The 72,089-nt window shown below is 34.0% G+C and overlaps 1 protein-coding gene across 1 annotated transcript; it reads left to right on the top strand.

Annotated features, from left to right (window-relative positions):
* The first annotated feature begins 18,315 nt into the window (after positions 1–18,315).
* LOC100367645 (2-oxoisovalerate dehydrogenase subunit beta, mitochondrial-like) lies at positions 18,316–53,490 on the top strand. Its single transcript, XM_002741763.4, has 10 exons — positions 18,316–18,493; positions 21,065–21,142; positions 24,371–24,439; positions 25,364–25,497; positions 27,021–27,176; positions 40,408–40,516; positions 42,809–42,871; positions 43,176–43,321; positions 47,023–47,109; positions 53,070–53,490. Exons 1-10 carry the CDS (start codon positions 18,340–18,342, stop codon positions 53,208–53,210), a joined length of 1,137 nt encoding a protein of 378 aa, XP_002741809.3. The 5' UTR covers positions 18,316–18,339; the 3' UTR covers positions 53,211–53,490.
* Positions 53,491–72,089: the final 18,599 nt, after the last annotated feature.

Genomic DNA, 72,089 nt, shown 5'->3' on the forward strand with positions numbered 1-72,089 from the left:
AATAAAGTATTTTACAGTAGCTTACTGTAGATTGCTCACAAAACTACTATATATCAAAACTGTGCAGAGAAATCCGACTAAAATATGTCCCATGTTAGAAATATAGGTAAACACTACAAAAAATAAATTGAAATTAATGATGGACATGACACTCACTTTAAAAATTATATGTTTTTATGAAAAGTCAAAGTCAGCTGATAGCCAGTATTTTGACCATAATCCTACTTCTGTCATTTACTTATAAGTGTATGTGCTATCTATAACGAATAAGTATTTAGAGGATTTAACAAAAAGGTGACAAAAGTATCTTTTTAGCATTTATATGAGAGTTTAATATGTAACACAAGAGAACAGATGAATGATACATATTCCATTGAACGTACATGATTGTCTTCTAAATCTATCAGCAACCACATCATCAAAATTCACTCCGCAGGGAGTACTCAATCAAAGTCATCAGGTACATGTATGTATATGTAGGACTTTCTTAAATGTCACAGCAACCTTGTGTGTGTGTGCTCTTAACACAGCGACCTTGAGTAGGTACATGTCAGGTACAAAATAAAAGCTCGTTTGGCAATCAATGTTTCAGAGTTTTATTTGCGTCACTCGGATACGAGGGAGAGTGACGACCTACCCCCTTAAGCTGATAAATGACTTCCCTCAAAATTCAGTTTCAATTACAAATAGAACACTGACATCTAAAAGTGCTTTGTTTAAAGAGTATCCACGTATACTCATTAATTTCGTGGTTTAAAGTGAGTACCCATGATGCATTGTAAGTTAAAGTACTTTTGTCATTATCGTTCATATCAGTAACATGACATCTAATAAGTTAATCAATCCAAGAATGGGAGGCAATATTCAGAATTTACCAAAAAGTGAATGTATAATGTAAACAAATTGAAAATTAAATAATTATTTTAAAATAATTGTTTTTCTGGACACTGTACAAATGTACCTCATAAAATAAAAATGCTGTTTAGACAAACAATTACAAGATTGAAAAATACAAGATGTGAAGTTCAACTAGCTCCACCAAATAAGCGGGAAACTGAACTATTGCGAGAATATGCAAATTCATGAAGGAACGAGAAATGCAAATTAATCATGTCAATAAATCATGCATAATGCTCCACATTAAGCATTCATTTAGACAAACTATTACACATGTAGCAGTATTCATTTGATGTAATAATGAAAACACTTTGTGTATGCGCTTCAATTTAATATCTGTGAGGGCACATATTCACATTTGCGCTTTTTGGGTTTAATTGAACAAAAACTATTATCTTTGGTGCGCAAACAACATTTTTATTTTATAATCACTTGTACCCAATTGTTTTCCAAAAGATGGAAATTGGAGACATGATGAAAAATAATCAATGTTATTCATATTGTGTCTTCAAAAAATTGTCATTTCAAATGATATCTCATTTTAGAATAAATTCTTTAGGACAGTGTTATATAATAAAATATTTCATTTATTTTTTTTATTCGAGGTGCATATCTATATTAGAATATATCACACATAAAAAAATACATTGATTGCAGTGAAGGAAAATAACATTTTCATTCAGTATACTTACAATTGCAGAACTTTCAGATTTGTTTTTTGCCCAAATTACCCAAAATTTAAAAGATTTTCAAATAAGTTCTGCAGACAATAAAAATTCAAATTAATTAGTTATAAAAGAAAACAATCAGCTAAAATAGCATGCTAGTTGAGTTTTAAAAGTTTTTTAACAGTATTGATGATTTCAACATGAGTTGCGATACCTATCTATTGTAAAATTACAGCATGTTGCCTTTCTTCTAAAAATTGTTTTTTTTTTTATCATTATTGTTCAATAAATTAAATTTGCATTTAATTTCTTGGATATTATCTAATATGAATAATGATACATCAGGTTACTGCACTTTCCACTGTGTGCTGTTATGCAATAAAGTTGAATTTAATTATGTATTTGCCATTATTATATAATAAACACTTGGTCACTTTGTATTTCCTGTTTAATTGAGTTATATAAATATAGAACCCAAATCTTAAATATTTGATTATACCGAGCGACTGTGATTAGACACTTAAATAGTTATACTAGGGTTTGATATAAATTAACTGAACATTCTCAGAAGAGTACACACATTATGTTTTAATTTTCTGATTTTTTTTTGGTTTTCCCTCTCAGGATTGAGTTAAGTGTTAATAAAGAAAGATTGATTGATAAAATTTATTTAAAACAGATAAAATGATAGAGTTAACATTTGCAAAAGAATATCCAGTAGTTAATATTAAATACTGACACATCAAATTGCTCATATAATGTGCCTATTTAGAATATCGCAAAAAAGAAATATCAAAATATCATCATTCAGTGAACTTTAACTTGTACCAATGATATAGTATGTGTTTAATAATAACTTGAATCTCATAAGATATTTACCATTTTTTCTTAAAATCATCACTTTTCTTGTTATACCATGAACAAGCCATGCATGGCACAGTGTCAGTCCCGGTTAGTTATCAAATTTAAGATATATAGTTTTGTTTATAGTAATATAGTCAGAACCTAAACACGTCAGAAGTATGGATCCAGAAGATGATGCTTGATTATGATTAATTAATTAAAATTAATTGATTAATTAAAACAAAATGGCCACCAGTCGTCCATATTGAATACATCTATATATCTATAACATGATGTAAAACAAAATTATATATATAATTTAAACATAATCTGTCAAAGCATATCAGAAATATGGCTCAAGGAGTGCATTCATTTAAACAAAATGGCCGCTAGTCAGCCATTTTGAATCCGATCTGAAAAATAAAATGTTGTGCATCAAAGTCTGTACCAGCTTTAGACAAAATTCATCCATAAATGCTTGATTTTTATGATTTTTTAGCACAAAAATGGCCACCATTCGGCCATTTGAATCAGATCGTGAAATAAATTTATGTGCATACATGTATGTATGATTGTGATTGGTTCAGGCATGTCTGAGATACAGGTTCGAATGCATGCACGCACAGATGCACAGAGGTCAAAACATAAGTCCCTGTTTTTGGATTGCGTCCGAACAGGGACTAATAAAAAGATAAAAAGATTCACTCACATCATCTAAGAATCTTTTAGCAACATTGATTTATTCCCCCTGAAACATCACAGCCATATGACACATGTATAACATATGTCATGGTACAACTAGCTGATCAAACACTTCTAGAGCCAGATTAATTGGAAAGCAATTGCTTGTTGAAGATTACTACAAAGAGCAGACATATATAGTGCTTTTAATGCCTTTTGCTTTAAATTGTGGAAACTTACCTTAACACAATAACAGTCAATGCATTACATTTTCTAAGTTGCTGTGATAATAAACTAAATAATATTAGTATTTATAAGCAATATTTATCGAATATTTTCACTGACCTTTCACCATACATTGAATTTACTTTTTTTTTTTAAATACAATTACCCTTACTGAAATTAATATTTTTTTTCTTTCAATATTAATTTTAAGCTTCTACTCAATACAAAATGACTTGAATGTATTCAGGAAATATTGTAGACCATATTTTGATTTTGAGATGATTGAAAACTTATCAGCATTTAAAAGACAGTGGAGTTCAACTTCAAATCTATTATTACTGAAATAAAAATAAATAATAAATGTTGGGCTCAGATTGCTTTCTTGTTTAACTCCTACTAGTAAATGTGAAAAAAAATGCATCAGTAATGCCAATATCTGTTTTAACGCTATATTTAACATTTTCACGCATGGATTTTTAGTCAAATAAAAATTACAATAATATTAATTTATTTAATTTCCACAACATGCCAGTATGTTAGATACTGTCTGTAAAGTTAATGATGTTTATTGTGGGAGTCACAGCTAACTAGATCTGTATAAATTAAAACCATTGGTGTCATTGGTGACTCTAAAACAGAATTAGGCGCAGTGAGTGTGATGTGGTAGGTAGCATGTCTGCCTGCAGTGGCAAGGTGATTGTTGTGATCATGAGTTTGAATCCTGTGTTTCATGTTGTAATATATGTCTGTTTGTTTGCATGAATAATTTATTATTATACATCTGTCACCGTACTGCCATAAGTTACAGCGAAACAAATATGGAATGATTACGTACATAAACGTTCTCTAATAATAATTTGCGTTATCTGGATAACACAAACAGTTATGGATAATAAAAAAAAAAAAAAAATTAACCACCCTGACAATCATACTGTGATTTTTTTCCTCCATCAAGACTAGAAATAGCACACAGGTTTATTTTCGGTCAAATTCAATTTAATTGGATGCCATTTTTCCAACTACTAATGCCACAAGTCTGGCAAGTGAGCAGAAAGTGAAATCTAATATTCTCTATAATGGTTTTGCTGACCATTCTGTCACTCATAAGGTGAATACTAACTATCATTTGTCATGGCTGAATTGCCTTGGCTTGTCATGAACCATAAGGGATATAACATGACATTTCACAGACAACATAAAAAGATTATTAACTATTATTAACTGAACTGACTAAATATTCAGGTCAACAGCCTCACACAAAATAATGTCATTATTTTTACAAAAGTATAAAAACAGACTCAACAATTGTTTTCCACAAGAATATTGCCACTTTCAGGATTCTGCCAAGCCTGATTTGAGTGCTGGTCGCTAATTAATATTCATGAGGCCATTATTATTCATGAGCTAATTAATATTCATATATATTAGCTACGATTTAACAACTTTAATTATTTTAACCTTTATGAATTTTAAATATTTCAATGTAAAATTAATCTGCTTTAATAAAGTGAAAAAAGTGACTTTTTTTTATTTCCTTGTAATTTTCCCGATATAAAGATTAAAAAAAATAAGTATTCAATGACCAAAAGGGCAGGAACTAAACTGTAAATTAATGTATTTTATTGGAAACTATTTTTATATAATTTACAGTTATTTAATATAACAATATTTAACAATTTAAATTATGACAAAAATGTTATTATTTTTTTGTAAAATTGTGACAATTGCCATAGCAACAGGATTGATGTAATTAAACATCATGTTTGTCTTACATTCAATTCCATGGAAACATTCATGAAGTTGTATTTCCCAGCGCATCTATAGCAAACACAACAAAGTGCATTTCATTACCTGCAGTGTTTTAAACATTTCTGAGAATTATGTATTAAGTACTTGTACCAGATAAATTACACCAGTATACACAGAACAAATCTATTTTACTCAAGAGAAACGGTCAGGAAACCATAAATAATCTTTAGGAAGTAGTTGAGACAAACAGATTGGACAGATAGACGGGACAGACAGATAACTTATAGTGGAATGAGTGAGCTAATTCTATCACATTTAACAAAAGTTCTTTTTGTTAAAAAATAAACAATACTGAAATGTGGGTGAGCTATTTTGAATAAGAACATGAAAAAAATGCACATGAATGCCAATCGTCAAAAAGCCAAAGGTTAGTGAAACAAAAAATAAATCAACATGCTAATATAAAATTACCAAAATAACATGTCTGCCAGTCAGCCATTTTGAATCAAATCACACACAAAAACTGAAGTGCATCTGTAACTTCATAAGTGATTTTCATGCAAAGTTTGAAGGAAATTAATAGTCACATGTATGAAACAGTGGATACATTTTGCCAAAAATTGCTGCCAGTTGGCTAAATTTTATCTAAATCAAAAAAAGAAGACAATATTTAGTTCATTATGTCTTGTCTTTGTATCAAATTTAAACTAAATCTGTAAAAATATCTCTGAGAAATAGTCTCCAAATATGACTTGTCTTTGCACCAACATTGAACAAAATCGATCCGGGCATATCTGAGATGATGAATGGGCGGACAAACACATACGCAAATGCACACACACATGGACAGAACCGAAAACATATTAGAAGTCTATATATAAGACTTCATCCGACGTGAACTAAAAGTGAAGCACTTCAATGTCGCGTTATGTCTGATGTATGTACGAAGTATGAGGGAAATCCACCTATACATGACAGATTCCATTTCCATATGGCACAAATGCATAATTTTGATGAATTTTAAGCATAAAAATGGCCGCAATTCGACAATTAGATGAGCATAAGTTTGAATGTGATCAGCCTAGGCAAGTCTAAGATACACATACCGGATTCTGCCGTAAATTTGCCCAGGGCCGTTAAATGGCAGTTCGGTTATATAAAAAAGTAAAATGGGACCAAGAAGTCGCCCAGGGCGGTTTTTCTGCAGTTTTTTTAAGGAATTATTTTAATCCCTTCCTTTTAAAAGTTTCGCCGTAGTCATTGACGTTTATTGCGACTAGCATGAATGGGTTAGCTTCGTTTCGACAATGAGCTGTTATCGCTGTAAATAATGTTTAATTATACTTCAAATGTTCAGTTAACTTTTGAAAACAACTAATTTTTTATTTGAAACCTCTTATAAAAAGTACTTTCGTTACTAATAAAATGAAACAAAATAATTGTATTGCGCACGATGTTCGTTAACGTGATTTTTTTTTGGAGAAAGATGCGCGGTCTAGTTTTTAATAAAGCAAGAAAAAAATGTATAAAATTTTAGTTTAGCTCCTGCAATAGTTTCTTTCGTTTTGGGTGGTTATAAGTTCTCATTTTTATCTGAACAGGAACTAATATAAACAAGAGTTTAGCTTCTACTCAAATTAATTAAAATGCCTAGAATTACTGATTGCATGAAAAAAGTTCAGTGTCAAATTATTATTTTCTTATTTTTTGAACTTTTTAGCCATGCTCCTTTTTCAAAGTTTGGTATGTATATAGGAACAAACAACTATAAAATTTAAAATCTGGATTCATAAATAAATACACAAGAACTGAAACTAATGCCTTGTCATTGTGTTTAATGGAACAAGTAGTTACCGGTAAATAGAAATTTTTACACATTTTCTTTTTCTCAGACTCGGAATATTTCAAAATGTTTGAGTTTTGAGTAGTCAAAACATGTACACTCACTTATGGTATGCTAATACACAGACAAGTCAATTACTGTAAAATACTTTATTTTCACTTAGAATTAATTTTCGCTGAAGGAATGATTCAGTGAAAATAAAATCCAGCGAATATACCTTTTTTCCTATATTTTACATTCAACTCGTCAAAAATCAGTGAGAATAAATTCCATACAAAACACCCAAAACGTCTTTTCAGTGGAAATTAATTCCAGCTAAAATAAATTATTTGACAGTACTTGAGTGAGACTTAAAGGGGCACTTCCAGTTAAGCCTAATCTCACAACAAATTTACTTTCTGGATTAAAATTACAATGGATAACAAAAGATAGATTAACTTTGTGAACAACATAAACAATAGTGTCCCATGATTCTTTGGTGCAATCCCTGGGATTGAGCGGTTCCCCTTTAACTATGAAGGTTTGTCAAAGAAGTGAAAAAGAAAGTAAAAATAACAATAATAGCCATTACACAAGTTCATTATTTGCACAGGAAATGATAAACAGCACTGCTAATGCATTCACTGTATGTATAGTAAGCAATAGTTTGTTCATAACCAAATGACTGAAAACTCACGCATGACGGTACTGCAATCCTTCTTTTGTGTAATCTGTATATTTACGAATTGCAAATTTGCAACAAAAACACCAAACAATGTGAAATTTAAATATTGAGCTAAACTAAAAATTATAACTTTTAGATAGAAAGATATTGAGCACACCCACCTATGTTGAAATTTAGTGAAACCACACAAGTGTTAGTGAAATAAAGGTAAATCACTTACTTGTACTTGTTGAACTAGCTAACTTGCTAATATGTAGGTTTGTCCCAATCTAGTCATTCAGTGAGCAAGTCTATACACCATATATGTCTGGCAGTCTGAAACATGTGAAACACAATGAAATAATGGCTACGTAAAAGGTCACCTTTACTGGAACACAATATCTTTGTTTGGACACCTTCATCACCAATAGCAACAAAGCATACTGTTAGGATCTCAAGTAATAATCTTTTTGTTTGTATGCTATTGGTACACTCTTGAGCCACTCCACTATTCATTGTAATTGCTCTGTGCAGGTGATAAGAAACATTAGTTCATTGTTCAGCTCAGAGCTCAGGTGCCAGACTGAGTTTATCTTCCCCCCCATGGGATTTTCAACATCAGATTAGAGCTATATTTAATTCAGGGTTGGATTACATTGCATCACAGTTTGTGCTCATAAGAAGCTTAATTGGTCAGGTGACCCTCATTTGCAATGGTAGGCAGTCAAAGGTCAGTTGACACATCCTAGAAGACTGTGATGGTCCACAGCAAGCGTTGACTTTTTCAGACTGAAAATACTGTGAAGGGTTGAAAAAAATTAAAAGTATAATGACTTTCTATGCAGATTTCCAATGTTACATATTTCCATTTTTACGTGGAAGACGTGGTTAGATATCCTGACATGTAGGCGTGAGAATGCTCTTGCTGGCCGTAAGGCATCAGACCTCACTAATGTCTGACAGAAGAGTGTATGTCTCGTCGGCAAGATCAATACTGCGAATTCGCAAAGTTCACACCTTGTTGCAATGAATATTCATTTTGGTGGTCATGGTAACACCGTCAATCAAAGCCGTGTTAACATTGTCAGCAAAAATCACAGCCTGTTTTCAACAAGATGACAAACATTGGATGGAAATTTGCCAGCACCTTATCACACTTTATGTCAACAAATAAACTCTTTGATGGCTGTCACTATCTGAAGTTCCTGCAATTTGATTGGTACCGACAAAAAAATCGTTGGGGAAGTGAACAACTACATCGTTCTGTCAGGCGTTTGTTGGGTTTAGAGCACCACGGAGGGGGCAGGCTAGTTGGAAGACAAAGTGAAGAAAATTCGATTTTAATTAATTTGTGTTATTATGGAATAGTAGGTACGTTACGTTGATATAAAAATTCTACAGTGTGTAGTGTATAAATATAGTTAAAGTGCCTGTGCAATGCCCACCCTCACGTTTCCTATTTTAGATCTGTGTCCCACTGAAATGGGCAGTTATTGATTTTTTTGCTGAAAATGATTACTCGTATCCAAGTAAATTTGGGATTTCTCGTGTTGTAGCCACGCCCACCTATCCTGAAACGGTCGACTGTTTCCGGATTTCCGACTCTCACCAAAAGTGCGCCACCAAATGACAAAAATGTGAGAGGAAGTCATACCCCCGAGCCGTAAGAACACTGGCTATTCAGTATAGTTTTAAACGATATACATTTTTCGGTCGGCGTTTTTCTTCTTTTTTTGTCTATTTTTTTTTTTTGAGAGAGAGTTTTTAGTTGTTGTGTTGTGTTGTGGGCAGTTGCAGTGAAACGTATAGTCATAGTGTATGTATTCACACGTTTCTAATCGATCCGAAGGTGCGACATCAGTGGACGAAAGCCACTTAACGTAAACCTGGCGCAACACTTTTGAAAGAAATAGATTCAGGACCAGCCCATGATCACCGAGGCAGATTTTAGAAGAGAGAAAGAGACGTCCGGCAAGTGTTTCAAATGAGTTGACTTTTTTTGCGATCGTGATTATCGTTTTATCGTTTAGTCCCTGTTAGGTAAAAGGTAGCAATAATTTTGACAGTGACACAAAAACGAAGCGTCGGACAAACAGGATATTACACAGCCCTTACACACTTCTAATTGTTTTCATTTTCGAAGGCTAAAAGTTTCTGAATTGTTTGGTGATTGGTGTTGAATGTCGAATTCACACCTCTGTTCTTTTTTTACCTCCATGCTTGCAGCTTGATCTGCGTAATAATTTATGAAATAAGAATTATTATAATTATGACAATCACGCCATGGATCACGCTAACTCGAATCCACTCTGAATTTATCTGTATGTGTGCCGATCTCGATTATTTTTGTTATCCAATTAAACGCCGCTTTTAACGCACTTGCCCTCGTTCTGATCTGGCGCGTTCACCTATTTCAACAAAAAGTCAATTTATTTCCACGTGGCTGTCATTTATTTAGTAACTGTGATTTGTCGTTTTTTTTAATTATTTTATAGTGATCACTATAGTCTTATGTTTAGAATGTCAAAATATGTTCTCTTTTATTTTAATTTTGAAAGTTTTACTCAGACGATCGATGAAATAAAACAGTGTAGTGACGTGCCTAGTAACCTGCTAAATAACGAGATAATTCCGACGTCAAATTCTATTTTGTTCTGCGACAGTGTACAAACGTGCGCCGGTGTCGGTGACGATCACGGTTACCAGCTACACCAGAACGGACATATTTCGCATCTAACTCAACCCCATGCAACAAAAATTAATACTATGTGTTCATTATGGTCCATTCTTCCTCGACAAACAAGTACGTAAGTGACAATTTAGTCAAAGACAAGAAAACTGCACAAGAAATTTGCTTTATTTACACGTATCGGCAATGCAAGCTGCCATGCGACTTCCCCTTTTGACGTCACAAGGGGAATTTCTGTATGCAAATGAGAAGCTAATGAGGAGCCTCGTTTTAAAATACACAAAAATAAAGTTGCCGTAGACTGAGTTTAAAACACATTTTTTCACTTAAAAAAATAATTCATGCTTAGAAACATAAAAATTATTAATATTTATGTATCAAATGATAATTTTAGGCGTGAAAATAGCAGCCATTTCACAGGCACTTTAATGTAATCCAACTTTCTTACACATTAATAAATTGTCAGTTTAACCAATAGAGAGGCTTCATAAATGAGAAAACTATCATTAATTAAAACTTTTATTCATTAAAGTGTACTATGTAATAATTACAAAATAGCAATATATAATTACACGATTTTCTTTGACGTACATTTTTTAAGCAGACACAAGTGATTACGGAAAGATCTCAATCAATCTTATTTTACATGTACGTAAGGCTATGAAGATGCACACTTTTAAGCACGTGATAATGATCTACAACTAAGCTTTGAGTATCAAAGCTCATTTTCATGCTTACTTAACTTATTTGAACTCATGGAATATCAGGAGCTATCAGGGGATGGATTGAAGTGCATTACCTGAATAAACAAACAGGCTTCAACTCCAGTAAATTCTGACAGCGCTTGATCAATATCAAGACCAGAATTTCTGACTTCCAGGTAAACGATCACCGACCAGGTGTCGCCAGCAGTATCAACATGCATCGCTGACTTGCAGAAAGATTCATTAAATATTAGCCATTACTTACAACTGCTGAAAATTTAGATTACAAATAACAAAATTCAGGACGGAAACAGCAATGCACATGCTGCCTGAAATGATCTTTTATTTGCGTTGCAAAAGTGAGAATAAAAGTCCTGAAACAATGCAATAATATACCTAAACAATTTTGTGTGGAATATACTGGCTAAAATTAAGGTAGGATTTGTTCTTAATTAGTATTATTATACATATCAGTGTCACTGTAACGCCATAAGTTACTGCGTGCCATAATTTTGCGGTATTGTATGGGGTATTTTCATCCTACCATATAAGGAAATGTATACATGGCCAAGATCCCAAACTGGTTAATAAAATATTTATTTGAAAGAGATTGAATAAAAACTGTTTGAGTTAATGTAACCAATGACAACATGGATAGACAATTTACCTCTTCATTTACGATGATACGGACAAGGTAAAAATGGAATGTCTGATTTTAATGATACGTTTTAAATAGAATTAGTTAATAAATGACAATCAAATTGATGTATAAAAAAATAAATTGTTATTTTTAACAGTATTTCTGTGAAAATGCAAAATTGGGCAAAAATGTTGAATAAATCAGTTCTTTGGGGAAAAAGATGTATTGTTCTTATCTATAATTAACATCATTGTATTATTTTATTGAAGAATTTATCAAATACGATCAGATCTGTTGTATCATCTTAAAATTCAGGTAGCGCTGGATTATCGTTTGAATCTGAGTGTCACGATCACGATCACGCTAACAGTCAGATGGGCATTTGGGTGTTTAGTTTATATTACTGTTCATGTATATAGGAATAAGGTCTCACACAACAAATATTTGTATATTGATAGATAGACTAAAAGCAAGATACACATTTAGGCCAAATCAAATAGTTTTGATGTTTCAGGCTAATAAAATAGTTGGGAGGTAGACAGAGATTTTTATTTTATTTTTATAACTGTAGTTTATTTTTAGCTAAGCTGTCAACTTTGTCGGGCGGAGCTTATCATATGAGTGATTGCCCGTCGTCATTTGTGTCAACTTTTTACTTTTTTGACTTCTTCTTAAAAACTAAAATTCTTATTGCTTTAATACTTATTGCTTTGCTTTGTATATGTACCTTAGGTAGACCTCTCTTAGATATGTTCATTTCATGATGATATCTTCAAATCTGTAATTTTGATGAATATTTTTGTCATATTTGATAAAAAGTGATATTTTTGACTTCTTGTTGAAAACTGCAAGTCTGATTGCTTTGATATTATACATATTGGTACTACATGTGGACCTGTCTCAGATTTGTTCATTTCGTGATATCTTCAATTCTCTAATTTTGGTGAATATTTTTGTCATTTTTGGTAAAAAGTGACATTTTCGAATACTTGTTGAAAACAACAAGTTTGATTACTTTGATACTATACATATTGTTCATTTTAATTGAAATGTGCATTGCGGCAGAGCTATCTCAGCTGAGAGGCTGCTTGTTCCTTTAATATGAAGAGTATACTCTGAGATGTATGCAAAATTATGTTGTTCTTCTGCATAATTAAAAACATTTTGTGAAGATAATTTATGGTACTATAGTTTAATATCATGAGGAATGTTTATTGTATTTAACCTTTTCACCAGACTACTGTAGAATACTTTATTTTAGCTGGAATTAATTTTTACTGAAAAGATTTTTTGGCTGTTTTGTATGGAATTTATTTTCACTGTCTTTTGAATGTAAAATATTGGAAAAAAGGTATATTCGCTGGATTTTATTTTCAATGAATCTTTCTTTCAGCAAAAATGTTGGTAAGACTAGCCAGAGAACACAGGAACACAGATAGATTTGGTTTCTCACATGACATTCACTTGTATAAAACAGTGCTTCTCGAGTTGACAGATTGTTTTTTTTGGTTTAGTGGTTACTTGACCACCTGACGCGACATCGTCCGCTAGTACGGTTCACATGGAATCCAGGCATTCCGAATATATTAAAAAATTATTCGTAGATTTTTCAAAATTTTAAGATCATAGAAGGCATCTATTCTGGGTTCACTCATTCGACTTTGAAAACAACTTATACACACCAAGAAGGTGTACGAGTACGGCGAGAGAGAGGTACGAGAAACATTCGATCATGGACCGGATCATGATTCATTGATTGCGGTCCAGGAATTTTTATCGGTGGCTGGCTACCAAAAACATTGAATAACCATGGCTACAGAGGAATCTAATGTAAACATAATCCATTCTTGCCATACGGACTTAACACAATTGACACTTACCGTCGCTTTCAGGCCAATATTACTTCAACAACAACAATAACTCACTAAAAACAAAGAGCCCGCTCCTAGTTCGAAGCGATATCAGCTGAGCTGAACATCCTTGCAAAAGACCGGTTGGTGGCGTACTTCAGTCTAAAATCAAAGATAAACTGTCCAAAGCTCCCGTGCGAATACAGAAAATACGTAACCATTGTTGTTCCATAAAATAATATCTAGGAAATTTCCAACACTCCGTTAAGGGGCGATGGCATTAGAAGTTAGGATCATCAGCCAGTAGATATTCAGGTCTAAAATTTTGCTTGCACAGACTGCAATTTATATAATATGCATGATCATACAGACATTCAGACAGACACACCAAACTCATTAGCTCCCTTGATTGTTGATTTGTTCTTAAAACGTCAACTTGTGATTCCGAGATCATCTCATATATAGAATAGAATATATATACACAAGTCATTAACTTTGTTTTTTTTTTTATCATAATATTTGTCAGAAAATATGCATGTTAAAGTGTTATTTCATGAAACAAATAGTGTTCATCAGAATGTTCCAATAATTTGAGACATTCAAAATTATCTATCGTATAACTAGATGTGATTTTGTTTCACGATATGTGATTTTTTTAGATATGGCGAAAAAAATCTACTACAAATTTGTAAATGGCACAAAAAGCGTCATTAAACGTTATACATCATGTCATTAACAAATTGGTCGGCAGCTTTAAATTAATTTTGGATGCACGGGAGAAGGTAGTGATATACATCTTACATATGTCTATAGTCATATTCGCCGAAAATTTCAGAAAGAGGAGTGGGAGGGAAAAAATTAGTTGTTAAAATCGGTAACGGCGCGTGTGGATCGCTGAAAGAGAGAAAAATGACCAAGAAAGGAACAGTTCGGTATTATCTACCAAATGTATTCTGTGGGAAAAAAAGAACATTCCGTTTAGGGGACACAGAGATGATATATTTCACGGAAGACGGAAAGGTGAATACATGAAATTTACAAGGCATTAGCGCTTTTCTAAGTTCGTATAGTTGCCCCGCCCCCTAGTAACGCTTTTCATGCACTGGGTCTAAAAAGATAAAAAATTAATTTTAAAAAGCACGCGGAAAGTCCTAATTGCCATTTGTGGTGAGATATTACGGCCATACCAGGCTACTTCTTATAGTAACCGTGCTTCAATTAAAGAAACCATTATTAAACTCCATTGGACTTGATATGTTGTATTGCAGGTAAAGTGATTATAACTGCTGTTATTCAATTTCATTTTCGACTTGTCTTTTAATGGTGCTTTTGAATTATCAAAAAATAATCACCACTTTTTTCAGAGGTCACTGCTGGCAGTATGTCTGGTAGAGTGAAAGGTCTAGCTGGCATAATGAAAAAAAACCGCCCGAAAGCATATCACGTATACACCGTCGATCACTTGTTTAAGACATGTAATGACCAGGTGATAAAATACTAGGAATATGACGAATAAATATCAATGCATTTTTCAGATAGATTGAACACCTAGATGCAATGGATTGTGTAATTGCTCCAATTAGACCGGTAATTGTTGCTTTAAATGTGACGCGGTTAGGCAAATACTGCTATGAAACCGTTTCAAATGCAAATTGGCGATATCATCGGCTCACCGGTAGTGAATGTTTAATTTCATTGTATGTGTTCCCAGGGTGAATGTGACAGCTGGTGTTACGGCCGTGCACGCATGGACTTACCATTAAGCTAAATGGATAGTCCATTAATATGTACACTGCCTATTAGGATATGCAGTTGTCATTTTTAACTTTAGAGGGCATTCGCCAGTCAAACCACAAGTAATTAATTCGACATGTGATTTAGCACGTAAAGTAGGCATAATAGTAACACAGCCAAATATTTTTGTCAGGCAGACCCATCGAATTAACATTCCAGCCACTAGTCCAGAAATTATATTATTGTTTATCAGTTTCAATTCTATTTTTACATCATCTGTTACAGGAATTGAGAACCATATTCTAGGACGGTCAAGAGAATATAAGTCCACGTGTCAGCGCTCATGCACCCTTCCTATGCAAATACTCTCCAAATTTGGAAGGATAAATGTATGCTATTTGCCAACGGGTATGACGATGACACACCGTCATCACCATGCCATTGAGAGCTGAGTTATATCTCTGGAAAAGAAAATAGTCTAGTGAAACTTACCTTCTAGATTCGGCAGTTGCGACACTTGCCGTAACAGACTCTGTTATTTTTTCTGAATATTACAATTTGCCTTATACCAGAAGTAATATTACCAGGTACTTCACGTGAACATGAAGGGTCAGTGTCTGGCTGCGTCGTACACGGGAAGCACCATAACCAGTACGCGACTGAATGACCTCGCCCTATACTCCGTTGCTATAATAGTATAATACCAGTAAAGCAATATACGTGTATTTTCTTTGCAACATCCACGTCGAACGCAGATGGTGGATATCTTGGAAGATGAATAATGCCGATGAATAATATACAAGTTATATCCATTAATATTTTTTTCTGATCGTAAATAAATATGACACTCGTTTAAATAACATTTTGTGTTTGTTTCTTATATAAAAGCCGAATCGTTATCAAACTGGTCGCCAGCTTTTCGTTTTATGACGGTCATTCTTATCGGTCGCAGGATTATGCTTCCCAGAGGTTATCTAGATACAGTGAAAAGCTTTATAAATTCTTTTAATTTTCAAAAAATCGTAAGCGAACAAGATGACGGACTCCCCGCATTAGTTCCAAGGATGGCATCATCTCATATATAAGACACTATGTTCCAAGGTATATTCTTGTTCTCTTATATTTAACTCTATATTTTTAACTCTTATATTTAACTCTCTTATATTTAACTCTACTCTAATTCTCCCTCATTTAACATGCTGCATTGAAATTTGGGGCAACACTTATTCGACTTTTCTGAAACCACTCGTGCGCCTACAAAGATTTATCGCTCGCAGGATTATGCTTCCCAGAGGTTATCTAGAAACAGCGAAAAACTGTCTCAATACGTTTAATCCCCCCATATCGTGCTCACCACCGCTGACCCAAGGATCCAAATAGTACATGTAATCGCAAACTATCAGTATTTTGAGGTGGTTACATTAACATTTGTGTGGTAATCACTTTCAAACTCTGGACCCGCCTCTGTGTCTTCATTGGTGTTTGACACATTTGTGTGCGAAGAATAGAGTTCAATGACCTTACTTTTTATTATCGAGTAACAGCATAAAATAAAACAACATTGTGAAAGACATGGATATCTGAGGATAAGTTTTAATGGTAGCAAACATTTACTGATAAAAGTGTGATGAATACTAGTATATATGAATGAATACATGCATTATCTGCATGGTCTTGACAAATTGGCACTGATCACAGCCTAGTAAGTCATTTTTTATTAGTTTTAGTAGTTAGTATACAATATAGTCAGAACAGCGGGGTTGCCTATTCATATAAAAAAAACTTAGAAAAATTGAGAAAAGTGTCTACAACGTTGTCCCGTAACTCGAAGTTCGGTCAACTGTTGATTTGAGTTCAAGTTACTAAATTTGTACGTTAAACAAAACAACAAATCTATGTTGCCAGTAACTCGAAGACTATTAATTAAACATTATAGGCTTGGTTCGCAAAAGTGGACGTAGTTTCTAAAACATGGGCGTGGTCATAACTCGATGTGATCCATGTATTTGTGCGAATTATTGACATTGCTCCATGTATATCCAAATACCAGAGAAAACATCATTTTCACTCCTATTTTTGACCCAAAATGACAATGTTGTGTCCAAAACACTACCCGAAAGTGCATGAATCGCCACAAAATGCCAGTAAAACATGTATTCTATTATAATTTGCATTTGTGCCACAATTGCTCTATTTATGTATCAGAAAAAAACACATAATTTTATCTCCTATTTTTGACCCAAAATGACATAATGTACGCACATTTGGTTCACACAATGTTTTAAGTTATTATTTAGGGGGAAAAAATGTTGCATGTTTAAGGTAGATATTATAAACATATATTACATGAATTTCATAGACAGATTGTTTACTAATTGTATTCAGTAGCGGCAATTTCGCAATTCTTTGACCGTGGTAATCACGTGATCGTGCCAACGGCAGCAGCGATTGGCTGGTCGCATTTTTACTCTGCCACGCCTCAGTGTTTTACGGGAGAGTTTGTGAGATTTGGTAAGAGAAGAGAAAGCGAGGGGTTACCTCGGCTAATGGTTTGGACGATTGAAGCTGGATTATTTATGTATTCCTTTGGGTCGAATCTGGTATTTCGAAAGTGCAAGAATTATCTGCCAAGTGAGCTGAAGTTCCTTGCACACTACGCCAGTTCGTTACAATATTGTCCTCATGTACTACCCACTACAAGTGCACGTATAACCATTAAATGTCAGCTGAACACGTATTCAAACAAAATTTTTCCACTCAAAACACGATCTAAAATGCACGAATCACCAGTAACATGTAAATTAATTTGATTTGTATTTGTACCAGTAATGAAATAGCTCAAGGCGTTGCTGTATACTAGTACCAGAGAAAACATTGTTTTAGACCATTTTGGCCTCAAAAACACACTTTTAACTTTAAAAAAATGTATACATAGTACACATTGCCTTCGTAAGAAATTTCAATGAAATTGATCAGTGCATGGAAAGACGGACGGGACGATGTGATTGATCAAACTGTAACAGTTGAAACGATACTAAAACGCCAGAGCTTCGAACCGATTTAAAACAGTATTGTAGCTACATGCGACATTGCCCTCTGGTGTGCAAAACGTAAAAATGAAGGACTAAGTAGAGAAGTGGAATGGGGGCGCTGATTCCCAAAATTTTTACAAAATGGCGACTGGTGTGTGTGCATTTCGAAGGCTGGCCTTTCTTTCAACAAAACACCGTGGCTTCCTGAATGTTTCAACAAAACACAGATCATGTATATTTACAAGGCATTCTTCAGGGTGGAATTATTTACCGCAATCGCCACCAGAAGAATTAGGTAAGCTGTACCTCTATTGTCAAGTTAGCTGCGGTTCCGTAGCTCTTTGGTGCGACCTACAATCGAATTTCGCCCTAACAATTTCATTTGGACGTCTTTTTTTTAATTTTGTTGTTGTACGTCGAACATATGGGCCGGCCAGAGTCAGTCACGTAAATAATGCGGTCGGCAACATAGGGCTATGGTTCCACAGCTATTGTCAAGTATACTTAAACGGCCGATGACCCAGATAGAGATAATTTATGGCGTAATTTCCCTGGTCGATTACACAGAACCCCAGTATGTGCCATTGCACTTCAATTCGTAAATGGTACACCAATAATATACCCCTATGACAGTCACCACGACGTACGCGTAAAATAATTATAAAAAAATATCCCAACTAGTTCTATTTATAATGGTCTGTAACCCAGAAACCTATAAACGAGTCATTGCCCCTCGAATCAGTAAATAAACGCACGCTATAAGACAGCATGACGTACGTGTTCTACATAATAATAATAATAATCTCTCGGCTGCATGGAGAGTGTTAGCAATCTGGAACCGTCAACCGTCAATGACCCCGACCATGGCGAGTGATAATGGTCGATAACCCAGAAACCTTATTACGCGTCTTTTCACATTGATTTGCAAAGGGTATGCTAATATCCGCACCTGATACTCTGAATATAATTATATTGCTATTACTAAAGGTTAACATCCTGATATTAATCTCGTTTATTCAACAAACAACAAATTTGGCCAGGCCTCAGGAAGCTAAATGTGAAACAGCTTGTGATTGCCAAGAATGTTTAATTGTTCTGCACATTCTGAGGTCAGTGACCTTTTAATACCATATGTTATTAGGGTCAGCAATTTTTAATATCATTGGTTGATTTACCATAGCATGCCACCTTACACTAGATTCCATTGTTTTGTTTGAAACAAGTTTTCAATGAACATTTTATTGTGATCTCGACACACACTGTGATCATAGTGACTTATGGTAGCAAGAAGGGTTTGATGACGTTTTTGAATAAAGCATTCTCTGTCTGATGTTTCATTCAGAACCGTGAGAAAAGACGGAAAAGTTTGCGCAAACTGGATAGTCATTGTTTACATATCGGCAAGTACCACTTGGCAACAAAAATGGCGAACCTTGTAAAAATGTCTAAATCCGTGATTGCGATTGTTTTGGAGGTGGTGTCATGATTTACCAGGGTTGAAACTTTCGTGGTATTATTGCCGTAACGCATACAGTAATAATGAATGAACATGACAGCTACAGTTGGAAATCAAAATTTCTTTTTTTTTGGGTTATTTATAATGAATATGGATTTTAAACTACACGTGCCTTTTCCCGAAACCAATATGATCACACAGAGAGTAACTTTAACTATAATGTACCGACTTTGCTTAAAAACACTCAATATCTCTAGATGTGACACGTACAGAAGTGCTTCAAACGAGCGAAGAAATTACTATTATGTCACCGTTAATTGTCTCCCCACAAGCACAACACGCATTGTACTTGGGTCGGGGTCACACCTTGGAACAATAGCGTTTTCCAACCGGGTGTGAAGGGACTGTGGTTTAATTTAAATAAATGTGTCTCTCGGCTTACGCTTGACACCTTGGACCTGATTGTCATACTCACAAATGTGTTTGGTTGGAAATGTACAAAACTGTGAAACACTTAAATTTGGGATTAATAATGGTCTTGACAAATGCAGCTATTTCAGCATGCATTTCATTACCGTGACAAATTAATTTAAAATGTTTCCAATGTTGTAAAAATTGAACAAAGCAAATTTCTCATGCTGACTACCTTTTTGGTTGGCTTCTCCGAAAAATATGCACACATCTACGTACCTTTGGCAAAAGTGAAAATCCCCAGGTCAAAAATCATCACATCAGAAATTCTGTAATCAGAAGATAAAACATAGAGACGAATGTCTGCAGTGATCTTACATGGCAGACTGCAAGAAACTTATCCTCATTATGAATATATGGAGCAGAACAGCTTTTTACGTGTACATTACCCCCCTATAGCACCTTCCTCTTGTTACGCTAATAAACATAAGCCTTTTCAAAAATGTCATTCCAACAAACTGCTCAAGTGAAAAAAAACCTATTGATTTCAAAGTTGGGCTCACATATCTACTGTAAGCCGGCTCTGCTCCTGATTTCTTGTTTTTAAAGTGAGACTACAGAGATAGAGAGGTCCTTTATTTAAATTTGACCACAGACCATTATTTTTTCCATTCTTGACTATCACAATTCCTACACATTTTATGCGATAACACGATATTGTTATATGTGTTATTTTCCCCACAAAATTTTCCAGAAAGAGCCAAGGAAACCAACTAATTGGACTGTCTATTTATTGCACAAATTTATTTATTTGGTTTTGTCAGGCACTGATCAAGGCACACCGTTTTTAGCGTCATTTGCAGTTTTAAACTATCACAGATTCTGTTACTGGGTTTGATAACTGGGTTGCCAATCTATGGGATATTGCAAGTTTTGGGAATTGAGACATTGAAAGTATCTAAATTAAAATATTTCAATCTTTGTGTGATTTTATTTCAGGAGAAGCTACGAAAATGAATTTATTTCAGGCTGTCACTAACGCACTGGACATATCCCTTGCAGCTGATCCAACTACAAGTGAGTATACTGCCCTCACACAGTACACTTGAAATTGTGCAGTGAGTATACTGCCCTCACACAGTACACTTGAAATTGTGCAGTGAGTATACTGCCCTCAAACACAGTACACTTGAAATTGTGCAGTGAGTATACTGCCCTCACACAGTACACTTGAAATTGTGCAGTGAGTATACTGCCCTCACACAGTACACTTGAAATTGTGCAGTGAGTATACTGCCCTCACACAGTACACTTGAAATTGTGCAGTGAGTATACTGCCCTCACACAGTACACTTGAAATTGTGCAGTGAGTATACTGCCCTCACACAGTACACTTGAAATTGTGCAGTGAGTATACTGCCCTCACACAGTACACTTGAAATTGTGCAGTGAGTATACTGCCCTCACACAGTACACTTGAAATTGTGCAGTGAGTATACTGCCCTCAAACACAGTACACTTGAAATTGTGCAGTGAGTATACTGCCCTCACACAGTACACTTGAAATTGTGCAGTGAGTATACTGCCCTCAAACACAGTACACTTGAAATTGTGCAGTGAGTATACTGCCCTCAAACACAGTACACTTGAAATTGTGCAGTGAGTATACTGCCCTCAAACACAGTACACTTGAAATTGTGCAGTGAGTATACTGCCCTCAAACACAGTACACTTGAAATTGTGCAGTGAGTATACTGCCCTCAAACACAGTACACTTGAAATTGTGCAGTGAGTATACTGCCCTCAAACACAGTACACTTGAAATTGTGCAGTGAGTATACTGCCCTCAAACACAGTACACTTGAAATTGTGCAGTGAGTATACTGCCTTCAAACACAGTACACTTGAAATTGTGCAGTGAGTATACTGCCCTCAAACACAGTACACTTGAAATTGTGCAGTGAGTATACTGCCTTCAAACACAGTACACTTGAAATTGTGCAGTGAGTATGCTGCCCTCAAACACCATACATTTGAAATGGCTCAGTGAGTATATTGGCTGGTCCCCGCCTCTAAGCGCAAGCTCAAAGAGGCAGGTAATGGGAATACGCCATTAATAAAATATGAAATCTGATTGGTCGGGACATAGATTCTTCTAATTGGCTATTCAATAGTACTGTAAAGGGATTAATTATTCACTGGGTTTTAATTTTGCTTATTTCGCTGACTGGGAAATGCGCTAAATTAAAACCCAGTGAATATGTAAAATTTTGCATAGAAAACATTATCTAAATGAAAAAAAACGTGAATTTAAAACCCACTGAATATGCCTGAAATGGTAAATCAGCGAAATTTAAACCCAGTGAAAATTAGTCATTTTACAGTACTTCCGGGGCACTTGTTCAAACTTGGCGGCAAATTTCAATCTGATGTTGTTGACGAAAATTGCCCTATCAAAGAGGAATATTTGCCAAAAAGGAGGCACTCCATGGTCTGACTCAGCAGAATCTATACCTTTCGCGACTTCATTGGGGAGCCCGATGTACAGTCCCTCATTTTAAGAGTGCAAAATAAAGTAATAATTTAATAAATAAAGTAATAAATACTCCCACGTATCAGCAGTGTGGTACTATGTAGTACTTTTTTTTTAATGTTACATGTACAGCCAAAACAAAGTCTGCTTGGACGTTCAGTTGCGAGACATGACAAAATAAACGCAGCGAGTGCTACATTTCGAAAATAAAAATACAAAATAAACGCGCCGGCCACGCACGTTGGAAATAAATAGAACGCGTTGTGAAACAGTCTCACCAGCCACTCGCGCAATATAATTATGCTATTTTAAAACGCATTGTGCATGTGGGAAATCGATGAGTGAACTCGAGCAAAATTATGCTAGTGCGAGAATTTGCTATATACTCGGCGGAGTACTCGCTAAAACATCGAGAAAATTTGCCATTTCAAAGGGCACCCCTTACAAATAATTTTGTGAACATGACGTGCAAACAAGGATATAGCAAATTATCTTTTTTTCTGTAATATTCGTGTGTAATCAGTAATTATAAAAATAATTTATGGGTGCAATGAATTATTCTTAATATAAATTTCTGAATTATCTTGTCAAAATCATTTTTTTTTTCAGTTTTTTTTTTCTCCCAAAAATCGAAATAATTTCACAATGTCAAGAACTAAAAGTAGTGTTCAACATTGTAAAATGTTGACTTCATGACACAGCAAACTCGTGACTGAAAATTCGCCAATTCACCATAATCATTGTTGTGAACTGTTTCGCTGATTTTTCAAAAGATCATATGGATACTCAGTATTTAATTCATATTCACCCCAACTATAGACCTTAATAGATATTCTAAGGTCTATGCCCCAACTAGTATTCAAATATTTTTTCGGAAATTTGAGACATTGTTCAAAAAATCCTGGTCAAGGATATGTCTGATAACAACTAATAATACGCAATTCTCCATGCAGTACTAGAAATTGTTGCTGATACTAATCACGTTTTTATCAGAAAGTTACTCGCACATGTAGTAGACGAACATAGTACTGTCGCATGTCCTTCGTCTTAGCCACATAACCGCCGCAGTTCGCTTCATGTATGTAACATCGAATATTTAGTTTGATGATTGATAAACATATATTCACCGTTGCTTTCATGTTACGTTAATACAAACATGATTTAAACTTGTCCCTTTCGGTGTTTTTTTCTTAGCCGAAATATACAGAAATAGCACATACGTGTGCGTTTCCGTGAGTAAAAGAGGCAGGTGAGACTCCTTGCCGCAATGTGTTCTATTCATTTCCAGTGCGCGTGGTCGGTGTCTTTGATTGCGTTTATTTTGTTGTTTTTATTCTCGAAATGTATCACTGGCTGTGTTTATTTTGTCGTGTCTCACAACTGAACGTCCAAGCTCACTTTGTTTATGCTGTATAATCACCGCATGGACGTACGTCCAGTTGAGCGTCTGCTCAAAGATCACCTGATCTCATGTCAAAACACATGCGCATTTAGGAACCGGAATCGCATTTTTATGCTCATTGCAAAATGGCGGGTTGTCAGTATCTGCGGTCAATCACGCCCAGCCGGGTCACGTGATCTGACGCACAGTTCAGCGAAAGTGAGTATACTGCCCTCACACAGTACACTTAAAATGGCCCAGTGAGTATACTGCCCTCACACAGTACACTTAAAATGGCCCAGTGAGTATACTGCCCTCACAGGTTAAACAACCATGCAAATTCTTTTTATTACTCTCTGATGTTGTATAAAATACTGTTATTTTTTTACAGTAATATTTGGGGAAGATGTTGCATTTGGTGGAGTGTTTCGTTGCACTGTCGGTCTTGCTGAAAAATACGGTAAACTTTTCACAATATACAAGTCAATATACAAGATTTATGTATGAAAATTGCTGAAAATTGTTCTTTCTGACAAGAAAATTATCAATTTGCAGAGAAAAAATTCTTAGATGTAGTATTGTTTCTGTCCGTCTTTTCAAACTTCAAATTTGGTTTCTTGTGCTGCAAGTTTTGTTGGAACGCTGTCTGACTCGAATCAAATCAAGTCCAATGTCATAGGACAGTATGGATCTACTGTGGGTAACTTTATTAACCTGTTGAGTGCCATCATTTTTGCCTCCTAAGTTTGGGTGCAACACTTTGCCTATTTTATCTTTTATTTTGCCTATTTCATCTTTTATTTTGCCTATTTCATCTTTAATTTTTTGGCCACAGATCTTGATAAAACATTTTAGAAAAAATTATAAAAACAATTGTGTTAATTTATGAATGGTGAAACATAAGTTGACTTTGTCACGTACAGGGTTAAAGGTCAAAAAGTTGACAGCGATTAATTTGTTATACTTTTATCGCTTTCCACTTTTGGTTCTCGAATACAAGTTATCAAAATTTTGACAACTCTCCCCAAACTAATTTGACACTAAACTTCCACAGTTTTGACATATTAGTATATATTCATATGACAAAAATAATACATCTGATCAAGAAAGAACAATAACCGTTATAATCCTTCAATGGAACTTCAAGTGGCTCATTGGTATTTAAATAATTACTGGGTTTAGCATTCACTTGTTTCCTAATTCACCATGCAAACCAAGCTATTTATCTGTGGATTGCAATTTCTTCTTGACTTATCAAAAATTGCTGGACAGGGGTGTTTTGAACCTGTATATTATCTTAAAGACAAGTTTGTTTTTGTAGTTAATTTTATTTTAACAAATTTCACTGATTCTTCTCAATTTTTCAATTATATGTGTGTCATAGGGAAGGAAAGAGTGTTTAATACTCCATTATGTGAGCAAGGTATTGTTGGTTTTGGTATTGGTGCTGCTTCAGCTGGTGCTACAGCTGTGGCTGAAATACAGTTTGCTGATTATATCTTTCCAGCGTTTGACCAGGTAATTGACTAATCTGTAGTATTCCAGTAATGCAACCATTTTCACTTGCTAAACTTTTATATTAATTACAGTAAAATAGTGGCATTATAATTTGGAGTGTGTTTATTCAATATGTTCATGCACTGAAGCATACTAAGCTATGTGCTTACTAAATTAAAATTGCATACTTAATGAGCTATGTGTGCATACTTAATGAGAATTGTGCATACTTAATGAGCAATGTGTGCATACTAAATGCGAATTGTGCATACTTAATGAGCAATGTGTACATACTAAATGCGAATTATGCATACTTAATGAGCTATGTGCACATACTTGATGAGAATTGTGCATACTAAATAAGCAATATATGCATACTGAATGAGAATTGTACATACTTAATGAGCAATGTGTGCATACTTAATGAGAAATGTGTGCATACTTAATGAGAATTGTGCACACTAAAATGAGCAATGTGTGCATACTAAATGAGCAATGTGTGCATACTAAATGAGCAATGTGTGCACACTAAATGAGCAATGTGTGCATACTAAATAAGCAATGTATCCATACTAAATAAGCAATGTGTCCATACTAAATAAGCAATGTGTCCATACTAAATGAGAATTATGCATACTCAATGAGCAATGTGTGCATACTTAATGAGCAAGGTGTCCATACTAAATGAGAATTATGCATACTCAATGAGCAATGTGTGCATACTAAATAAGCAATGTGTGCATACTAAATGAGAATTATGCATACTAAATGAGCAATGTGTGCATAATGAGCAATGTGTGCATACTTAATGAACAATGTGTCCATACTAAATGAGAATTATGTATACTTAATGAGCAATGTGCACATACTAAATGAGAATTATGCATACTTAATGAGCAATGTGTGCATACTGGATGAGCAATGTATGCATACTAAATGAGAATTGTGCACACTAAAATGATCAATGTGTGCATACTAAATGAGCAATGTGTGCATACTAAATGAGCAATGTCCACATACTAAATGAGAATTATGCATACTTAATGTGCAATGCGCGCATACACAATGAGCAATGTATGCATACTAAATGAGAATTGTACACACTAAAATGAGCAATGTGTGCACACTAAAATGAGCAATGTGTGCATACTAAATGAGCAATGTGTGCATACTAAATGAGCAATGTGTGCATATTAAATAAGAATTGTGTGTATTTAAAATAAGCTATGTGTGCATATGATACTAAATGATAATTATGCACACCAAAAAAAGATTTGTATGTAATAATTAAACTGTATTCATATTAAATGAGTTATATGTGCATACAGAATGTATTGTGTGCATACATAATGAGCTATATGCATATTAAATAGGCTATTTGTATAAACATCATGAGTTATGTGTGCATACTATGCCTAAAATGAAATGATATTTTAGATTAGCTGTGTACATACAGAATAGTTATGTGTGTTTTCTAAATGAGAAATGTTAATACAGAACCCAATAAATGAGACTAAAATCAATGTATTTTAATTTTGTTCAAGATTATCAATGAAGCTGCTAAATTCCGATACCGTTCTGGTAATATCTTTGACTGTGGTAAGCTAACTATAAGAGCTCCTTGGGGTGCAGTAGGACACGGTGCATTATATCACTCACAGAGTCCAGAAGCATTCTTTGCTCACATTCCAGGCATTAAGGTATGTGGCTCCATTTGAGTGACTCTTTCTTTAATCTTAATCAATGATGACTACAATATTTTCAGTTAAATCTTCAAAATATTGAAACCTCCCTAGTTTTACAACCTTTGAAGTGACACAAGTTGTTTTCAAAAATTTATAATGGGGCAAATAAAATTGTTAATTATTTTGTAATGCGACTTTTCTTGCGTTTCTGGGGGTTTCTCATACGATATCATTGCAGTATCTAATGTGGTTTGAATCCACAAGTTTTTTTCCACACTTTGTATGAAAGTATTTTACTTTTAAACCCATTTGTAATTTTAAATTTAATTGTAAATTTTAAGGTTTTTGGCTGAAGAGGTGCATCACAATCCAGTTATCAGGTGCACCAGTATCATCACCTAAAATAATAATCTGCCAGTCATAATTGTAGTCATCCCATTTCTCCTCTGATTGTCACTGTGATTGTATTGGTTAAATCAATGCTCGAAGTAACAATTTTAGAGATCGTACATTCTAATGTTGTTTGAAAAAAATGGCAGACACACATTTCCGGCTGCAGATTCACAATAATACGCAAAACTGAAAAAAAACAGAATTTTACTGCATTATCTAGAGAGAAGTTGAAAGAATTGTGCAGTCCATTAATCAAAATAAACTGTTACCCAAGCTTAATCTGGAATGCAGCCGAAGCATACATGGTAACAACAGATTAGGCCTTGTAGCCAATCTGTCTTTTTATTGTTATCTGAGTACTCATCAAAGTCATTTATCGTCTGTGCCCCAAGTGGTCACCACTCGGATCTACCAATAATATTGATTTTTAAAGATTGGATTCTCAGAACAATCAGTATACATTTCCCTTGAGTGTGTATAGCACTTTGTGCATGGGAATTACAGCTGGGAATACTGGCAAAATTTTATTGCAGTGTCGTGAATTCAGACATTTTGACAAGGTTCAGCAAATTGCCTGCCATGTGACATTAATGTAAAGCAAATGATTCCTTTGTTTGTCTGAATGTATTTCTTAGGTCCAGGCTATTGAATACTGAATATAGGTATTGAATTCATATTCAATCTGAACTACAAATTGAGCATATTTTAGATCTTGAACTTGGACAAAATTATCACAATGTATAATATGAACAATTTAAAAACATTCTTGAGTGGCAGTACAATTTGTGAAAAAGTCATCATCATATAGTATTTGGCCATAGAGGGAGCAACACAAAAGTTTGGGTAAATCACATTTTTAACTTTGAGGGCAGTGTTCATGTTTGTCAGTTGTGTCCTCCAGCCTGTATGTATATAGATGTTATTATCTTTAGTTTTCATGTACTTAATAGCAAAGTTAAATTTCAAGTGAAAATACAGCAATTTACAGTACATGGAAATGCTATTCTCTGTTCTGTTACTGTTCATTTCTAAAGCATTTCCGTTCTGCTCCTTTCCCTTCTCATCATCGTCTTCTTTTTTATTCTACTTTCTCTGCTCTCTCTCTATCTATCCATCATTTACTTTCCTTTTCTCCATTCTCCTCATTCTTCTTTTTTCCATCATTTCTATCTTCATTCTCTTTGTCACTCTCCTCCCTGTTCTCTTCTTCATCATTTAGTCTCTACTTTTCTCATTCACTTTCCTCTTTCTTTGTCCCCATCCACTTATCCTCTATGTTAGTTTCCCCCTCCATCACTCTCATTCGTTCTCCTTTTTCTACTTTTCTTTCTTCCCTTTTAGGTAATTTACTCCTCCTGTCTCTCATTTTCTTTTAATTCCATTATTCATTCCTCCTCTTGGTGTCCTAATTATGCATACACGTACGCATCAGTGCACATGCTGTTATTCCTCTCTTTATGAATATGTAGTCGCATCGGTGTCTGTCTCGATCGTTCTCACCTATGAAAGCGATGAATAATATATCCTAGTCAATATATACACATGGTATTACCACAGGCAACAGATGGTTGATGTTCATCTTCATTGGAAATAGTTTAATCACTTAGCAAATTTGATTAATAAATGATCAGTATTACAATTAGTGAAAAAAGGGATTGAATAATTAACAGTGTTTTGAAGGTGGAAATGTTGATGGTGTTTTTGAAGGTGGAAATGTTGATGGTGTTTTTGAAGATGGAAATGTTGATGTTGTTTTTAAAGGTGGAAATGTTGATGCTGTTTTGAAGGTGGAAATGTTGATGCTGTTTTTGAGGATGGAAATGTTGATGTTGTTTTTAAAGGTGGAAATGTTGATGCTGTTTTGAAGGTGGAAATGTTGATGGTGTTTTTGAAGATGGAAATGTTGATGGTGTTTTTAAAGATGGAAATGTTGATGTTGTTTTTAAAGGTGGAAATGTTGATGCTGTTTTGAAGGTGGAAATGTTGATGGTGTTTTTGAAGATGGAAATGTTGATGGTGTTTTTGAAGGTGGAAATGTTGATGAAGCTATCACTAGGCTACAAATATTTAATTTTAAAATTAATGAATTTCACTCCATGGCAATGTCATGGTTACTAATACTATCAGTGTTTAAATAAGGTTGAGTTATTGTACACTTGTACTATTATCAACTTTTGAACCTTGATTGACTTGTTAAAAACAACGATGTACAAGTAACAACAATAAGTCTGGTTGTGGTACTGGTTAGGATGTTTTGCCTACATCAGGGAGGTTGTGGTTTCAATTTCCTGAAACTAACTGTACATTTAGGGACGACGTCAAAAGATCGATGTCGAATAAAAAACTTGCTTTAGTTTGGGGGTGGGGGGTTTTGACCTCAAAAAGTTTCCATCCTACAAAAACAATTTTATTTTTTAATGAAGTCAAAAAAATCTTTCAGTATTTGTAGTTCGTTTTTTTTCTATCCAATCATGGACAAAAATAACAGAAAATGAAAAAAAATCATCACATCCAAGACGAGAAAATGGTTTGGTCCGAGTGTAAATATGTGCGTCAAATGAAGCTTGTTTTTCTTTGTTATTGGTGCATTTGTAAAGTACTTTTACACCCTACTGACAACCAACTGCTATGTCATACTACAGTCCGATTATCAATTTGTATTTAATGGTAAATGTAGTCTGATGACATGATCAATATTTATCAATTAAGTTTCAGTGGGGGGTTTTGGGAAAAAACTAAAGGAATTAAGTTTTTTATCCTACATTGAACTTTTGATGTTGTCCCTTAGCAGTATGAATTTGAATAGATTCTGTCCAAACCACCAAACACAAGGTATTGGCTTTGGGGATGATGGTGTTTTATCCGATGACGATGAAATCATAACAGTGTCATTTCCCGATGCCATTCCTGTACCAATTTGATCAGACATCCTTTTCCCAGACAGTAGCGGTTTTCTGCAAGATGTTTGTTTTCTCTTTTTCTCATATCAGCTCTTTTATGATCTGGGGTTTTCAGATCTGTACTTGGCATATTTTACCTGTTGATCCCTTGTGGATTAAAAGCTTGAGGGAACACAGATGGTCTGAAAATTCCATTATGATCTTTTGTAAAAATGTGTTTGCGGTTGAAATCCTTTATTAATTCTATTCACAACAGTATGTTTTTCTGATTAACATTTGATATCTAATTAGTTTCCGTCAGACTTAGTCTGAATTCCATAGATGAGTTAAAACATAATTTCTCAGAAATGCCTGGAATGATTTTAGTACCACAGGCAAGTCATAATTGAAGACAAATGCATGTCAATTAGTTTTCATCATTTTTGTCTACAATTAAATAAGAAATGAGAATAAAAATGTAATATAAATGTTGAGGGTGTCAAAAATATGAACTTATATAAATATGATGATGATCAGGAAAATTTCATATCCAAAGAATTTAATTTCAAAATATTTAAAAACGGATATTAATACAATGCGTTATGTGCTTTTTGAATGCCGACTAAAAACCGATCAACGTAGTCAAGGGAGAAAAACAGTATGTGTGGTATGTGGTTCATCAATCCATCTGCCACTATTTTAGTTTGAAGTACCGTAGTTAGCTTGCATTTAATTGATTTGAGCGCCATCAGTTTAAGCGTCACTAATTTTTGAAAAAACATTTTGCAAATTGTAATGTAATTTTCTATTATTTTTTATTAATTTTCGACCAAACGAACTTTATTTCACATTGGCTACAGGTCTTAATAACAGTTTTTGAAAAAAAAGGTAAAAAAAAATTGCAGGTTTAGTTGGTGAATTATGCCAAAAGTTGACTTTAGCGTTCAATGGTTTAAAATGTACCAGGTAAAATTACTAAACGTGGAAATTATTTCTCTATTTTCACAGACGGGCTGTTATTGGTTTTTATCTCTATAGTTGCGTTTTTAATAGAGCAAATACTGTTATAAAGTATTATTTTATAAATTAAGACTCAGTGTTTGATTTTAATATTATTGTGACAGGTTTTCTGCCCATCATTGGAATCAGCCTGTGCTGGGGTAATATTGTGTTGACATTCCAGTTGTACAGGTGTTCTCAGGTCTATCATTTCCCAACATTGTTCATATAGGTAGGTAGGACTGGTCCCTTTTCTGATTGTCTCATCTCATCTCTAGCGTCAGTGGAATACATATAAAAGATATGTACTGACAGGAGTTCTGAGTAGTGCGCCCTCTAACAGTACTTATTGTGTATGGATCTTGAGTCATCTTGGTGAATACTGAGGAGGGAGATTTTCAAGAAAAAAATAAAGATATGGTTGTCACAAGCTTTTACCTTTTCACCACCAGACTTTCTCTTAATTTTTCTGCACATTTTGACTCCCGTGTGCGAAGCACAAAAGGGAGTCTTTGCAGTTACCCTGTCTGTATGTCTGTATGTATGTCTGTATGTATGTATGTATGTATGTCACTTTTTTTGTTCCACCGTTATCTCAAGAACCACTAATCAAATTTTGGTGAAACTTGGTACATAGATGCTCTGGGATAATGCGCAGAGCTGATTAGGTTTGGGTAAAAATCTATGAATATTAATTACCTAATTTGCATGATAATTAGCTGATTTTTAGCTGTTCCAAGTCTGTTCCACTAATATCTGAAGAACCACTGATTGGATTTTGATGAAACTTGGCACATGGATGCTCTGAACCAATACGCAGATTTGATTAGATTTGGGTAAAAATCTATGAATATTAATTACCTAATTTGCATGATAATTAACTGATTTTAAGCTGTTCTATGACTGTTCCACTGATTTTTGAAGAACCACTCATTGGATTTCAATGAAACTTGGCACATGGATGCTCTGAACTAATGCGCAGATTTGATTAGTTTGGGTAAAAATCTGTTAATATTATTAATTACCTAATTTACATAATGATGAATCAATTTTCGGCTTTTCCACTGATATCTCAAGTACTAATCATAACATTTCAATAAAACTTGGTACATAGATGTCATATGACACTGCACAGACCTGATAGTTTTTAGGGTAATATCAATACATATTAATTACCTAATTAGCTTTTGATATTTCGAGTACCGGTAGTAATGATCACGTTTCAATGAAACTTGGTACATAGTTACTTGAGGACTGTGCAGAGACCTAATTAGTTTTGGGGTAAATATTTGTGCATATTAATCACCTAATTTGCATTATTAGTTAATTTTTTGCTGTTCTATGGCTGTTGCACTGATGTCTAAAAACCACTCATTGGATTTCAATGAAACTTTTAAAGAGTACCCATCACATTTCAATGAACCTAGGACTATACACCATATTAGTTTTTGGTAAATATTTATGCTTATTAATCACTTAATTAACATAATTAATTAATACTATATCTCAAGTATTGATCATCACATTTGAATAAAACTTGGTACATAAATGCTCTAGGACAATAGACAGCCTGATTAATTTTGGGTTAAAATCTGTTCATATTAATTCTCTAATTAGCATAATAATTAATATTTTTTTGGTTCTAATCACATTTCAATGAAACTTGGTACATTGTGCAGACCTTATTAGTTTTACACTTAAATCTGTTAATATTAGTTACCTAATTTTCATAATTGGTTTTCTGCGTTTCCATTTTGAATTAATTGTTAATGTGTCTCCAATACTCTCAGCACACGGGAGTTCTTTCTAAGCTTTCTTTGATTTCTTATATTGTTTAATTTTTGGGGGGAAATGAGCCCTAATTTTGGAGCCAACAGACAAAATTTTAGTCAGTTTTTTTCCAAATCTTTTGAATTCAATTGCAGACTATAAACAGCACTATGTTGTAAATGTGTGATGAAAAGAGGGGAGTGGTTGTGAAAATGCTAAAGGCACAAACTAAACTTTGAGAGCACCTGATTTTTCAGTTTTTTTCATTTATTTTGTTTATGAAATGCTTATTTTCTATTACTGAATTACAAATTCTACAACTACATGTGTAGTACCGTAAGATGTTTTTCAAAATCACTTTATAAATTTTCTGTTGCATCATCTGTACACCTGAGAATAAGCATTATTTGTTGTCTTACAAAAATATCTAGTGACATCTGTTAACTGAAGAGTGTCATAAATAAATCCTATACATCTTTTGATGTCCACATACAAAAAAGTTTTTGAAAGTTAAGAAATTGAGAAAACACCCTATAAACTGTCATGTGAAGTTCTCTGCATGCTAAACATTTTATTTTATTATTATTATTATACACCTGGCATCGAAAACAATTAAACTTAACATTCCGTAAATTTTTTTATTTGTTAAAGCTGTTTTTGCACTAATTCCAGCATTCAAAATATGCATTCACATTTATGTTCCAACACATTCTCTTGTTTAAATTTGTGTACACTAATAATTTGTGGTATGTACTCTCGTGGCAACCTTGTATCGTTTCAATGTCAGTGAAAAGAGGTTTACGGGATTCTGAATTGATTGCACTCTGTTATGAGAAATCTTTCACATGTTACATTGTTGTCATATCTGATGCAAACAAAATAAAGTGTTCACAAATGTACCGTAAATATTTTCCAAATAAGGAAAACGTCCGTAATATATTCTGACATATATTAAACATTTTTAAACAGGTCCTTGCTGGATTTTACAAGTGGCTGAATTATTTTTTTCTGATTTTTTTTTTTGCTGCCAGACATATAATAATACTATTTACATTTTAAGAAAGACAACTTTTCTTGTTATTTAGTGCAATAAAGGCATCTCAGCGCATATTCCTTAATTTCACACTATAACTGTTTGGTTTCACTTTGCAACCAGCTGTTGCTTGGCTCTGTGTGCCTTTTCAAGTAGTGCTCACAGTATGAGAGTGTGTAAATATGTGTTGAGTTCTCGTGATCCTGTTAATTCTGTGCATTTGTCATTATACATAAAAAAATCACACACACTTCAAGTTTTTCGAGAATAAATCAAGCTAATAAACACTTAAAAAGTATTTTATTGCAATTTGATAGATGCCATTTTCATAAAACCTCTTTCATTGCTGTGCGTAGAAATGTAAATATTTTAATAAAAGACTCCTCTGTATTGATGCCATATCACTGGCTGTCCTTGTAGGATAAAACTTTGTATGAAATGGCATAAAAGGGGGAGGAAAATCAGAGTTCTGATCTTTTGTAGTGAAAATCAATGAAATCAGGGTTCTGGTCTTTTGTAGTGAAAATCAATGAAATCAGGGTTCTGATCTTTTGTAGTGAAAATCAATGAAATCAGGGTTCTGATCTTTTGTAGTGAAAATCAATGAAATCAGGGTTCTGATCTTTTGTAGTGAAAATCAATGAAATCAGAGTTCTGATCTTTTGTAGTGAAAATCAATGAAATCAGGGTTCTGATCTTTTGTAGTGAAAATCAATGAAATCAGGGTTCTGATCTTTTGTAGTGATAATCAATGAAATCAGGGTTCTGATCTTTTGTAGTGAAAATCAATGAAATCGGGGTTCTGATCTTTTGTAGTGAAAATCAATGAAATCAGGGTTCTGATCTTTTGTAGTGAAAATCAATGAAATCAGAGTTCTGATCTTTTGTAGTGAAAATCAATGAAATCAGGGTTCTGATCTTTTGTAGTGAAAATCAATGAAATCAGGGTTCTGATCTTTTGTAGTTTCTAATTTGAAAACAGATAAGAGTCAGGAACATAACTAGTTGGTTCGTTGTGTGTTCTAGTGTTAACGCATATCCTGTGATTTCCCCTTTTGTTTCATCCTTCTTCGCAATGCTCTAAGGAAACCATGTTCTCACCGTACCTAAATTGCTATGACGATGAAAGGAGATCAGAACACTGTATTGATCTGGTTCACTCATTGTAAAACATTGTTAAAAACATCATACAGTGCCACACTGTTCAACAAAAATCTGATTAGCCCATGTTGGTCTACTCTCGTGTATCCAAGCTTTCAGAATATTAATACATTGTCATAGATACTGGAACTGACAGAGTGTGTCTATAAAAAAAAAGACACAGTAGAGATTTTTTACACATTGCGAATCAAGATATTTCATTACAATGTGTAAGCATTTGAAACCTGTCTGAAATATGTGTTTGAATATCAATGCAAACTAAAAAAGTTCAGATTTTGTGTTAACAATGTTTTTTACATGCTGTGTTCACGTTGCATGGGACCCATACAGCACAATGAGTTTGATTCTTGAAGGAATTTGAAAAGTATGTAAGACGTACATTGCATGTATTAATAATGGAAGTGAAATATACATGTTTAGTGATTTGTATACGATAATACACTCTATTTTTGAGATCAATTTGGTTGTCACATGATGAGGGCGCTGTTATATGTCTTGCACCTTCATTGAAATATACCCCTTCATAAGCGACCTGCTTTCTGTACATCTATTATGTTTTGAGGGAAACTAATGTTATCACTCACAACTTATCTTGGCTTCTGATTAAAACAAGACAGGGCTTTATGACAAAAGCAGTCTGCACTGAGACCCAGCTGTGACTTGTGTAAGTCTGTTCAGTGATGGATTACATGCCAAAATGATCAAAACAGGTAACAACTTCAACAGGAAATTGAAATCTCATTTTTATACAAGAGAATTGTTCATGTCATGCCAGCATGTGAGCTTTGTTGCTGGGATTGCGATTGGGGATGGATCATCCATTACACAAATGGTGAATCACTGCAACAAAACAAGTTTTTTCACTTTTCTATCATGATAGTATAATCCCAAGCAATTGTAGTTTTCAAAGAGTTGAGACATTTTATCTAGTAAATATAGATATATATATAAAGCTCTGAAATAATTTGTTTTATTCGTGGCACACTGAGCCAAAAGGGGATTTTGTGGTACAAAAATGCATACCGTACTTATGGTAAAATATTAGGATGTCTTGCTTGTACATTAGCACCTAGATAAGATTGATTCTTAGTGAGTAAAGTTAGCATATTTGGTAGTGAGTAAAGTTAGCATATTTGGTAGTGAGTAAAATTAGCATATTTAGCAGTATGTGAAATTAGCATATTTGGCAGTGAGTGAAATTAGCATATTTGGTAGTGAGTGAAATTAGCATATTTTGTAGTGAGTAAAATTAGCATATTTAGCAGTGAGTGAAATTAGCATATTTGGTAGTGAGTGAAATTAGCATATTTTGTAGTGAGTAAAATTAGCATATTTAGCAGTGAGTGAAATTAGCATATTTGGTAGTGAGTGAAATTAGCATATTTGGTAGTGAGTGAAATTAGCATATTTGGTAGTGAGTGAAATTAGCATATTTTGTAGTGAGTAAAATTAGCATATTTAGCAGTGAGTGAAATTAGCATATTTGGCAGTGAGTGAAATTAGCACAATTGGTAGTGAGTAAAATTAGCATATTTGGTAGTGAGTAAAATTAACATATTTGGTAGTGAGTGAAATTAGCATATTTGGTAGTGAGTAAAATTAACATATTTGATAGTGAGTAAAGTTAACTTTATTTGATAGTGAGTAAAATTAACATATTTGGTAGTGAGTAAAATTAACATATTTGATGGAAGATAATCTCTGAGCATCATATTTTCACTCAATGTATGTATATTTCCCTGGCAATGTTGTAAATGTGTTTGACAACCAAAAAATAAGATTATGATCATCATTGCACATCATGATCGTTGTACAGCATAATGCGAGTAAAAGACGTTGTTTGTTTTGTTCTGTGCAATGACCATAATGATATGTTCATCCAGTTTCTCTAAAAATGTGTTCTAACTACAACAGTGCTTGAGATATGACCATACATGTATATAGTCATCCAAAATTTCAGTCATATCATTTGTCCCTTCCCTTGGTCAGCAACAGTACTTGAGATATGACAGTTATGCTTATTAATGAGGTCACTTTACTATACAGTAAAACCTGTCAAAACCGACCCCTGGATAAACCGACCTACTGTCAGAACCGACCGATTTATGTAGTCCCGAAATTTCTCCATAGACGCCTATGTTAAAACAACCTGTGAAATCCGACCACTGTCTACTCCGAACACCGACCGCATTGATCGGCCCCAAGTCCAATATTCACACTGAATACATCGACCATCCGACCAGTTGCACCACATCCGCTGTCTAGTAATCCGATCTGCCCGACCTAAAAAGTGTGCATTGTGTTGAATTTACCGTGAACGTCACAGAAACAATATCAAATCTCACACTACAAGTAACGTCCCGTGTAAAACAATAGCAACTGATTAAGTTTTTCACACCACACGCCATCGCATCGCGTGATGTCTGGACAGTGTAATGACCCCGGATATAAACAAATGATCGGGGTCATCAACTTCAATTGCGGTGAAGCACACTGCATTATCACTTCTTCAACGATCAAAACATTGAGTTTTCTTCTTTCCATAACGATTCTGATCGACAATTTTGTGCTTTCGAATGTTTCCATGAAGGGGGCTTCAAGATTAAAATTTATGATGACGAAGAAGCAGACGATGACAAAGAATTCGGAAACCTTATTTAGCATGTTGCAGAGCTGCAAACACAGTGTAGCGTTGTAGAATACCTCCACTTTGATGAACGTATACCGACTGAAGCAATGTATGACGGCGAGTGGGAGCAACAGATTGTTGAGAATTTTATTGCAGACAAAGAAAACCATGAATCTACAGACAACGATAGTCAAATTATTGACCCCCACGATGACCGTGACTTGACGCATGGCGATGTGCTAGACATGTTAACAAGATTACAAAACTTCGCAATAAACAAAGACTCCAGCTACTTGACAGATATCCAAAATTTCATAATTCGAACGAACAAAATCGTTGAAAAAAGATGTTCTTTAAAGCGGTGAAAACTTGATGATTTTTTTACATCGTAATTTGATTCATTGACTTAACAGCAAAATCAACTGTCTGCATAAATTATAATAATTACATGTAGCTCACGTGAACTTACGTTGTGATGTCATTCAAAATGGACGCCTTCAGTTACGATACGCGATACTTACCCGGTCTGTTCCAACAGTTATTTTAATGTTTATTGATTTCATGTACATGTACATACCATAATATTCTTGTCTTGTTTGGTAAATTATTTTATTGAAACAATACAATAAATGTAAATACATGTATAATCACCGGAGGCAAACTCCGGTGTCTTTCATTTGTCCCGTGTTTACAGCACATGTAATTGTTGTTTCAATCGAAGTTATGCCCACCCTGAATAAACCGACTCCCTCTGAAAACCGACCATAGATCCCAGTCCCAGTCATGGTCGGTTTTGACAGGTTTTACTGTATATGGTCGTCTGAAATATATAAAATTTTAAAATCATTTTGACTTTTGAGTAGCAATATGTGTCTGAAGTACATGCCATGTGCAGTACACCAAATGCCAGACTTAAATCTTTCATGCATTTTTGCAATCTAATTCCAACATAACAATGATTTTGTAATTTGTGTGTTGTCCCTAGGAGTTGAAAAATCGTTGATTGCCAATGAACAACATAATATATCACTGATTTCGCTGAAATTTTGTTTTCACGTATATGCCATAAATTCACCATAATGTGAAAATTTCTATTAGCAAAAATTAACAAGTTTACAGTACGTTGAACTCACGAGAACGGTGTATTCGTAGGAATGAACCTTGTATGACCTCTTAACCATCCACTGCAGAGCGAGTCACAAAAATCAACCATGCTAAGTGTCAGTACGAGGTGATAAGTCTTTAATTTATAGATAACGAATCTTGCATCGTGTAGGGTATGAGAATCAACGCAGGTGTATATAAATTGCTGATATTCTGGCTGGCTGTTAGTCATATAAACAAACGCTTACAATATTACCTTACCGTAATCTCTGCAATATTGTGCTTCTACTCATTCAAGGACTTTTTCACTTTAAGAAAACCCCATACCTTGTATGAACACTTTTTAAGAACAAAATACTATAAAAAAAATATTATCCTAATTTTCATATAACCTCTTGGTTAGATGAAGATATTTTGTAATTTTATGAATATGAATATATATGCTAAAGAACGTCTGTAAAACGAATAGCTTGTCTGGCAAAAAAATATTTGTTGAGTACCAGCATATTTCATATTTTGTTGTTACAATTTCATGTATCAAAGAAGGGCGCCACATATGGTGAGATGAGGAGATGTTTATTGCGTATCCTGAGAACATGTTTTTATTTTGTTTCAGAAAATTATTTCCAAACAATGTAAATGTAAAATTAAAGTTGCAGAGCAGCTTTGTTGGGTCCTGGTTTGAAAAATTAATATGCCTGAATATGTACCTAATATTGATGTATATTTAATTGTTCTCAGAAGTTGCTTTGTTCGTACATTTTACAATCAAAATAGCAAGTTGATCGGTTAAAGCATTCATGAGATGCACATGCCCGAAATTGTGGCCAATTTTGCTAAAAATCCAAGATGGCTACCAAATCATGTGACTGATCAAATAAAACTGTTGCTAGTATGTCAACAGAACTAATTAAAAAAACATGAACTGTACAGCATTACATAATAGTTAGTGTGACCAACTTACAGGAAAAAAATATCACCGATTTGTTTGATCCATGTTAATAAAAAAAATCTATGTGATATGCACAACGTAAATTTCATTTTATGTATTCTGCTTGCCTGGTTTTGAAGGTACCGTAACATACAAAAAAAGTTGTTTTGCCATTTTTTTGTTGGAAACCTTCGACAGGTGTCATATCATAAATGCAACAGTTATGGTGCAACAAGATTTATTATAGTTGATAAACTGCAAAATATTTGTGTTTTTGGCTCAATTTAAATGTAAAGGGCTTTCAACAAGTGTGCCAAAACTAATAGTTTGACTATGTTTTGTTGTAGGTGGTCATCCCAAGAGGTCCAATCCAAGCCAAAGGTCTGCTACTCTCCTGCATACGTGATCAAAATCCATGCATCTTTTTTGAACCGAAAATCTTGTACAGATCAGCTCGTAAGTCTTCAGATAGTTAACACATGTATTCTGAGCGTTTCAGTAAATTAATGTTTTATATCCAGGATCATATTGGCTGTCAAATGTCACATACTATTTGCTGCCATGACAACGGTCGTAGTTATTCAAGCGTTAAATACTATGGGCTGATTTTACTGTTAATAAGGAAGGCAGGCACTGCTCGTAATGACTGCATTTCTCATCAACCAGTCATTGACCCATGTGTCTAGGCATTAATTATAGAGGTCTCTGATTCTAGGCTGCATGTCAACTGGTATGAAAAATACATTTTCAGCTTAAATTTCTGTTTAAGCTGTTCTAATAGAGGATATGTCGTTGTCCTTTTACCTATTCACCTGTTAAATGTACTCTGAACACCTGGGAGATATCCACACATGTCATTAATATGCGATATGCATTATCAAATTAGATAAAATTAAATAAAATGATTAGATTTTGTACTGGTAGTTGAAATTAGAAATGATTAAATGCGATACATTCTAGTATTTGTGTTGTAAATTGAACTGTTTATGAACTTGTGTCTAGTCCCATTTCTGTTTTTTAATGCGAATTTTGTACTGCTATTAGGCTGGCTAACTTTAGGGTAAAACTAGCTATGGTTAGTGCATTGCTAACTATTAGCTCTTGAGCTACAGCCTTAAAAGTAAGCCTTTTGACCCATGTGAACAAACTGACAGGTGGACACCAAGCACGAATATTTGATTTTTTTTATTAAGGTTCAAGCTGAATTAGGTCATCGTCTTTATGCTGTCTTTATCATTGACTATTGCCATTCAGATGTTGAAAGAGATGTGCATCAGAATGTCATAGGCAATTAAAAAAAATTGTATTTTTTCACTGGTTGCCATGGTGAAATTATTTCTTCACATCACAAAATTTTGCTCAGTGCCATGGGGGAACAGTATTATATCATTGATATAAGTGACATTTGATTATTGAGTTCCTAGTGTGAAAATTACTTTCCCTTTGTATACAATGTGTACAGTAATAAGAGAATAATCTGATTAAGACCTGGCCATGGCTAAATAGCATTGAAGATATAGAAAGAAATATAAAGATAAACAAAAGTCAATTCACTAATCTGTCTGAAAGAAATATTAAAAATTTGATTGTAAAAAGTGACGAGATTCAATGGAAACAAAAAATGGCAGAGAAATCAAGTCTCGTTCATTATAGAAAATTTAAAACAAATTTAAAATATTGTGAGAAATATTAAAATTCTTTATCTAACTTCAAGGGCACCCAATTAAAATTCAAGGCAAGATCTTGCACTCTTGGTTTGGCATGTGAGAAAAGGAAATGGGCAAAATTGGATAATAATGATTGTATCTGTCCATGTTGCAAAAAGGAACCTGAAACACTGGAGCATTTCATATTACATTGTGAATGTTTCTCAGCACAGAGAAAAACTCTAATGGAAGGGATTGAAATGCTCCTATGTAACAAAAATGAAATAAATTTACATAAAGACTTCATAGCAAACAAAGAAGTGCTATGTTTAATCCTGGGTGACAGTACAAGGCAGTATAATTCAGTCCTGTGTGACGAAATTGATACTTATATTTTAGTTTTCATATTTTTTTGCTACTTTTAGATGTTTTTTGTTGTTATATTTTGTTATCTTAGTTCATGTAACTTAATTTCTTTTTGTCCATCAAAAATTTTTTCATTAGTCTTTGAGTAAAATGTATTTTTATTTGGTGCAGCTCCTAATTTACATAGTGAGCCCCTGTTACAAAAGGGAAGCAATAAATAAATAAATAAATAAATAAATAAATAAATAAATAAATAAATAAATAAATAAATAAATAAATAATATGGACCTTATTACATTTCCAGATTATAGTGAATTGTGGGTTAGTTTACCAGAATTGAACGCAATTCTGCCAATCATAAAGTGTGCCTGCAATGTGTCTATGCTCAGTAGTGAAAATTTGAATTTTCTGCTCAAATCAGACTCAGTATTGATAATATTGTTGGTACCACTTCTCTTAGTTGTTCCATAAATGCAATTAAAAATGAAATAATTACTGTGAACGCATTGTTTATTGTTGGCTTTTCATTTTGCTGATAACTGAACTATTAAAATTATATCCATGTGAACATGTAAATTAAAAATAAATTCACTTAAAAATCCTAAATTAATTAGTAAATTAATTCTTTCACAATAATCATCACAAACTAGCATCACAAACCAAATGATATTCATACTTAGTTATTGTTGACTAACCACTGTACTGATAAATTGAGTCATGTATTATTTGTTTTCAGTTGAACAAGTACCCATCAAAGATTACACCCTTCCTCTTTCCGAAGCAGAGGTCTTAGTGGAAGGTAAATACCGTAGACCCCATTAGTAGTTCAACCACCTGATTTTTGTTAAATCGATGTCTTATTTTATTCTATCATTTCAGCTACTTAAAATTGATGTCAAGTTGTAGCTAATGTCTTAATTTGTCGTCTTTGATGTATATTTTGATGAAATGTGCAAACTGATGCATGTAATCTGTCGACTACTAAGGATATTGGACATCAAAGTTACATTTGCTTATACATGCATCACATTTCATCTTTCGTTGTCACTACTGTGTATGTAAAACCCAAAACAAATTTGTTTTTCATGTCTGATTCACACCAGGAAATGATGTAACATTAGTTGCCTGGGGAACACAGGTGCACGTTCTGAGGGAGGTTGTGAACCTAGCGCAGGAGAAACTTGGTGTTTCCTGTGAATTGATTGATTTACAGACTATACTTCCTTGGGATATTGATACAGTGGCAAAGGTATAGTTGATACTCATTATTCAACTTGTCATTTCTCTTGTCGTACATTATGAATCACTTTGACTGATTAATTGTCCTCTAGTTTCATATGACAGTGATGAGCTGCTCCATAACACATTGATAATACTAAGTATTCTTCGTAAATATTATATTTTTTTGATTTACCAGAACGCACATAACAGAAACTTTATTTTTCATTACTTGAATTAATAAAATACTGCTTACGGCCACTCAGCATGTCGGTTGATAAAACAGTGCTAGGGATATCATCTGTACCTGGATGACAATAGAACAAATTATGCGAGTCAATGTATTGGAATCATGCAAATCTGCGTTGAATCACCATACTTGTTTTGTACATGTTATAAAATTACAGGTATTCAATTGATCAAATATTCAGATGGTTGGGGTGACTTTAAATAAAAATTTTCTAAATTCGTTTTTGTGTCGATTTGGCACATAATTACAGTGTCTTTTCACAGTCTCAACATGGTTTGTTTGTTTTGAGTCATTTCTTGGAATAAAGCTAAAACGTTGACGATATCAGAGAATGACAGATGCACACATGATGTTTGCTGTACATGTAGGGTGATTCATGTCGATGACAGTCATTTTAATAATTACTTGTGCAGGTGTGGAGATCATCTGAAAATGTATCCTGTAGCTTCCAGCTGGGGTTTTTAATCCCTTGGTTACTATGAGTAATCAGAGCATTTTGGGTTAGGTTATATGGCTTCCAATCGAAGGGAATTAACCAATCACAGTATTAACTGTCACATCAAGAAAAAAATTACTGCAGAATGAAAGCTTGCCCTAAAAGGACGGCACCAAGGAAGATAGAGATATGACTTAACAGGCTATCATTTATGAAATCCAAAAAAAAAGATTTGATGACATGAAAATATCACCGAACCTATAACTTTATAACTGCATAAAGTCCAACTAGAAGTACCTAATTGTTACCTGAATTACCCGGTTCATTGTTAACACCTTTACGTATGATCGTGCACTTCAGAAAAAGCAATTACAGTAGGTATGCAGGAAACAGGAAAGACGTGACACGTCTTCAAGACTGTCGAGGATGACATCCCTTCAAGATGTCCATCCTGATCACCACAGTGATCTGCCGTTACTATTGTAATAACCTTCCTCCCTGCCATCGATTGATCCCTTTAATTGTATTAATTTCGTCAGATTTCACTTTCATCTGCCGCACGGGTACAACTGATCTTCTCCACTTGAATTGTTAAATGGATACTTCCTGATCGGCAGATGTTTGATCAGTTAGCGATAATTAAAAGTGTTCAATGTTTAATTGAAATCTCTTGATTCATCAATCCTGGAGTCTCTATAGCTATTCATTTTTTTCGCTGCAATTATCTATTAATTTGAAGTAACATCCTCTAATACCAGATGTTAGAATGTGAATGTGATGTAAATTTTTAACTTTATAAATCATGGGCAGCATATGATGTTCTGGTTGTCAGTGTGTCTCAGTGTGTCTCATTGTGACCATTTTTTATATACCTCACTCAAACAACATTATGTGCAGCTGGGATAGACTTTGAGGGTTGAACTTGGCCTTGGCTCTCTGAATTCTCTTGTGTGATCCGAACCAACATGATTTGCCACCTGCTCACTGTAGTTCAAGAGCATGATCAATCTTAGTGAAATCGATTACTGTAAGAGCACAGGTAATTATTCACTGGGTTTCTCTATGTTCACTGTCAAATATTTTAAATTAATAAATCCATGTTACCGGTAATTTAAATTTGAACCCCAGCGAGTATGCTCAAAATGGAGGTTTGACATGAAAATATTTAATACCCTGGGATTAAAGCGTGGTGGTCGTCGCGTAGCGCATGTTTGAATTTCATTTAAATAATAAACAATGTATTTTACAAGCGTTGTATACGTCGCTATGAGTCTCATATTGAACAGGACGTGGCACAACGAATACTGCCCTTTAGTTTAAAGAGAAAAGCTTGTAGATCCAGTTCTGTACAATATTTGAGAACTTTATGTATTAACATTTTAGTGATTCCATTTTATAGTTTTCTTACATTCTTTCTATCAATTAAACATTTTCTTCATTGCTTTAAACGTCTAGCTATTTTTAATAGTCACAATTACAATTACCAAATATTATCTATGTATATATTGTCATGCGTTTCTTACACAGAAAATATGATATTCTTCATTCTTTAAAGTCTTATTAGGATTATAATAAATATTTGTGATTGTTTGCATTTTCTAAACATTCAATTTTCAGTGCATTCAAATGTTGGCTTCCCATTTGATTGGATATTCAAATTTTATTTTCTAAAAATTCAATCATCAGTGCATTCAAATGTTGGCTTGCCATTTGATTGCATATTCAAATTTTATTTTCTAAACATTCAATTTTCAGTGCATTCAAATGTTGGCTTCCCAGATTGCATATTCAAATTATATTTTCTAAACATTTAATTTTCGGTGCATTCAAATGTTGGCTTCCCATTTGATTGGATATTCAAATTTTATTTTCTAAACATTCAATTTTAGTGCATTCAAATGTTGGCTTCCCATTTGATTGGATATTCAAATTTTTTTCTAAACATTCAATTTCTAGTGCATTCAAATGTTGACTTCCCGTTTGATTGGATATTCAAATTTTATTTTCTAAAAATTCGATTTTCAGTGCATTCAAATGTTGGCTTCCCATTTGATTGGATATTCAATTTTTTCTGAACATTCAATTTTCGGAGCATTCAAATGTTGGCTTCCCATTTGATTGGATATTCAAATTTTATTTTCTAAAAAATTCGATTATCTGCGCATTCGAATGTTGGCTTGCCATTTGATTGCATATTCAAATTTTATTTTCTAAACATTCAATTTTCAGTGCATTCAAATGTTGGCTTCCCATTTGGTTGGATATTCAAATTTTATTTTCTAAACATTTAATTTTCAGTGCATTCAAATGTTGGCTTCCCATTTGATTAGATATTCAAACTTTATTTTCTAAACGTTCAATTTTTAGTACATTCAAATGTTGGCTTGCCATTTGATTGCATATTCAAATTATATTTTCTAAACATTCAATTTTCAGTGCATTCAAATGTTGGCTTCCCATTTGATTGGATATTCAAATTTTATTTTCTAAAAATTCAATTAACAGTGCATTCAAATGTTGGCTTGCCATTTGATTGCATATTCAAATTTTATTTTCTAAACATTCAATATTCAGTGCATTCAAATGTTGGCTTCCCATTTGATTGCATATTCAAATTACATAATGATTTGAATGGTATTCACACTATTACCTATTGAGCGCCATAATTTTTCAAAACAAAATTTGGTGTGTAACATTTTAGCTATTTTTAGATTTTTAATTGATAGATTTTGGACTAAATGAACATAATTTCCTACTGGCTGCAGGTCTTTATCAAAATAAAAAAAAAACAGAAAAAAAAAATTATACTGGTTTTGATTTGTAAAAAGCTTACATTGGCTCAAAGGATTGAATATTTCCCACAATTCACACACATTCAAACCATCAAATATTTCACATTTAAGGTATAAACATAATCCATAAAATAATCTCAAGGCTGCAATAAACCTGTAGGAATGATCTCTGAGTATAACTTAATAGCGTGATAGTTACTTTATGATAGACCTCAATGAATTATGTAACTTTAAATGCTCACTTTTTTTTTCAGTCTGTAACGAAGACCGGACGATTATTAGTAGCACATGAGGCACCACTGACTAGTGGGTTTGCTGCAGAGATTGCATCTACAATACAGGTAACGGCGCCCTCGTGTAGTTATACAGTGTCCCCATGTGGCCATTTTAAAACTTTCATTTGTTTTTTCATGTTTTTTTTTCATAATCTGAGGTTGAAGCAGTCCTTTTATTTGTTTTTTTCTTCTGATATTCTTTTGTTTTCTTGTATGCTATGCATCACATTTTTAGTCCCCGTTCGAACGCAGTCCGAAACTGGGGACTTATGTTTTGCCCTGTGTGCGTCCGTCCGTCCGTCCGTCCGTGATCACCTGTATCTCGAACATGCATGGACCGATTAAGTTCAAACTTCACTCATACATCACACATTATATGGGACATATGCACATGCATTTTTTTCATGATCCGATTAACGATAGCCGAATAGCGGCCATTTTAAGACCGAAAATGCATCAAAATCGCACATTTTCACCATTCCGGATCTCAGTTATGCATGGACGGATTTTGTTCAAATTTGGTACATACATTAAACATAATAGGACCTTGATGCACGTCATTTTTTTTTTTGGATCGGGTTCGAAATGGCCGACTGGCAGCCATTTTGTTTTAAAGAATTCAGTTCTGGATCCGTATCTGAGACATGCTTGGATTGATCGAGTTCAAACTTCACACACACAAGGTACATCATGTCACAAATATGTATGTGCATTTGTTTCATGATCTCATTAACGATAGCCAAATGGCGGCCGCTTTAAGGCCGAAAATGCATTGAAATCGCACATTTTTACCATTCCGGACCCGGATCTCAGTTATGCATGGACGGATTTCATTCAAATTTGGTACATACATTAAACATAATAGGACCTTGATGCACGTCTTTTTTTTTTCGGATCAAGTTCGAAATGGCCGACTGGCGGCCATTTTGTTAAAGAATTCAGTTCTGGATCCGTATCCAAGACATGTCTGGATTGATCAAGTTCAAACTTCACACACACATGGTACATCATGTCACAAATAGATATGTGCATTTGTTTCATGATCTGCTTAACAATAGCGGAATGATGGCCATTTTAAGGCTCAGTCATGCATGGATGGATTTTGTTCAGATTTAGCACAATGTGTTGTACATATGCAGGTGCATTTCGGTCATGATCTGCTTTGAATGTATATGTCACTCAAATATGAACGGAACGGGACGTGTCATTGACAATGACTTGTCATTGCTTATCATTGGTCACAATTTGATGAATGAAGGTCATTGACCCTTTGATCACCAAAATAAATTGAATGAAGGTCATTGACCTTTTGACCACCAAAATAAATTGTTGTCACCTTGATCATAATAATACATCCATAAAATGCATTTTGTGACACTTTCGATTAAAACCTTTTTATTAGGTCTAAAATTACCAAATTGTTGAAATACCGGGTATACAGAAAAATATGCAAAATATGGCAATCATAATGTTAATTTCACACTGACTCATGTTTAACATTCTCGCCACCAGACTTTCTCCATCAATCAAATTCTTTCGCACTTTTTTCTTATGTTTAATATTTCTGGAAATAAACCCTAATTTTGGAGTCAACAGATAAAATTTGAGTCAATTTTCAGTTCTCACTCTAAAAAAATTTGCTATTTCTGTCCCATCCTCGGAAGGAAAATACAGTCTATAAACGGGACTATTTTGTGAATTTGTGATGGAAAAAAGGAACTGGTAGTGAAAAGGTTAAAAGACCCCAGCATAGAAAAACAAAATTCGGTGATTTTCCTGCCAACAATGGTGTTATTTAAAGGGCCATATTCATGACTTCTAAAGTCAACACATACTAGTATAGTCTGAGTATCAGTTCTCCGGAAAAAAAAGGATGCAAGAACTTGTTCAAAATCAAAAACAATTTAACATGCAAAAATTGAGGTACTGTAAAATACTTTATTTTCACTTGGAATTAATTTTCGCTATTTTCGCTGAAGGAATGATTCAGTGAAAATAAAGTCCAGCGAATATAGCTTTTTGACTCCCGTGTGCGAAGCACAAAAAGGGAGTCTTTGCAGTTAGTGTGTCTGTCTGTGTGTCTGTGTGTCTGTGTGTCTGTATGTGTGTGTGTGTGTGTGTGTCTGTTCCATCGATATCTCAAGAACCAATGTTCGGATTTCAATGAAACTTGGTATATAGCTTGTCTGGGGCAATGCGCAGATTTGATTAGTTTTTGGTTGACATCCATGCATATTAATGAACTCATCTGCATAATAATGTGTGAATTTTAAGCTATTTCAGTTATATCTCAAGAAGCATTAAAACGATTTTTATGTAACTTGGTAAGAATGTTACTAATGATTGGCTGCTGCAATTCATTGTTGTATTTTACATTTTATTTAAAATTTAGCATTTTTTATGTATTTTTTTAATATTTTTTTTTTAAGTTTTTTATGCCCAATTGCATGAATACAACTAATAGGAATCGGTGAGTGGACTAATTTGCATAATGATGCGCATGCTTATTCTATTTTTTATGATCAGCAATTTATGATGGTGTTAGCCATTTTGTTATTTCCAGTGTGTTGTACAAAAACGAAGCAAGCGCTCGGGAGATAAAATGTATGTATCAGTTTACATTATGAAAAGGTCTGAGAAATTACATGTATGATTTTTTATTATCGTATAAGTAAATAAATAAATAAGTAATTGAACAAATGTATAACCTCAATGACTGTGAAACGAATTACTGTGCAAGCTAGTTTACATTCACGTGTGGTGTACAATTACATTCAAGCCACGGAACATTGAACCCTGTGTGAGCCCAGTCAAGAAAATAATGAATGTGAGATTCATCATCGCCAAAACCATGGCAGTGTTGAAGATATGAAAATGGTTGGTAGGTTCAATTTCATGGTAAAATGTTGTGTAAATTCGTTGTACTTGTGAATCCTGATTTATCACCGTATTATTGAACGCGAGAACAAATATGGTGACCTCCAGCATCAATGTAGTTTTATCAAGTCGCTGCCGTAAGGAGATATTTCCTTTGTATCGCTTACCAACATTGTATTGTACTTCTTTCCTCTATTTTCCTTTACACATTTGGAAACTTGCATGGTGCACTTTCACCCCCACTTTCCCAAAATTACGAAGCTATCATGTCGATTAGTAGGTATAGGATGTCTATGTGTGTTGATGACTACGTCGTTGTGTAAGGGCTCCTCGTACGTAAAATGGGGCACATTCCCAGTAAAAATATCTATTTACACAGAGCTGAAAAAATTCGCCTACATGTGTAAATTCATGTTGGGATTTGGAGAAAAAAAACTCGTAAAACATATCGAATTTACCGTGACAGGAGTGATCAATTTTGGTGCCGATTGTTGGTGGGCTGATCAGCATGTCGGATTATTTCTGAGAACGTTCTTCCTGTGGGAAATCACAAAATCATTAGCACTAAGTAAGCTGGTTTACCTTATTTTTGTGTCAGAGTACCCTGTACAAATGACATGAATCGACATGCGATGATTACCAAAACAATTTGACAATCGGTGTCTCATTTGTTCACTGCTCCCTCAACACAGTGATTTGTTATGACGGTGGTTTGTTATGAGCGGTATTTTTTCCCGGCCCTTTTCGTCGGAAATTACGAATTCATTGGCTCTAATATATCCTAGTTTACTTTAGTTGTTTCATCCGATTATTCTGTACATTGATTTTACCACAGTCCCGGGACTGTGATTTTACCAAGCAAAGGAAACAATCAGTGTTTTGGCTTTGTTATATTTATACTATTGCAACACCTAATGGGTCATTAATATTTTTTTTTTTTTAACATTATTTCATGTAACTGTATTGTAGTAGATTTTAGATATCTAACTTGTTATGTTTATTTTAACACCTTTATTGCATTTCATAAACCAAAATAGATATGTAATTCATTTTATAAGGTTGTAATAAAGAATTATCTTATCTTATCTTATCTTATGTGGGCCCCCAGCGTGAGCCTCGTGTTTCACTATTTTTTTCATTGAATATTACACCGCACGATATCCCTCAAATCGGAAGGCACATTTATTGCTCGAGTTACTGGTACTGTTCCTATTAAGTTAAGCCATGGAGCAAAAAAGAAAATATGGTTAAGCTGAATACCATGTTTCATGTGGAATGTATAGACCGTGATGTCGGCATTAACTACTGGATGCACAGTGGTAACCACTGGGGCAACGCCACGCTGACCGGTGTCTCCTGCCTGGCAAAAAAAACATGCGGGACGGGCTGCAGGGTTTTAAGCCATCGTAGATGTTTTCGAAACGAAAATTAGCGAATAGATTTTGTTTCGAGCCACTTAAAATGTCCTGTGTGTATTTTTGGTTGGTACTCATCGCGTGCGACGTGCCCCAGATAGTGTCAATTTATACGCAGTAACAAATGAGACGCGTTGGGGATTACTTTGAATTTTATGTACCGAGAAGTACGTCTGCCGTAAATTGTTAATATTTAATTATGTTATGGTACTGAGCTGTACGATGGTTGTAATTTTACCATGTCGATTTTCGGGATTTACAAACCAATCCAAAAGATTGTGATGCCTTCCTTATTAATATACGTAACTGAAAATAAATAAATATAATATTTATTGACACACATATTGATATTAAGATAGTGGTTTGAATTTTAGATATTTAGATTGTGATTGTTTGTCAGAAATTTACATAGTTGTTCTTGCTACTTCACGTTTTCCGTGTTAACTAAATTTCTAAAATATTTTTAAATGCCCTATAAGTTTATTTTGGGCATTTATTTGTTTACTATTTTTGTTGCATTTCATTTTCCCCAATGTTTTATGAATTGTTTCAGTTTTCTTTTTAATGTTGCAATTTTGTGTAGACTTTTTATGCATATTTTTAAGTAGGCTTATTGTAGGTATACGATGTCTATGTGTGTAGATGACTACTGGTGGCTCCTTATTTAATAGATTATTCATAATTTGTTTATCATTTTCAAATATTCCTGAATATTACATCATGATCCCTATTCCCTCAGCACACGGGAGTTCTTTCTAAGCTTTCTTTGATTTCCTATGTTTTACATTTAACTCGTCAAAAATCAGTGAAAATAAATTCCATACAAAACACCCAAAAAGTCTTTTCAGTGAAAATTAATTCCAGCTAAAATAAAGTATTTGGCAGTACTGTAAAATGACTAATTTTCACTGGGTTTAAATTTCGCTGATTTACCATTTCAGGCATATTCAGTGGGTTTTAAATTCACAGTTTCGTCATTTAGATAATGTGTTCTATGCTAAATTTTACATATTCACTGGGTTTTAATTTAGCGCATTTTCCAGTCAGCGAAATAAGCCAAATTAAAACCCAGTGAATAATTACCCCCTTTACAGTATATAATATTGGAAATTATTGTGGTGGTTGTTGACACAAAGTGCCAGGATGTGTGAACTTTAGGGTCATTTATAAGACTGATCGTTGCATCTGAGGAAAAGTAAAGAAAATTTACTAAATCTACAAATGTGACAGTGTTTAGCAAAGATGAAAGAGATGAGAAGAAATGATAGATGATAAAAACAGATATGATTCAGTGATGAGTAATATTTTGTAATATAATTATTGAAAAAAAAAATTAAATCATTAGAAATAATAATTGTGAAAAATAAATTAACAAAGTAGTTTTTAGGAAATTTTGATCATTAATATTTTTTTTTTTTTGTGAATTACTGCTTTCAGATAAATTCCTATGGGAACTGCTCCATTCCATCTTTGTCCATTTTTGTGTTTTTTCTAAAAAAATTATATTGTATCGGGTAAAAATAGGTTGATGAGATGTGAGCCAATTATTAATATTGTGAAATTTTTTAAACAACATATTTTGCCACCCCCTGTTTATGGTAGCAACAGGAAGAAAAAAGTGAATAATTAATCTGTGATTCTGACATTCTGTAAAAGTTACTCAGCATGCTACTATAACAACCTATATATCTTCTAAAAGCTTAGATATTAACTGTTTTTCCTCTCTCTTCATAGACTGAATGTTTTCTGAACTTGGAAGCTCCTATTCAAAGAGTGTGTGGATGGGACACACCGTTCCCTCACATATTTGAGCCATTTTACCTACCTGATAAATGGAGGTGTCTGGATGCCATCAAGAAAATGATCAACTACTGAACAGTATGTGGTGTGAGGGACACACAAAATATAATCTGTGTTTCACTAACAAATGGATGGACTTTTTGGGAATTTGTTTTGCGTGAGAAGCTGAACTCTTGATATCACTGTGAAAAGGATTAATTTGCGCATGGTCATGTAAAATTTATTTTGTGTTATGCGTGAGATATTCATAAAACTTATTCCGGATGGATTTATTGCTGGAACAACAACTGAAGTACAACTGGCAGCTGGAAATGGTACAACTGAAAAATAAAAATAAAATGTCACTGTTTCTAAATTGAAGGGCTAGAGATGGTTTCATATAAAATTGTTATTGGGGTGTATGCCATTATTATTCAAATTTAACCCAAGTTATTTGTTACACATTAATTTGTGACATCAATCAGGTTTTGAAATTAGATTGCGTTATGTAATATAACTTTATTTATTATTATTTTTTTCTCATGTATAACACTTCAATATCCCTGTCGTTTGGCCGAATTTTGATTGCAAATGACAACATCTACGTGCACGATGGGCGTCAGTTGGAAATTAAAATTACATTATAACCACAGGGAGCCCAAGAAGTATAATCAATTGTACGCATTCTCTATGAGCGGGCGGGGCAGGGGGGGCTGGCTATCGGCTGGTATCTAGCGTAAGAAATAGACAAGGGATGAAGGCTCCAGCAAGCTCATATTTTTTAAACTGGGAAAAACAGAAGAACAGAATGAAAAATAAAATCTATAAAAAATACCAGGTTGAAGAATATTTGTTGCCTATATCTGCAGAATAAATCAAGAAAACTCCACTTATTTCTATTTCTTACACTAGCCACCAGCCGTTACCTCCCCCCCCCCTCCTCCCTCTCATATGGAAGTGCGTACAGTTGATTATAGTTCCTGGGCTCCCTGTGTTATAACTGCAGAAAAATTAATTTCAGTAAAAGTCATTTACATTTTATATACACATGAGCCTATAGTATTCTTTGACATGTGAACAAATTCACAGAAATTCAGTGTTCTGCTGAAAGTTCAACTAAATATATACTATACATGAACTTGCACAAACCAATGAGGCATAAATAATACTATGGGCTCATATAAATGATGAAATGCATTTATTTTACCAGCAACAGCAAATTTTACAAAATTATTAGTATTTTAGACATTTTGTATACTGTAGAATACTTTTTTTCGCTTGGAATTTATTTTCGCTATTTTCTGGCACTGAAGGGATGATTCCGTGAAAATAAAATCTAGTGAATATACTTTTTTTTCCTATATTTCACATTAAACTCATCAAAAACCAGTAAAAATAAATTCCATACAAAACAACCAAAAATTAGTTCCAGCAAAAATAAAGTATTTCACAGTATTTTACTGAATATAAGGATCGACCCTGCCACTTGTTGCAACAAGAAAAATGTTTATTATTCAAAGATAAACAATTGGAACAATGTATTGTGAAGATCAAAATATTGATACTGTTCTTTTTTGTCCACTGCACTATAAAACCCAGCATGCATGTACAAGATGATACTAATCCCCTTGTTGTAAGTTTGTAGTGGTAGCGCCCTCTATCGGTATTATGCAGAAAAACTTCATCAGTTTGGTGACCTATGTTATGTACAATTATTCAGTATGTCTAATCTCTACCATGAAAAATCAAAATGCAACTATTTTTATCAGTTCTATGCAGTATTTGTTAAAAAATACTGCTGTTATTTCTATCCAACTGTAAACCCCACTCCACAACACATTCTCCTTCCTTCCTCCATGCTCCCTTTGTATGGTAAAGTCAACTTTCGTCACCGATTATAAAATAACTTTTTTTTTTCCCATATTTGTTCACAAATTTTAATCAAAATTTGGAGTCAAAGTGAAATTTTATCCATAAAAATTATTATAGAAACATTCATAAAAATATGAAAAATATTTTACCGATATTTTGGCATGAAATATAACTTTGAAAAGAAAAACCCTAGGGTTTGAATTTTTGAGAAGTGAATACAAAATATTTAATACAAGACAATATTATGTTTATTTGTGTTCTACTAGTATAGTAGATGGTGTATTATAAAATAGTTGCAAAATTCAAAAACATTTCCAAATATTGACTTCTAAAATTCATAGTTTTGTTACATTTCCCTTCACCATTTACTGTTGAGCATCATAGTATATACCTCCCTGGGTTCGCTCCTATTTTGTTTGATTTAAATGGCTACAACCTCGGGCGATGAAATTTACTCAAGTGTAACTGAATTGGGACAATTGACTCGGGTAACATTTGGATTAAAATTCTTATTTACTGAAGTGTCTGGCAAATAAAACCAATTTGTTTATTTTGATTATATTTGTATACAGTTTTCAATTATTTAAAAGTCAATAAATTTTGCCCCACCTGCCCTGACCTGTCTAGTCAGAAAGAGTACAGTAGCAGATACAGTCCATTGTAGGTTAATTACGCATTATTAGTGAATGCTGGATAAAATGATAATGTGCCCGAAGGTAGAATACTACTTGTGTGTTTTTGTCATATGCACATGCACCAGTGAGAATATTTAATGCCTATAATATCTGAGTAATTTTTTTATGATTTAGTCAACTTTCTCACTATATTTGTTCAAAAAAGCTGTCAAATTATACGCAAAAAGATATAGAAATCACTCGAAAACCCTAATAAAAATGTCAATTTTGTCGCCATATGTCAAAATGTTTAGGTATTTCCGCAATGTAGAAAACAGTCATATGGTAAAATTGCATAGGATCAATTTTCACCAAACTTTGATGACCCTGTAATTTTATCAATTTTTTTCATAACATCAAAATGTCACGCATTTAAAAAAAAATTATACATATTTTTGAGTTGTATTCTGCTTACGGAGAGAGATAATTTCTCACCATTATCCGGGCCATGAAGTATTAGAATTTAACCAAGGCATCTAAACACACATGTTCATATGCATAGTCATTATTATGTAAAGATTACACGATATTTTATGTAAAATTTCAACCCAGTAGATTCTAATAATTCAGCTATATTATAATTATGTAATAAAATTTTATTGCTAATGTACAAGTATATCATTTTATTGGTTGTTATTATGCTTTGTGCTGATTGATCAGAATGCAGTCATGTGTCATCAAATAAAATCACATTTCCAAAATTATTGAATCATTAGGCGTATGCCCAGACAGAATTTATACTTATAATGGCAGATTTCTGTCTCTGTGTAAAGGATCTATCTAATTTGTTGGATGAACCAGTGTTTGTAAGGGTTTGTTTCCCGTCTGGAATGTGCTGGACCTCTAGGCATCCATAATCTACATTTGTAATGTCAAATCTTGAATGGATTTTGTTCAACTTGGTACATACAACTGTCTTTTTTTTTTTCAGATTCAAAATAGACGACTAACAGACATTTTGTAAAAGATACTGTTCTAAATAAGCCATTATCACTGACATTCCTTTACTGATTGCAATCTAACTTTACATCTACATCATGTCACACATATTATCTTAATGGCTGCCTCAGTTTTGTGCACCATATTAAGAAACTTATTGGCTCTGCTATCAACTTTGTCTAGCGGAGCTTATCATATTAGTGATTGTCCATCGTCGGTGTCCATGGTCTGTCGGCGTCCATGTCAACTTGTTGTTTTTCAACTTCTTCTTGAAAACTACAAGTCTGATTGCTTTGATACTTGGTGTATATGTACCTTGGGTAGACAGCTCTTAAATTTGTTAATTTCGTGATATCTTTCAATTCTCTACTTTTGATGAATATTTTTGTCATTTTTGGTAAATATAGGTACCTTAGGTGGACTGATCTCAGATTTGTTCATTTTGTGATGATATCTTCAATTCTCTAATTGACTGTGCATTGCTAACAGCGGAGCTATTTAAGCCGAGAGGCTGCTTGTTTATAATTTGCAGATGGCGGGAAATGTTCATTTCTTCGACTGCAAACATCACCATATTGTTTGAAATGTACAGTTCAGAGGTCATTCTCATCACCAAAAATGTGTACTCTAATTAAACCACCACGCTTTAATTCAAAGAAAAACGATGACACTTTTTCAGGTAAAACTTGAATGAGCATTCTTTTATTAATTGACTTATTACTCGCAAATAAAATAGCCGCGAAAGTTATCACTATGAGGCTGGAATGAACTGGAATTTTATTTTCTCTGAGGTGTATGAGCCTTATTGTTGAAGACAGTCAAAGGTTTGGTTCATCACCTAAAAAAGTTTATATCATGTGAGAATTCCTTCTATGTAAACCAAGAAAGCAATCTGTGTTGTACTGTAAAATGACTAATTATCACTGGGTTTATATTTCACTGATTTACCATTTCAAGCATATTCAGTGGGTTTTAAATTCACGGTTTTATCATTTAGATAATGCGTTCTATGCTAAATTTTACATATTCACTGGGTTTTAATTTAGCGCATTTTCCAGTCAGCGAAATAAGCTAAATTAAAACCCAGTGAATAATTACCCCCTTTACAGTATGTCCTATATGAGTAGTTTCGATAAAAATGTGAGACTAAAGTGAGAAACTGACACTTTCTGACAGTTGGGCATCACTTGATATTATTTTCACTGATATTGTTTTGAAAATGTTTATATTCTCACGGTTCAATGGTTAGATTTTCCACCTCTTTATTCTTAAGAATACAACAAATTTTTTCCCACTAATTTGTTGGTGAAAATGAAAAGTTCTTTTTGCCAATAGTAAAAAAAAAGTTCAAGTTCACAAACATCAGATGAAATACATTTAATTTCACCGAAAAATCTTATTGTTCTGCAATATTCCAAATGTTCAGTCTTGGACATAATTTGCATATAGTGTCTTGTACTTACTGGTACAATTTTAAAGGGGGACAGTCGTCGTGCCGCGTCCTGTTCGATATGGGACTCATAGCAACTCATTACATGAAATTTGAACACGCGACGACCACCGCGCTTTAATGTTTGTACACTTGAAGAGCATGTTTTAATTCATTTTTGGATCACCAAATAAAACAGGGAAATTATCAAGATATGTCCTGACTGACTGACTGACGGACAGACTGACTGGGTGGTATCTGTTCAGCATCTAAGATGATCAAAATCTGCTTGGTTTTATCTTCAAATCTTCACCGCTAGTAACGCACATCAATCTTGCATTCAGATGACTTTTACGATGCAATGGAGAAATGAGCTTTGTGATAAATTTCCATGAGAATTTGTCCAATTGTGCAGTGATTTAACTAATTAGTTTATAATTAATATTACCAGTACTTCAACAATTTTGATAATCAGCTAAGTTGTGCCGGATGAATAGGGCTCATTTGTATCGGGGACTTGTCAAAGAACAAAACCTATAGTCTAAATACCCTAGAGTGAAATACACGTTTGCATTCTCAGTATTGCTATACAATTCATCACGAAGTGAAATACAAGTGGTTTTAAATCCCCTTATCTCGGCAATCATCCGATTTTCACATTTGTTCATTTCCCTCGATAGAAACAAATCGTTCTTGCTCATTCCAAGTGCTGCGAAGAGAGACGCAATGTCTGTGATACACAACACGTTTATCAAATAGTTTTAATTATTTCCCTGCAGTATTGCCGATAAGTAGCCATGTCACAGGGCAGTCGCAGAGTACAAGAAACCTCTATCAATTATACCCACCTTCTGCAATGCTCTGTTGTACTATAATATTATTTAACTTTCCTTTGTTGAATTGTCCTTTTCATGCATCACTAAAATCGCAATATATGAAAAAACACCACATTTTCAGATTTTAAAGCAAAATAAATCTATTTCATGAATCCAACATCTCTATCTGATTACAATTTAAATGCAGAAGTTATATAATAACTTTTCAACACAACTTGTACCGTCACTGTATAGTATAGAAAACATCTGTTAATAAAAAATAAATATTTGTTATGTTAAAGTGGTTGTCATGGTCTGGGGAAATCTAAATAGGAAATTTGTTTTTCTGGTTTTATAGAAATTGCTGAATTCTTGCCCTTTGCATGCGGTAATAGCCATTCAATTTAATCCATCAATACACCAGCATTTAATTTACGAATGAAACTCCTTGCATATTCTGCTAGCTTGACATTACTTACCCCGGTAAGCACATTTCATGCTGAAACCAACCTAAATATCCACTCTCTCAATCTGTGATGATATAATACTGAGGTCGTGTTTAAGAATGTGATTCTAAACAATATTACAGAACAAAAAATCATAATTAGATCTCTAAAAAAAATGCTTATAGATGACAAAGATTGGGGGGGGCTGTGCAAGGAATGTGTTTTTCCGCTTTACTGAAGCCCTGCAGTGTGGTGCTCTTGCAGTGCATGGAACTTGACCTTGTCTTATCAATGAAGGGAGGAGAATTAATGCATGTTTTAATTAATATGGCATCATGTGTGGGAATATACCATTATATATATAAATATAATTGCCTCTCTGGTTGAAATTTGCATTCATACATTCAAGTAGTATTTCAGAGTTCCTAGAAATGGAAACAATTACAGTGTTTGCTTTGTCATTAATCAAGTAATTTTGAGAGCATTGGATGAAGGTCACTGTGACCATGCACATACTACCAAGTCCATGCTGAGACTCAATTCTTCAGGACTTTTGGGAAAATAATTACAATTTTTGCAGTTTTCACAAAATTTCATGAAAATTTTACTGGGACAAATTAAATGATTTGCAGTATAATTGAAATTGCATATTTGTTATCAAACATTTTAAAAACTTTTGCTCATTGACCACTCTGTACTGCTGCTGAGAAGTGAGACATATCTGTGGTAACTATTGGGGTGGTGTTCGTTAAAGAGAACAGCTTGCATGGGGATGGGTTTTTTAAATCCACTTTCAGTTTCATCTTGTACACTCCCCACCCATTGTGCAACAATGTAAACTAAATCAGCATGTCAAATGACAACTATGGCTGGCCTTGTGTCTTGGGATTTCTGCACATGTGCTGAAAGATAAATAAATACTTTTCATATGCTAATTACATTGTGTAGGTTAAGAAAGAGAACAGGTACAAGGGGGTCCTCAAGTCAGTTTATTTTTGGTGAAAGTAGTTCCAGTCATTTCAGCAGAACTTACACTTTTCCATTAAAGGATTGAATTGATGAGTCACATGTGTTTTTTATCACGAGTTATAAAAAGTAAATAACAGCATGGGTGTAACTGTGGGCACATTCTATCTCAAACTCCTAGAAAGGTTTAATATTTTATCACTCGATGTAGCTCCAGTTTTCCTCCAGTAATTTTATCCTCTACTGCTGCAGACTTACCGGTATACATCTATTAATTATTTAAAATCTGGTTTTATTTTCAAATAAAAACATGGATCAATCTCTAGAACCTATGCACTCCCTAAGATCTCTGTACCCATCATGTAATTCTAGAAATGATGAGTGGTATACTTAGCCAAATGTTTTTATGTCATGTGGGTTCACTAGAGCCTGAAAGTAAAATACTTTCCAGTGATATTGGCTAAATTGAAAGGTACACCAGCCAATCAGTATTATATGGTAACTGAATTTTCAATCAACCAATCAAAACACATGGAGCAATAGCTGACCAATCACCATATGATGTGCTTTTTATTACTGATCTCTGAACGATCTAATTCCATTTTGACCTGAGATCATTTGTTGCTGACAATGAGTAACAAAGCACTCGTTAACATCACTCATGTATAAAAAAAAAAAAAAAAAAAAAAAAAAAAACACGGTATGGGAGTTGGAAGTACACTGGACTGAAAATGTGATTCAAAATCACGGGATAGATTTATACAGGTCATTGCAGCCTGAGCATGCTGCTTTTGGCACTTTTCTCACCAACTTAAGGGAACCAAAATAAAAGTTTGTCACTGTCCATGGGAAACAACTGCAGTCTCCTGCAAGAACACAAAAGAACCAAGGCATACAATTGGTTTACGACTCCATTCACTTTGTTAACTACATGTAATCTATGCATACTGATCATTTGGGTTTCAATACGCTCTTGACACGGTTAGAAACTAAACAGCATTAATACACCCAGGCTTCATATGTGTAATTGTGCGTATTTTTTTTATTGTAGAGTTCCACCATTGTTTAATTCATCTCTAACTTTTGAACCATGCACACCAGCCAGGCACTAATCATTGACCACATGTATTGTTAAATGCACTCAAGAAACATCTCAAGTTACCGACCTTTTAATAAGTTACTGCCTTTACTTTTTAAAGTCTGCGTGTCTGTGTACACATTGGTATATGACGTACATGAACTTCTTTTGTTGGCGTACCGTATAACATATGGCGTATACTTTAAATAAAAGTCGGTTGCTGAAACACGCCCGTGCTAACAGATACATGCCTGTTCTAAACAGATATTGAAAGGAATGGTGGGTGTTCGAATGTGTTTATTTATTAACAAGAGCCAGTTCTACAAGCCTCATTTTGAATTTACAAATAAATAAAAGTTTGAAGTTAAATAAATAGTACCCCGGTAACAACTTCGGGTAAATCAGGATTCCGTCTTGTACACAATCTTTATATAAGTTTATACTTTAATGCATAAATTAGTATTTAGAATTTGCTCTATTTACTAGTCACATGACCCTTGATTGAATACGCTGTTGGTAGCGGTTCCGGCCGTTTAATTCCAGTCATCGGTGTTCATTACCTGACCAATTCTGTTTTAGCACCACATGATTTCAACTAATCAGAACTCGTGTTATATGCTGCTTTCCAGTAAGGTGCCTTCTCATTGGTTGATAAATCCCATCTTAACGATGATATACTGCACTAATAGTAGCACACATAAATCAACAATAGTATTTATTGTATAAGGATTATTGAATATACACCATCATTTATGAAAACACATGTGCTGCAACTGAAGGTGATAGAACGGTGTTCGTATTGAGAGTGGTGCTTAAAAACCAATGATAGAGTATGGTTATACAAGCAACATGCCAAGAGTCGGATGCAACAATAGACCATTTTCCGTTCACTGCGAGAATCACGCGTTATGCGTGAAATCTAACGTAAAAACAGGACAAACAAAGGTCATAGCGTCGTAGTCGCGTCAAACATCGCGTGGGATTCGACAAACGCGAAAGTATTTCGGGGACATTTCCATGTTTAATAATGTGCTGTCCACATTTGATGATAGGCAATTTCGATTAAGTAAGGGTATTCGGAAGCAATATTTCTCTGTCGAAGATCGGCCGGTCAATGTAAGCTGCGAAATAAAGAAATTCTAGTTCAAAATCACATCGTTCGATTTTTGCGGCAGACGTTCGACGCGCGTCTTTCATGCATCTCGCGAGATCTCGCAATTGTTCGGAAAATCACCTATTGAATCTAATTTAAAGGCCTTCTAAATAAAGATTCATTTTCAAAATCTACAATTACGTGTATTCAGTGAGTGCTGTGATTATCTTTTGACCTTTTGTCTAGCTTTACCAAAATGAAAAGAATTTAAGGTAGAGATGCAGTTTATTTGGCATGCTTTTTAATTGAGTAATTAGACAATGAAGATGGTATTATATATCCACCATGTTATATATTTTCTGAAAGCTTATTATACAAACTTTGTAAAACTTGTCTTTATTTTAAATATCCAGAAGGTGTTTTTGATTTTGGGTCAAAAATATGCTTTTTTGGGCAAAAGTGGTTTTAAAAAAAATTTGCTTAAAAACTTCGTCTGTTTGTGGATAAAATTACATCACTGGATACCTTGGTATACTATAAGATTATTACGAAGATACCTCAAAGTATGCACTTTGAGGTATCTTCGTAATAACCTTATTATTATACATCTTTTCCCTTCAAGGATACATCATGGGAATGCCGAAATCCAAAAAGTTTAGAACAGAATCAGCGAACTTCTTTGTATGGAGTCCGGTCAAATCCTGGTGGCAGCCATGTTTGTTTTTATTATTAGAGGACGCTTACGCGCGTAATCATTCCATATTTGGAATTCGCATTTCCAAATATGGTAGTATGAAAATACCCCGTAAAATACCGCAAAATTACGGCACGCTGTAACGCATGGCGTTACGGCGACAGATGTATAATAATACTAATTCCTTTACACTCACTATAACCATAGAATTGGTACCAAACACTATTACAGTACACAAAAATCATATTTAGATCTCTAGAAAATGCTTATACTAGTAGATGACAAAAATTGGGGTGGGGGCTGTGCAAGGAATGTGTTTTTCCGCTTTACTGAAGCCCTGCAGTGTGGTGCTCTTGCAGTGCATGGAACTTGACCTTGTCTTATCAATGAAGGGAGGAGAATTAATGCATGTTTTAATTAATATGGCATCATGTGTGTGAGTCATTGCAGAAACATTTGAATTAACAAAAAAAAAAGCAGATTCTTAACATATGTCACTGAACAATAAAGTAAATCAATTAACACTTACAGAGGCAAGGATGTGGGTTGCCTTGGTTACGCCAAATCTTTACATTTTAAGCTGTTTTATTTTTTTGAGACTTGCAAAGAAAGAGGGCAGATGAAGTTTATGGATATGTATATACATATACCTAATGTATTTATTATTCGTTCATTGACAGTATCGCTGACACAGTTCTTGTAATCTACCACATGCTAGCACATATCATATTGGATACATTTGCCAGCAATTGTAAGGATGGTTATTTAAATTCTATTGGAGATGTAGCCATTCATTTAGATTAGTGCTAATGATACCATATATTATATAAAAGCTTTGTATTGTGATGCTTTCATATTAGCAGGATCATGGAAGGTACTAACGTTAGTACCTTCCATGGCAGGATGTCTACTAAGGCCATAATCTGTAGAATACAATGCCCCAGAATATGGCTAGTTTCAGACTAGTTTTCAAACAACATTTATCTATGTACAAATTGAATTAAAAGCTTCAAAATTAATAAACAAATATTTGGAGTAATTAAGTTTTATTAAGCACAGCTGTATTTTTTTTTCATTCAGCTTACAATGTATAGTTGCATTTAGTATACTGTAGAATACTTTATGTCCGCTTGAAATTATTTTTCGCTATTTTCGCTGAAGAAATGATTCAGTGAAAATAAAATCCAGCGAATATGCCTTTTTCCTACTATTTACATTCAAATTGACAAAAATCAGTGAAAATAAATTCCATACAAAGCACCCAAAAAAATGTCTTTTCAATGAAAATTAATTCCAGCTAAAATAAAGTATTTTACAGTAGTCAAAATATTCATGCTGTAACCTCTGACAACAGATAAATGGGACAATAGATAACCTGTTTTTGTGAATAGTAATCAAATCTAGACTTCTAGAAAGCTTGATCTACTCATTGGAGTTAAATATGTATAGATCATGCGCTTGCAAGTCATGATGTTAGCTGAACACTGTGTAAATACCATTTACTTGTCTCTGCGTCCTCAATCACCTAACAGTACACCGCTGATAAGCAAAAGTGATTCATCAATCGAGAAAATGCAGATTTGTGATCCTCTTCTTTTATACAGTCTGCTGATTTCATTGAGGTGTTAACAAACTGAAGAGTAGGTAGAAAGGATGCATGAGTCATCATCACCTTTTGTTCACATCGGTATCTATGGTTATAGAATTAAACATGTTTTGTGTTAGTACCTTGTACATGTTGTCACTAAATAACATGCTAGAATGAAGTATCACCCCCAAGTCTGTAAACCGCTGATTTTCATACTGACCTGACCGTGCTATGCACCAGTACATACAGAGCTCTCAGATTCTATCAAAACTATAAGGCAAAGTCGAAAAAAAGATAAATGTTATTGGCCAATTTGTTTTCTAAAATAGCTGTGTGTGGGCAACTTTCTTTTTGTATTCTGAAATTGCCATTAAATTAATTGTGATTTTCATGAAAACTGGATTTTTATTTTGTAAAAAATTCTGACAAAAAAAAATTAAAAACAAATCTGTGACACCCACCTTTTTAAACTGACTCCAGGAAACATGAATATTTTTTTCGGCCCTGTGTTTCATTTCCTTGGAGCACAGTATATGTATTTCTTGTGTAGTACAAGTTTTAAAGCGAGAGAGTCGTCACCTGCGCATGCGTCAGTTGGCCATAGCGTGTCATTGTTTACAAACAAGCATCTACCCATGAGCCTTTGCGTTTTAGCGTGTGTTGTTATCGTCGCTTAGGACTCCCGCTTTAAAGTTGCACTCATTGGGGTAGTGGGCTACCGTATTTGCTACTACCTGGTAGATCAAAGCGCATCTTGAACAGTAAACCCCAAATTACACATGTTTTCTGGATTATTAAAACATGACTTATTTTGACCAAAAACTCCGTCATTTATGTCAAATGTATGTACATTTTTTGTACTACTAATAGAGCAAATACAGCAAATATGTGAAAGTACAAATTGTTGGAAAAGTAAAAAGGAAGACAAAAGTTATATCTCGACTAATGTGACTAATGTGAAGATTTATAAACATGAGTCTAAGGTGTTAAAAAAAATTATATTTATTTGTAAAAATTTAGAGTTTATTTCTCTAATTCATCAATTGTCACATCCGGTGCATGACTGCTACAAAAGGATTAAGCTTAGTGAATTGAACCCTAGTGTAGTACGTGCTTTGTTTTTTTTATTGACACTGTTCATGCCATAAAGCAATTTGTTGTGATTAAGACACGTACATCAGTTACATCACAGTGACAGCTGCAGAAGTTTACAATGACGATAATTTTTGTTTGTCCATCATTTAAACGCCTGTATATAGTACAAAGTATGATTATAACAATTTTATTTTGACTGGGGACAAAATTTCATAAAATGGAAATTTCATAAGTCAGAACTGCAAAATTTTGCAGTAAGGAAAATTTTTATCAATGTCTTTAACCGTTTTACTGCCAGTCTTTCGCCCAAATTTTTCTGCGCTTTTTTCTTATATTCTTCAATATTTCTGGAAATTAACCCGAATATTGGAGCCAAGAGGAAAACTTTGAGTCAATTTTCAGTGTTTAGTAAAAAAAATTTGACTATTTTTTGCCAATCTTCTGAAGGAAAGTGCAGACTATAGACGGGTGTGGTTGAGAAAATATATATGCTTGAGTGTGTCCCACAAAACATTTGATGGTTTCCCGAAATAGATAGGAAGCAGATCTATTGTCAATGGATCTTTATTCAGCGGTGAAACATACACGTCAAAATACACTGCTCACTAAGATGAGACTGAAAAGTGCCGCGCACGACCGGCACGCGACCAATTAGAATTTTGAAACAATGTAACAACGCCGCTCCGGCGCCAACTCGACAGCATGAAATGTCAATGTACTTAAAGCGAATAAATGCAAATAATTGAATGGAAATAAACAAATATTCGAACCCATCCCCGACAACGGGACTACTTTGTGAATTTGTGATGAAAAGAGAGAACTGGTGGTGAAAAGGTTAAGACAGCCAATAACAGTGTCTATCATGAAATTGGGTTGACATGAATGCTGGTAAATCATTGGATTGCGAAGTTTGATAGCAGTGACTGTAGAACGCTTTTACCATATATGGAAACAATATTCTCACACATTGAACCAATTAACCTATTTTCATTTAAAATTTTAACACTTGCAATTACTAGCTGCGATATTCAAATTCCCATTAATGTATTGTTTATAACTTAGATTCTTGAAACGATGAGAATATATAAATTCTCACTGATATCACTGAGAATAAAATATATTATTATACATCTGTCACCGTAACGCCATAAGTTACAGCGTGCTGTACTTTTGCGGTATTTTACAGCGTATTTTCATTCTACCATATTAGTAAATGCGAATTCCAAATATGGAATGATTACGCGCGTAAGCGTCCTCTAATAATAAAAACAAACATGGCTGCCATCAGAATTTGACCGAACTCCACACAAAGAAGTCCGCTAAATCGGCATTTCCATGATGTATCCTTGAAAAAAAAAGATGTATAATAATAATAAGGTTATTACGAGGATGCCTCAAAGTATGCACTCAGACAGTACCTCTGTGCATCGACCTCTGTTGCTGTACTGTCTTCAAGCACGTCGCTGAAATGAGTGTCAGTTTCTCTAGTTTTCACTTTTTGCCAAAAATGTTCCCTAGAGGATGTGAGTTCTCTTAAAAAAAAATAAGAATGGACGGATCTTCAAATCTAAATGTAACAATGTAAACAATCAATGTAAATCATAGGACGATAGTTTAGCTTTAATTTCGCTTCATTATTCTTTATTTCCCTAGATAGAATAAATCACATAAAATGATCTAAAACTGATAACAGCACCTCACTAGTCAATCTACTTTGCAATAAAAAGTGTCATTTTTAAATATATTTGTTCTCTACTGATATTTATTGACTGAGGCATGTTATGTACATTTTCAGTGGTATTTGAAACCCACATTCATTTTCTGCAGTATACACGATAGATCTAATTTCCATGAATTTGTCACTACATAAATGGCACATACATTTACTCTCAAAAATTAAAAAAAAATAATAATAATCAAGGATTCAGTGTGAATATACCTAAGGTGGGACCTAGCCCACCTGTATGCCTAAGGATTTAGTGTGAAGATACCTAAGGTGGGACCTAGCCCACCTGTATGCTTAAAGGTTTAGCGCACCAACCATTTAAAAATGGGAAAATTTTGTCGTTTAAATTGTTAACAATAGCAAGAATGCGATGTTAATGTATCATTGGATTTATAATTCAATATTTATTTTTTAAAGAAATATTATATATAATTATGTACATTAATAATATGATTGATCCATTAAAAGTAGTAATGGTTTGCATCTCATCAACTCAACTGAACATGAAAATTGGCAACAACAGAAGACCATCCCTAAAAGAAATAAAATAATATTGTCTCCATATTCCCACATGGACAAACTTTCCGGCATAGAAATTCAAGTTAAAATATGTGACATAAATTGAAGCTAGAGGGTGGTCACATGCACACACACGCAACTGAGTCCCAAGCAATGATAACAACACGCGCTAAGAACGCAAAGGATCATGGGTAGACGCTTGTTTATAAACAATGACACATTATGGCCACCTGACGCATGCGTATAGGTAACGACACCCTGCTTTAAACTTTTGTACTGATACAACATAAATTCCCAAATAACTGGCCATGTCAGAGGTTTCTCTGTTATTTTGAATTGTCTGTGTGTTTAATCTGTATCCCTCACAAACAACACAAATCACATTAAAAGAGCTGTACTGGTATTTATTTTACTTTAGATTCAATTCAGGGATGAGCCATAAATTCTATTGGGTCTCTAGAGAGTCCTATTTATCATACTTTACTACTTGCTGCCATCAGTTGTGATTTCTCTGTCAAATCCCTAAGTGGTTATACTTCTGATGATAGAGTTGTAATTATATATTAAATATGATTTATTGAAATTTATATAAATCTGTTTCTCAAATAAATTTTTAGGAGATTTAAGGGCAAAGTTCAGAAATTGCACTAATAGCTGAAATGAACATTCTGTCATGGGTTTTTTTACGAACATGGTGAATACGAAAGCCCTTGTGTTCAACATGTATATTCGCTAAGACAGATTGTCTATATTGTCTGCCATCCACTGGCAGAAATAAATAAAAAAAGAATGCCCCCATAACATTGGGACTACACTACGCTACGCTACGCTACGCTACGCTACACTACGCTACACTACACTACACTACACTACACTACACTACACTACACTACACTACACTACACTACATTATGCTTACATTATGACCACACACGTATATTTTTAACTGTCAGAACAATGATTTCAATATTTGTCACAGATTGACCCATGGTTGAGGAATATGTCAAAAGAATGAAAGCCTAAAATCAAGGATTTGTATGCTTCTTGACCTGCATCGAATATCCATGGTTACAGAATTACTGATACCGATAGTCCCCATAAATAACTTGACCAACTTCTTTGTGATCAGTAACACAATGCTATAAGTAGTGATTTGTTCATGGTTATTGTAATATCAACTCTGATTGGTGGCATGTTTTTTAGGCTTCTCCAATAAAAGTATTTTACCTGACCACTCGGGGGGAGGGTGATGTACAAGTTCATGGGAAAGCATTTTGACATCAACCTCAAAAAAATATGTGGACGATGAAAATTGAGGGACCAACTTAAAGCGGGGGAATTGTCACCTGCGCATGCGTCAGATGGCCATAGTGTGTTATTGTTTACAAACAAGCGTCTACCCATGAGCCTTTACGATTTTAGCGTATGATGTTATCGACGCTTGGGACTCAATTCCCGCATTTTAGCAGGTGACGACTCTCCCGCTTTAACTTTTGGAGTCCTTCAATCTGCAAGGGATCATGCAGTTGGGAGACCCCTTAAGCTAACAGGTATAATCATCGCTTTCCGTCAAGAGTTGATTCCTTCAGTTTGAAAGCTAATAAAGACATAGGAGACACATAATAAGTTAACAGATGTAATAGCCAATTTGGGAGACTCCTTAAGCTGACAGATAATAACCAAGAGACCCTTTTAAGTCCCTCGCCATAACTACCAGATGCTATTTTATACAGTGCTTGTTGGATTGGCCTGAATACTGATGTGATGGTAACACATGTCATGTATTTATTACAGGACTACATATGTGTGCAGACAGACTGTCAATATATCATGCATAAGGCCCTGTAAATATGTTTCTGGTTAAACGTGAGCGCCACAAGTTTTCTGTCAGATACTTGGATAATTAAAAAGGAAGAAAAATTCAGTTATCATTGAAAAAAAAAAAAAATGCACAAATTGCATAATGTTAGAGAAAAACAAAAAAAATCGTATTAAAAAGACTAAGAATAGAATGTTTTTATTAAATCCTGGAAAGAAAAAAATATAAAATTGATTATTTATTTAAGCACAAAATAAAGAAGCATAACTTTCTATTTTTATAGCTCCGCTGTCGACTCCATCGCCCGTTTCAAATTCTTACTTTTTTGACTTGAAAAGTACTAGCCTGAGTGCTTTTATACTTGATACTTGTGGCCTTGGGTAGACCTCTCTTAGGTTTGTTCATTTCATGGTGATATCTTCAATTCACTAATTTTGACAAATATTGTTGTCATTTTTGGTAAAAAGTGATATTTTCGACTTATGTTGAAGGCATAATTTTAATGAATATTTTTGTACTTTTTGGTAAAAAGTGAATCAGAGAATTGAAGATATCAACATGGAGTGAACAAATCTGAGAGATGTCCATCTGTAGCACATATATGTATAATAATAGTATCAAAGCAATCAGGCTTGTAGTTTTCAAGAAATAAAAAAAGTAAAAAGTTCATGCGGACGGCAGATGACGACGACAGACAATCACTCATATGATAAGCTCTGCTCAACAAAGTCAACAGCGGAGGTAAAAACTTGTATTCATATTTTCCAGATCATTAAAATACATTATTTTGCATTTTTCACAATGATCAGATTATATTTTTGTATAGCATACCATATTTGCTCTATTAGAAGCTCAATTAAGTAACCTAAAAATTGCAATTATTGTTTACTGTAATTATATTACTATTGGGACACATCTCTGTCATTCATGTAAGTGTATATGCGCTACTAATAGAGCAAATATTGTAAGGATTTCTTGGCTCAGATCAAATGCTAATGTATAAAGTGTGAATAGGTGAGCTTGATGGCTTTATTTTTGTCTTTGTTTATTGCATAAATAAATTATGGGTGATTCATATGCAAATTAGATACTGTAAATTACTTTATTTTCGCTTCAAATTAATTTTCCCTATTTTCGCTGAAGGAATGTTTCAGCGAAAATAAAATGTAGTGAGTATACCTTTTTTTCTATATTTTACTTTAAACTCGTCTGAAAAATCAGTGAAAATAATTTCCATACAAAACACAAATAAAGTCTTTTCAGTGAAAATTATTTCCAGCTAAAATAAAGTATTTGACAGTAGTTGTCACCGCAAAGATTGGTGGTTGGGGTAGATGGTAGAAAAAGCTATGTGTTTAATGTGTCTGGATTTTCTAAATAAGAATAAATATATTTATCACTGTAACCTCAGTTGTAATAAAGTACTGTACTCAATTTTATCTTTTAGTATTGACGATGGAATCCTATAAATTAGTTAAAATGTACATTCTTTTGTATTATGTTACCATGGTGAGAGGTGAAGATGAAGGAACTCTTGATGGCAAGCAACAGCTGCTGAATGTATGTTACGGCGCCCTCTCAGAGCAGACTTATAGTTGTATAGGTGTCTTGAGAGTATTTTGTAAAATATTTTATAGTCTACATTTGAGGCATACATATTGCAGGAAGAAATGCGAAGAACTGAAAAACTGATCTGTGTGAATCTGCATGCATTTTGGAGCAATATTCACTTGTGATCACATAATCAAATGTGAAACCAAAATGATTGACATGGACATGCTGAAAATCATTAAAATTAAATAAAATTATTATCATTAAATCAAGTATATCCCATAATACTCACAAGACAGATTATTGTTCAGCATTGTGTGATCTATATTACTGTAAGAGTTTTTTAGTCCCCGTTCGGAGGAAATCAGAAAACGGGAACTATTAATCTGGGTTCCGTCTGTCTGTGTGTCCGTCCGGAGACATTTCTTGGACACCTTTTGACCGATCTCGTTCAAACTTGGGATACAGACAATGTATGATGACCTACATATGCACACCAATGTTCGAAGCTGAACAGGGTGATTTCAATCATACTTTGTATGGTGATCATGCATATTGGGTTATAGGTGCACATCACTTTTTTTCAAGTTTCGGTCTAAGATGGCCGACTAGCGACCAATTTGTTGTTTTTTTCATTTTTGTGCTGATTCCTCCTTAAGATATGGCATGAT

Source organism: Saccoglossus kowalevskii, chromosome 11 (assembly GCF_978046115.1).
Source record: "Saccoglossus kowalevskii chromosome 11, keSacKowa6.1, whole genome shotgun sequence".
Classification (NCBI taxonomy): domain Eukaryota; kingdom Metazoa; phylum Hemichordata; class Enteropneusta; family Harrimaniidae; genus Saccoglossus; species Saccoglossus kowalevskii.

Coding starts and splice junctions, on each gene's coding strand:
- LOC100367645 (XM_002741763.4), top strand. CDS start 18,340: ATGGCGACTGGTGTGTGTGCATTTCGAAGGCTGGCCTTTCTTTCAACA. Junction 27,177..40,407: donor CTCACATTCCAGGCATTAAG/GTATGTGGCTCC, acceptor GTTTTGTTGTAG/GTGGTCATCCCAAGAGGTCC. Junction 42,872..43,175: donor AGCAGAGGTCTTAGTGGAAG/GTAAATACCGTA, acceptor GATTCACACCAG/GAAATGATGTAACATTAGTT.